Source organism: Dendrobates tinctorius, unplaced genomic scaffold, assembly GCF_039654945.1.
Source record: "Dendrobates tinctorius isolate UK_male_01 unplaced genomic scaffold, ASM3965494v1 ptg000104l, whole genome shotgun sequence".
In the NCBI taxonomy this organism is placed as follows: Eukaryota; Metazoa; Chordata; class Amphibia; order Anura; family Dendrobatidae; genus Dendrobates; species Dendrobates tinctorius.
In genome coordinates, this window is record NW_027361772.1 from 7,748,886 (window position 1) to 7,820,974 (window position 72,089).

Here is a 72,089-nt window from a genome sequence, read left to right on the forward strand (position 1 = left end):
ACGCGTCGCTCTCCTCCACAGCAGGAAGCCCAGCAGGAAGCTGACGACGAGAAACGGTCCAGGACGTTCCCACGTGATCAGCAACAGACAGGGGGAAGCCGGTCGGAGGTAAGTATCACACATAGCGATATTGCTAGCAATATTGCTGCTGCGTCACAAAACCAGTGATGTTACAGCGATATTGCTAGCGATATCGCTTAGTGTGATGGGGCCTTAAGAGCCGGTGTACTTACCATAATGGGCCCTGATAATCAGCAAGTCTGAAAATAAGGAGAAAAGAGAAGTCATTTAATGTTCAGACATTGGGATATCCAGCTCTCTATTTAATCCCTTGGGGTCATAGTCCCAAGTGTAAAGATCCAATATGATTCCCTTCATTTGAGTAACTTATTATGATTCCCCCCATGTCTTGATTGTGATACTTGTTCAATTTGTATTCAAGAATTGTTGAACTGGTTTTCGGGCAAGACTGCCAATGTCAGCCCGAATCAAGCGATCCCCAATATTCCGTAGGTGTTTAGTGCGTATAAGCACTGCTGAGCTAAAGGCCTCTATGTTCGGATAAGCTTTGGTTAGTAAAGGCCAATGTCTACAGATAATATTGTAGACTCTTGGCATCACTGGATGATAGTAATGGACAAATGGGATACGTTCCAATTGGGATTTAGGTTCCTTGAAAGGAATCCTAGTAACAGTCAGTTGTTTTTCTCATTCAAGTAAAGAATATGGATAGTCTCTATCCAGAAATGTCTGAGACATTAATCCTAAATAAATGAATTGTTTGGTCCGACACAATTTTGGATACTCCCTGAAATTGAGGATGTGGAAGACTATTTTTTCATCGATTTGGGAAGACAGCTGCTGTAGAGAAGTAGACTAATATGGTCCCTCGGTTTAGTATAAATGTCGGTAGATAAATTCCCATCAGTATTTTTAATCACTAGAGTATAAAAAAAGAAATGTTGATGTTATCAAAATATACTTAGTAACATAGTAACATAGTTTTGAAGGCTGAAGGAAGACCTTATGTCCATCTAGTTCAGCCTATTTTTAGTGCAGCTGTTCTGCATTGTTGATCCTGGGGAAGGCAAAAAACCCACAGAGTAGAAGCCAATTTTCTCCATAGGGAAAAAAATTCCTTCCCCTAAGCTGGGTCAACCATCTACCTATAATATTCTGTTATTCGTAACCTTCTATACTGTTACAAGAAAAGCATCCATTCCTTTCTTAAATTCATTCAGTGAGTTGGCCTTCACCACTTCCTCAGGAAGAGAATTCCAGAGCCTCACTGCTCTTACCGTGAAGAACCCTCTTCTCTGCTGGTGCAGAAATTGTCTTTCCTCCAAACGAAGAGAATGCCCCCTTGTTCTTGTCGCAGTCCTTGGTACAAACAGTTCATTGGAGAGATCTCTGTATTGCCCTCTGATATACTTGTACATATATATTAGGTCTCCCCTAAGTCTTCTCTTTTCTAGAGTAAATAGACCTAATTTTGATAACCTTTCTTGGTATTGTAGTGAACCAACTCCATTTATCATTTTAGTAGCCCGCCTTTGAACCCTTGAGCTCTTGTTACACGCTACATCTAGTAGTCCTTTTTTTTGCTCTATATATATACTTGCTAATAGACATTCATGAGTTATACAAGATATTTAAATGCAATATGTAAATTGATATGCATGATATATCTAATTTCCACATATTGGGTGGATATCACATTAATTATTCATGACTATTCTGTTTTTAAGATACTACTTAGGTGTCTACATTTGATTACCTTATGGCTGTATACAGACATATCCTTTGAGGGTCGACATTGACGTCTAGGATCGCTACTTCCTATAGGTGGCACTAGAGTTCTAGTCCTCTTCCTCTCGGAAGAGACAATTTGCATATTTCCCTGAGGAGCATTGTGGCTTGAAAGTCTCCTCATCTCGGCATGTTTGACATGTCACTCTCCACAAGGAGAAACAATACCCCTGGGATCCTGGTCAGATGCCTCTCACACAGCCAAGCCAGCTCTCAAACTCTGCCCTGACGAGGGGCAGTACCCCGAAATACAGTGTCTGTAAATTGAGATTCTGGTTTTGACTTTTATCCTACGGCTATGTGCACACGATGCGTTTTTGGTGCGTTTTTTTCCACATGGAATTGGCCCAAAAATGCTATGGAATCCTTATGCCAGCTAAGTCATTGAGAATCCTGAAGTGCTGTGCACATGATCAGTATTTTTCCTGTCAAAATTTGTTGTGCGTTTAAACCCGCAGCATGTCATTTCTTTGTGAGTTTTTGCCTGCGCTTTTAACTCATTGAATGCACAGAAAAAAGGCATGCAAAAGCACAGCGGAATTTTCCACAGCGTTTTTGCTGCCAAGAGATGCAGAAACCTTGCAAGAAATTACTCAACGTACCCTAAGTCATGTGACATCCTAGGGTTCTGAAAGGGACAGTAGAGGAAATTGCAGAACCAGTAGCAAGAATTTTGAAAAAAAATCCTGGAGAATAGGAGAAGTCCTAGAAGATTGGTGAAGTTCAAATGTTCTCTCTATATTCAAACAAAGAAAAGAAAATGGAGCCAAAAGATTACAGGTCAGTGAGCCTTATTTTTATACCAGGAAAGATCTTTTAACAAATTATTAAACAGCATGTATGTGAGTATTTGGATATGAATACAGTAATTGACCAGAGCCAGCATGGGTTTGTAGCAAAAAGTCATGCCAGGCTAATCTAATTTTCTTCCATGATAGAATCACTGACTGGGTGGATCAGGGAAATGAGGTAGATATAGTATATCTTGATTTCAGCAAAGCATTTGATAAAGTATCTCATACTATCCTTATTGAAAAAATGACCAAGTATGGGATTGACAAGGCTACGGTTAGGTGGATTCATAACTGGCTCAGTGATCGTACTCAGAGTGGTAATAAATGGTTGCACATCCAATTCCAAAAGTGTTTCAAGTCGAGTACCACAAGGCACTGTCCGGGCCCCAGTGTTGTTCAACATTTTTATAAATGATCTAGATAAGGGAACTGAAGGTAGACTAATCAAATTTGCAGACAATGCAAAGCTAGAAAGGATGGCTTAGGGTACCGTTACACATAGCGATGCACCAGCGATCCCGACAACGATATGGATCGCTGGTGCATCGCTAAGTGGTCGCTAGTGAGCTGCCACACAGGCAGATCTCACCAGCGACATCGCTGGGGTTGTGGGTCGCTACTTACCTGTCAGATGCGGCTATCCTGACGTCCTCGCGCCCGCGTCTACGCGTCGCTCGTCGTCACAGCAGGAAGCGCCGCAGGAAGCAGACAACGAGAAATGATCCAGGACCTTCTCGCGTGACCAACGATAACCAGCGGGGGAGCCGGTCGGAGGTAAGTATCACATGTAGCAATATCACTAGCAATATCGCTGCTACGTCACAAAATCGGTGACTTTACAGCAATATTGCTAGTGATATCGCAGTGTGTAACGAGGGCTTAACACTAGAGAAGACAAAGAAAAGATTCAGAAGAATCTAGATGAGCTTGACCTATGGTCAGCGAGTAATAGAATGGTATTTAACAGGGAGAAATGCAAGATTCTACATCTGGGCAAGAAAAACGAAAATTACATCTACGAAGTGGGAAGAATAAAACTAAGCAACAGCACATGTGAAAAAGACTTGGGTATACTAATAGATCACAGACTGCACATGAGTCAACAGTGTGATGCAGCAGCAAAAAAAGGGAAACAATTCAAGGATGTATTAACAGAAGCATACAGTCTAGATCACGTGAAGTAATTATCCCCCTCTACTCCTCCTCTGTCAGGCCTCATCTGGAATACTGTGTCCAGTTCTGGGTAATACATTCCCAAGATGTAAGATTGTCCCGATGAGCATTAATAAATATAGCCCCTAACTCTTCAGAATCGAAATTAACAAATAGCTCAATGTTAGGTCAAGTGGGCTAGGATGGAAATTTCTCCGATTTCTGGTATAAACAAGAGGGTAACTTACCCAGATTGATTGTCTTGTGTTCGATGGATGGTTTTTACAAAGTCTGTAAAGTCATTTGTTCAGTAGATGTGGGGAACGTTTTTCGATATGGAACCTTTTTTAAACAGTAAATATCTTGCAAAGATATTCAAATCCTTTATTGCTAAAAAAAAGATCAAAATATGTAGTTGGTGAAAAAGTGAGTCCTCTGGAAAGCAAAGATAACTCTACTTCTGAAAACGAATGGTTAGATAGATTAGTTACCTCTGGATTACTAGGTGGCTAGTCGCTTTTGGGATTTTTTCCATCTATTTACCGTCTGTTTACATTCCCATTTACATTTAGGATGAGTGAAAATAGAATGTTGTGATGTGTCTGAAATTTTCCCTGGTGGGGATACAGATGGAACAGACATAGATCGGCTGTCGAGGGCTTGTGATAAATAACGTCTCCATCTATACACCATTTTCTGTTGATAATCAACAGATTCGCATTGTATTTTTTTAGCTTAAAATTTACGAATCTGTTTCTTCCATTTATCAAAATGACTTTACATTTGTTAATTGAAAGAAGCGACACTCTGAGTAGAGGGTCCGCAATCTCTGGGGCTCACTGACTCGAGATTGATGCCACCAGCAATCTGGCTCTGATCTGTCACCTTGGTCCTTTGCCGATCGGCTCTCTTAGCCGGAATGCCTCGGAGCTGTATGCATTAATTGCTCCAATCCCTGGCTGAGCCGTTTCACTTACGTCACCCACTTCCTTTATGTCAACCAAAAAAGAATGGCCCACAATCAAGTGTGTGAATGTGAAGAGTGGGAACATTTCTTTATTTTACCCTCACGCATGGGTCCAATGGTCCATATCACATAGAGGTGGGCATCATAAATCATTGCTTTTATAGTCGACCCTTTGGAAGCACCTATCCATCACGGAATGTCCCCTTTTTGATAAGGTTTACATATACTCGGCCCCTTTTTCCAGCCTGACATAACACCAAATTTGCCAGGATTGTATCAGAAAAATCCAGAAACTCACAGAAATTTGGAATTGTTGGCAGCTATGCTAGGTTTTTGCTTGAATCCTTGACTAAGTAGATTGTAACGCATCCGCGTGGAATTGACAATGCAGTCTAGACCCATAGATTTACTATTAGCTTGAGCCTGATATACAAATAATTTATCAAAATCCCATTTTTATTTCGAAGAATAATAAAAGATCAGACTATAAACTGTCATGAAGGAAGCTCCTCACCTTACTCAATAATGCTGCTGACAAATGACGAGCTTATTTTCATGTAACCATCAGCAGCATTGTGTGACGAAAGAATTGCGCCACTCAGATTGCTAAATTTTCTTTCTTTGGGGTTTTCATAGAAAAATGATAATCACATAATTACTGCATTTGGGCAATTCTGCTGATCAAGAGGCCAACTCTGGGTTAACGTTAGTGTATCTCTACATCGTTCATATTTTAGCACTGAGTTCAAGTGAAATTGGCATGGGCTTTTATTAGCTAAAAATACTAACCTTATAAAATAGATTTTAGGTAAAAATTGATTCTGCTGCCAGGTTTCTCGTTGAAATTCTGTATTTTTGTATTACCCATTGACCGAAAAAAGCAACAGCAATTAAATGTTCGATTGCGGATTTGTAGAATCTTGGTCATTGAGCTTTTAATCAGCATTTGAATTTACAGTTTATGAAAATGGGGTTATTTGTAGATCTGAAGCCTCTGTCACTCCAGCTCTACTCTTCATCATCCAGCTCTGGAGCTGAAGTGACAGAGGTCTCAGATGTATAAATAACTTTTTAGCCTCATTTTTATATCAATTTAAACGCTGATTTTTCAAAAATGGAGGAATAGACTGACCATGTAACGGTATTGCTGGACTTGCCTTTGAAAGAGTTACATGCGCATAAATATAGTATGGGGGCACGAAATCCCTTTAAATAATAGAGGGGTTTGTTATGGTGCTGCTATAAAAGCTGGGGATGTCTGCAGAAGTGATTGGTCAAGCAAGGCTAGGTAGTAAATTCTGCAGAAGTCATCATGATGGTCTGGCCTGGAAGAAAAAGGAAAATAAAAGTGAACCAAACAAAAAAAATAAAAACCTGCGTGAGTCACCAAATCTAAAATGTATGTACTGTGCCGGTGCTGTATTCTCTTGTATAGTGTGCAGTGTGTTACTCCTCTGTGCAGATCTGGTATCTGATCACTTCATGGTCACGGTTCGGCATTATTATAGCTTATTATTTAGGTGCAATTTGTCTTAGCATAAAAAGAATTGTAGCTGCAGGAGCCAGGGACAAGCAAGAGACCACAGCTGCATCAACCTTGGACCAGAGATGGCCCCACAGGTGAGTGCTGGACAAATGGGACAGAAGAGTTGAGAAACCTGGTGGGCACAAGGATGCCTCCCCATTAATATATGAGTGTGAGCGATTGTGAATACCGTACATTTCCTCTGCTTTGGGGCAAATGAAAATGCAAAGAGGGGCATCAGAGAGGAACAGCAAATCCCAAAAGGGAATGGAGGCCACAGACAATAACTCCTCCTTCCTGATGGATTCCTCTCTAGCTTTCCTGGTACCCCTGTCAGGGGTATTGATTGTACCTGCAGCCCTTTTAGATTGCACAAGGTAATATAGTGCCCTCTGTAGGACACATTCATATGTATTCGCAAGAAGATGTCCTGTGCCGCTCAACACAGAGTTATCGTCTTGGAACAGATACCAGGACATGGGCCTTCAAACAAGGAGACAGGGTCTATGAAAGGGCATCAACTCAGCATGAGGACCAGTATTGGCTTCTTTGTTCCCCTTTATTTTTTAATCCAGCTGTCATATTATTGAAGTGTGCAGGAGGAATAGCGGAGGACCGAGAAGACAACTGTAGTTTCGGTCCATGTGCGATCCGTCAATGTTATTCAGTGTGGCAGAGAAGAGAGAGAGAGGATTCAAAAAGATATAAATAAACTGGAGAAGTGGGCAGCAACTAACAGAATGGTTTTTAACAGGGAAAAATGCAAAGTACTACATCTGGGCAATAAAAATGAAAAAAGCATATACAGAATGGGAGGAATAGGGCTAAGCAACAGCACATGTGAAAAAGACTTGGGTATACTAATAGATCACAGACTGAATATGAGTCAACGGTGTGATGCAGCAGCAAAAAAGGCAAATGCAATTCTAGGATGTATTAACAGAAGCATACAGTCTAGATCACGTGAAGTCATTATTTCCCTCTACTCCTCTTTGGTCAGACCTCATCTGGAATATTGTGTCCAGTTTTGGGTGCCACATTTTAAAAAAGACATCAACAAACTGGAGCAAGTTCAGAAAAGAGCAACCAGAATGGTGACCGGTCTGCAAACCTTGTCTTATGAAGAAAGGTTGCAGGATTTGGGAATGTTTAGTTTGCAAAAGAGAAGACTGAGAGGAGACTTAATAGCTGTCTACAAATATCTAAAGGGCTGTCACATTGTAGAAGGATCAACTTTATTCTCATTTGCACAAGGAAAGACTAGAAGCAATGGGATGAAACTGAATGGGAGGAGACACAGATTAGATATTAGAAAAATCTTTTTGACAGTTAGAGTGATCAATGAGTGGAACAAGCTGCAACGAGAAGTGGTGAGTTCTCCTTCAATGGAAGTCTTCAAACAGAGGCTGGACAGACATCTGTCTGAGATGATTTAGCGAATCCTGCTTTGAGCAGGGGGTTGGACCAGATGACCCAGGAGGTCCCTTCCAACTCTACGATTCTATGATTCTATGTCCAATTTTTCTTCCAACCGAGTGTCCAAAAAAATATTTTCAGCATGCACGATACATATGCCCCCAATAATCAGAAGGCATTCATGTCTGTGAGTACGTGGAAAACATCGGACAGACAACTGAGTGCAGTCTGATTTTCACAGACAGACTGAATGGAGAAGGAGAAGAAACTTTTTTTCTATTTAATTGTCTAGATCCGAGAAAATCGGATCACACTGTGATCATAAGCTGATCGAACTCTGATCAAAGAATGTGATCGGAGTGTGAGGCCGGGGTCAGACATGCGAGAAACACGCACGAGTTTCGACTGTCAATACCCGGTGGACAGGAGCGTGTAGCTCCATGTATATCTAAGCAGCCGCATGCTCCGGTCCCGAGTGCCGGCGGCAGTGCCGGGTATTGACATGCGAGACTCGTGCGAGTTTCTCTCATGTCCGACCCCGGCCTGACTAGTATAATCGTACCATTTTTCTTGGATGGAGAACATATGGTCATCTGCATCTGCCATAAAAATGTTTTTTAATCTTTTGGTAATCTAATGTGTGATTTATGTGTTTCCTTAATTTTTGAACTATGTATAAACTGTTATCTGTCTTGTGTGCTGTAATCTATAGGCTGTGATGTGTAAATACAGTATATGCCATGTTATCTGTATGGACAGCCCCATATAGCACAGTGTGCGGTTTGTACGTATAATATGCACATTATTTACTGCTCGCTGCTTCTTTAACATATATATATATATATATATATATATATATATATATACGTCTTATACTGAAGACAGACACATATACCACAATATATACAGGACTACGGGAAATAATTGATATACATACAGTATATGCACTATATAGAAATGTGGCTATAGCAGCCCGATAGATTGTAGCTCTGATCTCCTTGTCCCGGGAGATTCCAGAGTGACAGTGTCCGGGACATGCTGAAAACTTCAGCATAATTTTTATATTAGTCACCCTGAACCTCATGGTCTAATAATAATTGGTATTGCTAGAAATCACAGACCATGACACACGGATGTGTAAGGAGATGCATATGCAAAAAAAATGGAACAGCACATTACCAATAAGTGGGTGCACAAGCCCTCTGAATAAATCATCCAATACTTGCCCCAATCCAGACAGAGGAAAAAAATTAAGGCAGCACTCCATAGACTTTGATGAAAAAACTGTGGTTGATTTCAAACCCACATGGTGTGGCAACGTTTCGGCTCACACTGAGCCTTTCTCTGTGGGTTTGAAATCAACCACAATTTTTTCATCAACGTCTACGGCGTGCTGACTTCATTTTTTTCTCTGTGTAAGGAGATGGACATATTGCTCACGTTCCCCCTTTGCAGAATATGTGTAATGTTATATTGTGCAATGTGAATAGTGATATGTGCTGATGTGGTTTGTATGTGTAGAGGTCAGCCAGGGCCGTAGTTGTGGCTGTGTTCATTGGGCCTTGTGTGCCCTGGCCTTCCAATACATAAAAATCACGCTCCACTGTCAGCTTACTTGCCTCTCGGTCCCATGCGTCATCAGAGTCTGTTCTCCATTCTTTATGGTCACCTCCGGCCGCTTCTGAATAAACAGAGACACAGTCCAGGTGCAACTTAAAACGTAGAACTTTACTTTCATGACTTTGCAGCACATCCAGGTTTGTTACATTTTTGACAGCTTGTATGGTACACGTTACTTCGTTTTTCTCTGCTCTCCTCTCCTTGTCACACTGCAGGTTCCTGGGTCGGACCGTTTCCGTTGACTCCTCAGCGTCCTCCCTGGCCAGCCTCACCGCATACAGGTGTTCCCTCAGCCTCTTTGCCCCAGTTCTGAGGGCATCAGCCGCCCAAGCAATGACCTGCCACATGGTGAGTGACCTGCCCTGCTGTACTGCGGTGACCTCTCCTGTATCCCAAGTTCCTGTAGATGCTGTCACTGCTATATCTGAGGCTATGCTGTCCCACTGACTCTGGATGGCTGAGTTCCTCCTTAAAGGTTACGAGGCTCTGAGTAGCTTGGGCATTTAACCCGCCCGAGCACTTCGGACTACCTAGCCCTGACTGATTCTACCAGGAACTATCCCTGCCTTACATCCAGCTAACCCCTCCTACGGTTAACCATTTACACAAATTAACTCTTGTCCTACACTAAGCACATCTATAATACCCCCATCTAGTCACCAAACGTGTACACTACACTTTCCCTAATCATAAACATATCTACATAACAGATTTTAGACACATCGTTACGAGCCAAAAATATATACACAATTGTACAAATATACACACTGAACCGGGGCAAGTTTGGAGGTTCAGGACAGTTTCTGTAACCTCCTTACATATGTGTAGTGATTTGTGTTGTTGGTGACGAGTCCAGGACTCTTAGGTATCTGTGTCACCAGTGGTGGAGCATGGAGCTGTCAAAAGCCTGACCCCACGTTCCGTCTGAGTAAATACTGAAGGACCTTTAGGTGATGTAACTGCGCAGCACAGAGCTGCTCAGTTATAGAAGAACAGGAATGTGAAAGGACACGCTGGCAAGAGGGATACTTCTGGGTCACTGAGAGGAATTAATACTGTGGGGGTGCTGTACAGAATTCATACTGTGGGGGGATTGTGTGGACTTGATAGCGTGGGGTTACTTTGGGGACATCATACTGTGAGCAGGGGAATCTAGTGTGGCTGAATTATACTTTTGGGGTGGCTGTGTGGGCAACACAGTGTGTGGGGAGATTGTAAGGTGTCAAACTGTGTGGGGGTTTGGCAGCATCACATTGTGTGTGGGGAACTGTGGAAACATCAAAATGTGTGTGGGGGGAGTGTGTGAGCATCATTCTGATTGGGGGACTGTGAGCATCACATTGTGTGTGGGGAGCTGTAGAGACATCATAATAATGTGTATGGGGGGAGTGTGTGAGCATCATTCTGATTGGGGACTGTGAGCATCACATTGTATGTGGGGAGCTGTAGAGACATCACAATGTGTGGGGGGGAGTGTGTGAGCATCATTCTGATTGGGGACTGTGAGCATCACATTGTATGTGGGGAGCTGTAGAGACATCACAATGTGTGGGGGGGAGTGTGTGAGCATCATTCTGATTGGGGACTGTGAGCATCACATTGTATGTGGAGAGCTGTAGAGACATCACAATGTGTGGGGGGGGAGTGTGAGCATCATTCTGATTGGGGACTGTGAGCATCACATTGTGTGTGGGGAGCTGTAGAGACATCACAATGTGTGGGGGGGAGTGTGAGCATCATTCTGATTGGGGACTGTGAGCATCACATTGTGTGTGGAGAGCTGTAGAGACATCAAAATGTGTGGGGGGAGTGTGTGAGCATCATTCTGATTGGGGACTGTGAGCATCACTGTGTGTGGGGAGCTGTAGAGACATCACAATGTTTTGGGGGGAGTGTGTGAGCATCATTCTGATTGGGGACTGTGAGCATCACATTGTGTGTGGGGAGCTGTAGAGACATCACAATGTGTGGGGGGGAGTGTGAGCATCATTCTGATTGGGGGACAGTGAGCATCACATTATGTGTGGGGAACTGTAGAGACATCATAATGTGTGTGGGGGAGAGTGTGTGAGCATCATTCTGATTGGGGGACAGTGAGCATCACATTGTATGTGGAGAGCTGTAGAGACATCATAATGTGTGGGGGGGAGTGTGAGCATCATTCTGACTGGGGGACTGTGAGCATCACATTGTGTGCAGTGGAGACTGTGGGCATCATACTTTGTAGGGGGCGAATATGGGAGCATCATAGTATGTGTGGTGGGTAGTGTGCAGGCGTGTTAGTTTGTTGGGAACATCATAGTGTGTGTGATAGGCACTGTGGGGAAATAATATTGTGGGCATCAAAACTGTGTGATTGACCCTGGTGTGCCATGAAAGGCTGTCGTACTGTCGGAGGACACTAATGGGCTTCACTAGGAGCAATATTGATGTGTAGGCACATAGAAATGACTGACTTAGGCATGGACAGGAATTAAGTGAAGTAGAGGTAAGGTAGTGGTGGAAATGTGAACCCTCTTTTCATTCTTTGAAAATTGGGAAGTAAGCACCAGGAAGCGTGCAGCTGTGAGGGAAGGGCAGCGACACAGGGAATGTGCGGAACATGACATTTATTAACCTAAAACCGGAAAATCCTTCTAAGGCATTGTCAGTGAGGCTACCCTAGGCTGCTGATTTTAGCTGCAGGAAAATTGATTTCTTCTGGTCAGGCTCTCCACAAGTGTCAGGCTGGAAATTGTGGCTGAGGAGTATTGCACAAGCCATAAAATAATGTTAGAGTATTGCCGGGATTTGATTTACTCAGTTTTCTTTTTATTTCATGTTACTACTAGTCATAAAAAACTGAACTGTATTCTCACACTGGCCACTGGAGTAAAAATAACATGAAGAGATTTATGGTTTTCTGCTGCTCGTCAACTTTACTGTGTAGACTGAGGTAGAATCAGCAGAGTCATTTCATTATAAGAAATACTTCTAACACTTAATGATATAGACATATTTACTTTGTCATCATCGTACACCAAACTGACATGCAGCCCTATCTCAAATCTAGGTTGTTGTGCTTCACCCGGTGAAGTGGATCCTTGAAGCCCTCTGTCCAGAAGAGCAGATGTACTGCTGTAGGGACTGATGACTTGGGTGCAGTGGAGTGGTCTGTTTTGATCTGTAGAGACTGGTTTAAGGGGAGATATAGCAGTAGTAGCACAGCAGAGCAGTATTGGCTCAGAAAAGTAGATCAGGAAGCTCAATGAAGTGACTTAGCAGAGGCCAGTGATGTAGCAGAGTCCAGAGATGTAGCAGAGTTGAGTAGGTTAGAAGACTCATCTAGTATTGATTAATCAGCTAGAAAAAAACGTCTCAATAGACTCTGTGTGAGCATAGCCTAATGTATGCTCCTGGGCGGTGATCTTCACTCTTGGAAAAAGCGCATAGACATGAACGATATTTGGAAAAACATATTTCATCATGTCACATCTCGGCAGCACAGTGGTTGTGACTTGCACCTTTATCTTAATAGTATTGGCAAAGGTATTTGTTATCCTTTACGATAATGTATCGCCTTTATCTCTTTCTACATAGCCCCAGATATTGATACTTATTTTTTAAACTATTTTAATTTGTTTTATGATAGCATTTTTTTTTAAATCTATTATGGACAGCCATCTTGCTTGAGCCACTATTAAAGGGAGTCTTTCAACAGGTTTTTGACACCTTATTTGATAGCAGCATAATGCAGGGACAGAGATGCTGATTCCAGTGATGTGTCACTTACTGGGCTGCTTGGTGTAGCTTTGATAAAATAGTGATTTTATCAGCAGAAGATTTTCAATAAAGGTCCTTCATATTCTTGAGCTATGTATAACCCTGACCCATCACTGATTGGCAGCTTTCTGTGTACACGGTGCATAGGCAGAAAGCTGCCAATCAGTGGTGTGGGCAGGGTTATACAGGGCTCAGCATTCAGAGAACAGGTAGATCTGCAGAAGATAAAAGATTTCATCAAAACTGCAGCAAGCAGCTCGGTAAATGACACATCGCTGGAATCAGGGTCTCCGACCCTACATCATGCTGCTTTCAGAAGGGGTATCAGAAACTTGGTGACAGAATTCTTTTAAAGGGAATGTATCATCAGAAAATGACCTATTGTTTAAATTAGGTTTTTATGTTAGAGTATTTACATAGATTTACAACAGGATAGGACCATCCCGATTGGGTACACCTTGTCGTGGCAGGATGGCTATTACACTTTTTTTAATCAAAATAGTGCTCACTAACTACTCTATGTTATTTACATGTACTAGTACTATTTACTGATTTACTTATTACAAGGTATATGCTCATTTTGTTTTTTGTACACAACAAGAAATGATAGTCTAGGGAAGGTTTTTTAAGGAAGAGTGTAGAGGTCATTTTATTTGATGTGTGAAGGTCACTGTGCAGGGTGTGGGAGGAGGTGCAGTCCGATTTTGACCAGATAACAGAATGGAGAAGATGGAGAATTTTTTTCCATCTTCTCAATGGTGAGAATCTGATCACACTCTGATCATCGTGTGACTAGCATAACCGACTCAATCATCTCGGATGAGAGAAGATATGCTGGTGTGACACAAGCCTTAGAGACATTTCTGCAAACCTTTTCACCAGACTTGTGAATAATTGTTCGTACCCATTCTCATTGAATTCCATTTCACCATGCAAATAGCCTCGTCATAGGAAGAGAACAGTCTCTGGAGCCATTTATTAGAAGAAGCAATGGTATAAGTCAATATTGACTTGAGGATGCAGCCAATTTTTCTTTTGGATAAGGAAGTCATCAGGAGGTGGCGCTGCAGTTTATACTGCAGTGTTTTCAGCATTGCCACCCTCAGAGATGGGAGATGTGAGATGGGAGATGTGAGTGCAGCACTAGCATCCTGCTTCTGTCTAAACTGCAGAGATTAGAGCTACTGTCGCTGCTGTTATAGGCAGGAAATAGCTGTATAACACAGAAAATCAATTGACCTCCAAATAAAAAACTAGATAAAAATAAATAATGAGTAGTTTATTAAATTTAATAAGCAGTTTATTAAATATAATACAAATTATAACTTTATATTAGCCCTAGTTACAAAAGACGTTCAGTCTCCTGCCCCCATAGCAGTGCTGAATGGGTCTTCTAGAACCTACCAGCTCAAGCTCCCTGCCAACAACCTGTGATCATATGATCCCTGGGTCTGGCGGAGGAAGCACTGTCAGTGGTTCTTAATCTCTATACGTATTGCTTGATCAGTGTTATGAACACAGGGATCAGGTAAATAAACATGATAACGAATCATATTTATCTTCTCTGTGGGGAGTCTGACTGTATCTGACAGCCAACTCCCCAGCCTGACAATCTTGTGCAAGCGGCTTACTTTGCATTGACGTTTTAGAACATCATTGCAGAGTAAAGCGTGAATTGCCTGGATGTTTAAGGTCTATGGGCGGTCTAGAATTAGTTAATTAGTGGATATTGTTATATAGCCAATTGTTCTGTTTGTTACATATTGGTAAGTCTACGTCAATTTTCAGCGGTGACGTACATTTTATTATATGCCTACTGTACAAAATTAATCAAATCTTTGTAAACATATTGTAAAGGGAACCGGTCATTTAAAAACATTTTATTTATCTGTAGCCATAGTGGGAATCTTCACTTTAATATTGTTTTACACTGTGTGCAGAATTATTAGGCAAATGAGTATTTTGATCACATCATCCTTTTTATACATGTTGTCCTACTGCAAGCAGTATAGGCAGGGATGCATTGCGAGAATCACCCCAGATGACGTCACACTCGTGAGACAGCAACGTTATCTCGGGTGATTCGCGCAATGCATCCCTGGGACCGGAAGATGCTGGCAGCGTGGCTGAGGGCGGGAAGGACTCCGGGGCCATCAGAAGGTGAGTATATCACTATTTTTTATTTTGATTCTATTTTTTACAGCAATATGGTACCCAGGGCATGGAGGAGAGTCACCTCTCCTCCAGACCCTGGGTACCATCCGCACATACGTATGGTGGGCATAGCCACATGCGTAATGTGAGCGTTTCAATGCAATCCTATGGCGGCGGAATTGCCACGATTCCGCAGGAATAATGAACATGCTGCAAATTTTACCGCTATGCGATTCCGCAGCGATAAAATCCGCAGCATGGGCACAGCAACTGTGGAATCCCATAGGATTGCATGGGAATGCGCTTTAATAGCGTTTTTTAAGCTTTTCCGCTGCGGAAAAAAGCGGCAAAAATGCTTAAAAAATGTGACGTGTGCACACAGCCCCAGTGCTCATTACACATATGTTTAGAAAACAATTTAGCTGCAGGTAAAAAATGTTTTGTTTTCATGACAGGTTCCCTTTGATTTTCTCAAATTTGCGGCATCAAGGTCCAGGTTCAAGGAGAACCAGTGATGGCAGCAGTGGTGATTTCTACTACAATCCCAGAAGTTGGTGGGTTGCTTGGGTGAAAGGTTCCACATGCGGCCATGAAGATAATTTTTTCTTGTACATTTCCTGGTTTTGATTCTTGAGATTGCATCAGTTCTTCACTGTTTTCAGAAAAAAAAGAAAAGATAATTATTTTTTGTTAGAACTTTTAAAAAGTTTTATTTAGTTACTTAATCTATTCTATTATTTATAAACACTGTTTTTGGGTGATTACTCTGTATCTCCATTCGTACTGCACCCACACACACAAATGATATACCATTTGAAAGGTAAACTTGCCCCCTTCAGCAAGAAAATAGCCAAACAAACCACACATCCACGATTTGATCATAAAATACAGTTTAAACATTAATTTTCATAAACCTGCAGTAAGGAAAAATGACCTGCAGGTGGCACCACAGTACCCCAAAGCACACTACCACAAAGCTGCTTACAGACATCACAAACAAATCCAAACATTTGCCTTAGGTCTTTCCAGCTTGCTCTAATGCTTGCCCAGCCTATTTCAGGCACATTGGAGGATTGCACACTTCACTTAGGGAGTCACATATGCAAACACATTTGTATACATGCACTGCTTTTTCGGTGATTACTTCGCCCCACACACACAAATGGTGAGTCACATATGCAAACACATTCGTAAACATGCACTGCATTTTTGCTGATTACTTTGCCCCACACACACAAATGATACACCATTTGAAAGGTAAACTTGCTCCCTTCAGCAAGAAAAGAGCCAAACAAACCACACATTCACAATTTTATACAGTTTAAACATTCATTTTCATAAACCTGCAGAAAGACACAATGACCTGCAGGTGGCACCTCAATCTGAAGACATTTTTTGGCCTCTACTTATCAAACCAATTTATTGTATTACCAATCTCCATATATAAATACCTGTCTGTGTTTATCAGCTCATGAAATACATCTACATTTAACCAGCTTGCTTTTTCTGAAATTGCCTGCGCCCCCGACGACCAAGGTGTGAAAATTTTGCACGGGCCAACTAGTATTTAATAATACAATTAGCAACGAAACAAAGACAAAGGTCAGACAGATATATTGCCAAACTTGTGTCCTGGCACTCAACATTCAATATTAACCCCTTCACGCTCCATGATGTACGGTATACTGTATATACGTCATAGAGCATATCAGGGACTCTTGAGGGGGCTCAGAAGCATAGCCAGCTTAGATGCCAGTTATATTATACAGCTATGTTATATAGCTGTGATTTACCTCTAAGGACTCATTCCCACTTGCGTTGAAATCAGACAAATGCAATACGATTAAAAATCAGATTGTATTCGGACCAATGTTATTCTATCCTTGTGTGTTCATCTGCGCTTTTTTTCCCAGCTCGGATCAGTTCACTATTGGACTGGAAAAAACTCGCAACATGCTGCGATTGTAATCGGAAATTGGATCGCATCCCACAATAGAAGTCAAAGGGTGCGAGAAAAAAAAACACACAGCAGTCGGACCATACAAGTGCTGTCCGATTTTTACACACCGATCGCATTTGAAAAGCCGGCAATTCATCTGCCGTGTACAATAAAATCACACTGACAGGTTAGGATAGAATAGATAGAATATATACACTGCTCAGAAAAATAAAGGGAACACAAATAACACATCCTAGATCTGAATGACTGAAATATTCTCATTGAATACTTGTTCTGTACAAAGTTGAATGTGCTAACAACAAAATCACACAAAAATCATCAATGGAAATCAAATTTATTAACCAATGGAGGCCTGGATTTGAAGTCCCACACAAAATTAAAGTGGAATGTTGAGAGTGTGTGGACCCCATCTGGAATGTAATGTCCTTAAAACAAGTCAAAATGATGCTCAGTATCGTGTGTGGCCTCCACGTGCCTGTGTGACCTCCCTACAATGCCTGGACCATGCTCCTGATGAGGCAGCGGATGGTCTACTGAGGGATCTCCTCCCAGACCGGGACTAAAGACATGATGTCCCAGATGTGCTCAATCGGATTCAGGTCTGGGGAGCAGGCAGGCCAGTCCATAGCTTCAATGCCTTCATCTTGCAGGGACTGCTGACACACTCCAGCCACATGAGGTCTGGCATTGTCCTGCATTAGGAAGAACCAAGGGCCAACCGCACCAGCATATAATCTCACAAGGGGTCTGAGGATCTCATCTCGGTACCTAATGGCAGTCAGGCTACCTCAGGCGAGCACATGGAGAGCTGTGCGGCCCCCCAAAGAAATGCCACCCCACACCATTACTGACCCAATGCCAAACCGGTCATGCTGAAGGATGTTGCAGGCAGCAGATCACTCTCCATGGCGTCTCCAGACTCTGCCACGTCTGTCACATGTGCTCAGTGTGAACCTGCTCTCATCTTTGAAGAGCACAGGGTGCCAGTGGAGAATTTGCCAATCCTGGTGTTCTGTGGTAAATGCCAAGCGTCCTGCATGGTATTGGGCTGTGAGCACAACCCCCATCTGTGGATGTGGGCACTCAGACCATCCTTATGGAGTCAGTTTCTAACCATTTGTGCAGACACATACACATTTGTGGCCTGCTGGAGGTCATTTTGCACGTCTCTAGCAGTGCTCCTCCTGTTCCTCCTTGCACAAAGGCGGAGGTAGCGGTCCTGCTGCTGGGCTGTTGCCTTCCTATGGCCCCCTCCATGTCTCCTGGTGTACTGGCCTGTCTCCTGGTAGCGCCTCCAGCCTCTGGACACTACGCTGACAGGCACAGCAAACCTTGCCACAGCTCGCATTGATGTGCCATCCTGGATGAGCTGCACTACCTGAGCCACTTTTGTGGCACAACCAACATTCAAAAGTGACCAAAACATCAGCCAGAGAGCATTGGTACTGAGATGTGGTCTGTGGTCCCCACCTGCAGAACCACTCCTATATTGAGTGTGCCTTGATAATTGCCAATAATTTCCATCTGTTGCCTATTCCATTTGCACAACAGCATGTGAAATTGATTGTCAATAAGTGTTGCTTCCTAAATGGACAGTTTGATTTCACAGAAGACTGGGGGGGGCCCTAGGAAGGCAACAACCAAGCAGCAGGACCGCTACCTCAGCCTCTGTGCAAGGAGGAACAGGAGGAGCACTGCCAGAGCCCTGCAAAATGAGATGAGATCCTCAGACCCCTTGTGAGACCATATGCTGGTGCGGATGACCCTGGGTTCCTCCTAATGCTGGATAATGCCAGACCTCATGTGGCTAGAGTGTGTCAGCAGTTCCTGCAAGATGAAGGCATTGAAGCTATGGACTGGCCCGCCCGTTCCCGAGACCTGAATCCAATTGAACACATTTGGGACATCATGTCTTGCTCCATCCACCAACGTCACGTTGCACCACAGACTGTCCAGGAGGTGGTGGATGCTTTAGTCCAGGTCTGGGAGGAGATCCCTCATGACAACATCCGCTGAATCATCAGGAGCATTCCCAGGTGTCGTCGTAGGGAGGTCATACAGGCACGTGGAGGCCACGCACTACTGAGCATCATTTCCTTGTGTTGAGGCATTTCCACTGAAGTTAGATCAGCCTGAAATTTGATTTTCCACTTTGATTTTGAGTATCCTTCCAAATCCAGACCTCCATGTGTTACATTGATCATTTTTATGTTTTCTTGTTCTCAACGCATGGCACTATGTAATGAATAAAGATTTGTAGCTGCGATATTTCATTCAGTGATATCTACGATGTGGTATATATATCTATATATATCTATATATATATATATATATGTGTTTTGAAGAATATTAGAATATTTCCTTTGAAAACGATGTATAAATGATTTAAAGAATTGCTGTATGTAAAAGTTCATGTTAAAATCGCATTGCAATCGGATAGCAATCACACTGCACTCGGATGTAAATCGGATGCTTGATGTGAAAAATCCAATTGTACCTGCGCATGAAAACAAAAAACAGGTGAATATTTTTTTTTTATTCCCCCTTTCAAAATAATAATAAAGTTAATCACTAATTTATATTTACTCTAAAATTTGTTTGTTAAAATATATTACTCATCCTGCAAAAGTCAAGCTCTCATGTAGCTACATGATTGTAAAAAGTAAAAATTCATGAAACTCAGAATGTACAGAAAAAGGTAACATCTTATTTATTCTGCACAATAAAAGGTGTAGATTTAAATTGCAAAAAAATAACAGAGAAATTGCTGTTTTTTTCTCTGTGCCAACCTAACAAAACTTAGCATTCAAACACATCCAAGTAGGATCATGATGTACGGGTTAACCTCAGGTCTACTGACATGAATTTGACATATACTATATGCCTTCAAAGCTGCTGAATTTGGGTTGGGAGTCTCGAGTGCGATGGACGAATCATGAACTGTGTTAAAAGGATGAGTGAGTCAGTGTAAGTCAATGACCCAAAATGGAACCACTGAAAAGTATAGCTTGTCCTGTAAATAGTAAGCCATCATGGAGCTACAGTATGTCAACAGGATTAAAAATAACAATAGGGTTTGCCAAAATAGGGAGTGTTAACTATTTTTGTTACTAAAGGTTGAATCTTTTTCCAGAATCCACACTGCACCGGTTTATAGTTTAGTTCTGGTATTGGAGCTGTGCAGCAGCACAACACATAAAGCCACTCCCAGGCACGAAGCAAAGGGGGACATGACTTTAGGAGGGGTGGACCTATAAGGCCTCTAGCTTTATTTGTAGAGTGATTCTACGTTAAGAGGAAGGAGCACAGTATGTCTGTGGTCGGTGTATTACTGTGATGAGAGTGAGGCTCATAGAGAGGATGTAACTTCCTGTCTTTTTTCTCTCTCCCTCTGTCTCTCACAAGAACTGGAGGAAACATTACCACTCTGTTACAATCACTAAACTACTGTCACGGGGTTACTGCGACAGTGTGAAGCCAGAAGGCCGCAGCATTTGATTGCTTCTACTCCAGCGCTGAGAAGAAACACTTCTTCATTTTAAATGTGTTTATTCCTTCTGCCAGAACAGGGGTTAATCGGTCATGTTGGATATCCCTGTGCTCACAGCTGAGCTCGGTTAGCCACTCCTTTATCATTTAGAATCTGGGCTCTGTTACAAATCCTTGTCAGAGCTAGCTTATTGCTGCATGGCTTCCGGAGGAGTTCATATGAGAAGGAAAGTTGAAGGAGTTATCAGTGACTGTTTGGTTTGTATGTGTGGTAATTCCCTATTCTTCTCTATTGTGGTTTATTCCGCTACCTTCACCCTCTGGTGCTTTCCTCTGCTATATTTGAGTGAATATTTTGTATGCCTGGAATTTTCCCCTGGAGTTAACCCTTGTTTGTGTTGCCTGGTTTGTCTGGTTAGTGTACAACGGTGCACAGTAGCGCCCCTCATCCCTGGGTGAGGGAAGAGAGCAGATGGAGGGCTAACTCAGTGGAGGCCCCGGCATCTTCACCTTCAGAAGTATCCCAGGGAGTAGGCCTAGCTAGGACGTCCTCTAGTATTAGGGACAGGGACAACTACAACTGTTTATATAAGCATTGCTTGTATAGCCTCAATGTATTTGTTAAATCAACCTTTGTACATCTCGTACGATGTCCAATTCTATCATGGCTATAAAGAGTTAAAGTTAGCATTAACCTTCTAAGCCCAAGAGAAGGGCAGAATGTCACCCTGGTTTCCTAGAGGCTTCCGCCGCAGGGGTTTTTTTCTTCTCCTGAGCGCTGTAGGATGACTCTTTGTGACTCTTTGTGGAACTTGCAGACAAGGTACGGTGGACTAAATTTAATTAATAGAGGATGTAAAACCTCACGGTGGTGAATAGGCTCGGCTTTGGTGGCCAGCCTGAAGAATGTCATAATAGTAACATCGATCAGGGTGGGCACGGTGGTTAAGCACAGGAGTGAGGATAATAGGCTCATTGGTGCCTTGAATGTTTACTGGCTCTGCTTGATTGTTCCTTCTCTACAGTCCTGAGATAAAATGTAAGGGGCGTTTCATCAAAGCTTTTATACCAGAAAACACTTTGCAAAGTAACAAAATGTTTGCACCACATCGAGCTGCATAAAATATTTGTGACTTTTGGCATTTTCACAACAGTGTCTGGGAATCAGCCAGGGTGAGATGAGGCTATCAAATTTTGCAAAATTTGGCGAGGTGTACACCTGTAAGAAGATGCGCCAAATTTATGAAGTGGTGTGAACCGCTTAACGAATTTGGTGCATCGTAATCCAGCAAGCCTGTCATTAAGACTGGCATGTGCAACATCATTCTTATTAAAATGGCCCCTTAGGCTTTTAGACAAGTGGGTTGGTCCTCAAGAAGACTCCACCCACTTCAAAAAAAGGATTAAATTACATACATTGAAGAAAGGGCCATATTTTAGGAAGAGGCGCAGAAACAACAAAAAGAACGGCATCAGATTCAGGAGAACAGCGGCATTTACACCAGATAAAAAATACATATTTATGGCAAGTGACAGGTCCTCTTGGAAAAAACATCAGGAACATTAAATTAAATTATTGTAGTCTGCAGGCTGCAGCATTTCTACTAAATGATCCCCTTGGACTGACCTTGCACATACAATGCCATCCGAGGTAATTACTTTGGCGGTAAGTGTCCTGTCTGCGCCTCCTGTATGGATCGTCCAGACCCAGAGAAGACGCATCCATTGGATAACCATCTCGTGCTAGAAAAGATTGGTATCTGTCCCGGACGGTTCTGTTGTTGTAGGAGTAAAATGAGGCATCATATCCTGAAAGATAAAGAGAAGACATTGATGGCAAATGGTACGGCCGCTAACCAGCCATGTACATAATTATTGCAGGCTATTAGAACTATGTTAGGACCTGGCTTGTCATCCAGCTTTCCCAGGAACAGATATCACTTCTAATGATATGCCCCCCGTCAGGTCAAGTTTTCAGGATTTCCATAGTATTGCCCAGGTGAGAGAATTCCTGATGCCTTGATGACTCCATCACCTGTGGAACACTAAGGAAATCCTGAGAACGTGATGACCTGTTGAGGGCCCAGTTTTTCTCGTCTGTAAAAAATAAATTGCTTCAGGAAAACAGCAGGCAAAGTCCACCTGAAAAAGAACTCGTCTGTACATACCCTAAGAGGGTTTGTATCAAGGTAATAAATTATCTCTTATCGATAAGGGATAACTTATGATAATTGAGGGTCAACTGCTGGGACCACCAATGATCCCTTCATATTGAATAGAGAAGAGATCGATCCTGCCCAACTCTGCTCTATTCATTCTCTATGGGACTGCCATAGAAAGCAGAGAACAGCGCTCTGCCGTCTCACAGACAATGAATGGAGCAGAAGTAAAGCATGTTCACCTTCGCTCCATCCAAAATTGGGCTCCAGAGAAACTAGGGTGGAGCAAGTCCCGGCAGTTAGACTGCCAGCGATCAATAAGTTATCACCTATCCTATCTATGGGGGGTCAAAAGGTGCATATCTATATTTAGAAAGAAGCAATCATCTCCAAAATAAATATTTTTTTCAATATGATTGATTTGAAAAAAAAATTAAGATAATTACCAACATGAAAAGGACTTGTGCTGTCAAACATCCATGTTATGCATCAGTCCCTCATCCACCACAGCAGCATATGGAATTAGACCATAAGATCCTACAAGTTATCACGAGAACTGCCAACTTTCATTACATAAGTAAAGTTTCCAGATTAGTTGACCAAGGGGTTGTCAATGACTACTATTAAACTGATGGGGGGACCAGCAAGACCACATGTACTCCCAATAGGAGCTGATCTGCAATACTCGAGAAAGGCCTCTATACGCTGTATGGCGCTGTGGTGTCCCGACTCTGCACTCTGTTTACTGTACTTCCAGTTGCCATAGAAGCTGGAAAGAGGTGAACGGTGAGGGTCCCGGGTATTAGACCCCCAATGATCTGATATTGATGACTTACTGAACTGCAGGATTCAAGAATGGTTGCAAAGTCTGCTTTAACAACCTGGAACTTCAGATACGACTCCTGCTGCTAGAGCGTCATATCTTGCTGGTAATCATCATTTTTTACATTTTTAATCAATATTGTGGGGGCGTGTGTTAGGTTTTTTTTTTATATATATAAAAATGTTTAGCACCTTTTGATGACAGATCCTCATGAAGGAAACAGATGGCATAGCAGGAGATATTCATTTATGTCAGTTTATGCTGTGGAAAGTGTCACGCCGGCATCTTTCACCGCCTTCTCAGCACCGCCCAGCTCACTGTGTTCACCACTCTGCTTCCCCAGCTTCAGACTATCTCCTTGAGCTGCTGTAGAGGTGTGGGGGGGCCGAGCTGGGGGGGGTGGTCCCTCTTCTTACCGCGCAGAGATATAAACAGAGACACGATGGAGGCAGATTCTGGGTGCAACAAATCCAAGTTTATTTCTCACTTGCCGTCCGCCTGACGGCCTCAGAAGCACACCGCACTTCCTTTACCTCACGGCCCTCCGTTGCCAGGGCCCCTTCTTACACACCGTACACTGGGGGACGTGTCTGCACACACCGTCCCCTCTTCACTCGTCGACGCTCCTGACAGGTCCGTCACTGTGGCCGCCTTAGGCCCTTAAACCAACAGCGCTTCCACTGATCAGTCGTCGTGACAAATACGGTGTCTCACACCCAGTGCCTCGTCCCTCCTGCGGTTCTTCCTGTCAGGACCACCCCCCTGACGTTCTCTCTCCTCAGTCCCCCTGGTCTGGATTCACCTCACAGCTCACAGACTGTAGCAGTCCTCCTGTCACTGGAGCTCCCCCTGGGGACTGGAACCTTCTGGAACCCTCCCTCAGTATTTATAGCTCTCCGGTCCCCTGTCACTGTAACCCCGCCCCCCATGACCAACGGTTTCTAAAGCCCTAAGCAGATGTCAAGTCCTTTGCTCACACTCCTCCCTGCCATCTAATGGTCAACCCAAGGTACTGCACGTCCTCTACACTTTCCTAGCTGTTTCCCCACTGTACACCTACCTACACTGTGCAAACCTTTCCCTCCTCACTCTGACTAGCCCATCCGTCCGTCAGGTCACCTTCCCTACATGAGCAAAGGACTTGACATCAGCTTAGGGCTTTAGAAACCGTTGGTCATGGGGGGTGGAGGGACAGTTTCAAGGATCTGGGTGATCTATAAATACTGAGGGAGGGTTCGTTTGCCTTCGTCCTTCTGCACCTCATGCGAGTGTCCATGACCCTCCTGGCAGGTGCTGTAGAACTCGGGGCTGCCCTGGAGTGGTACCTGGTGAGTACCTGCAGCAAAGCCTATCCTCACCATCAGAGGCTCTAGTGAATGCCAGGTAGTCACTAAGCTACATCTCTACAAGGTAAACCTGGCCCATGGCGCAGTGGGTCCACACTCTCCCACCTGCGTTACAGAATGTCACTGCAAATTTGACCCTGCAATGAATTGAGAGAAAACTGCAGTAAATCCATAGTATTTCTGAGTGGATTTTCTGCAGATTTTGCTGCCGGTGATATTCTGATGCTGAAAATCCACAACAAAAAAGTCACGTGTGGACATGACCCTCACAATGTAACTGGAACTGCTCTTGCAATCTATCCGACACAGACACAAAGTGATTGGACACAAGCATCAATAACTTACTGGATGTGTCCATGGTATCAGGTATAAATCTGGACCCGCTGATATATCCTATATCAAAATTTATATCGAATGCGAAGGCCATATAGTGGGTCTGGTCCGAGGCAGGCTCCACGGTAACCGGGCTGTTATCTGGAGAGGTGCTGATGAACCAGTCCGGTTCCGTCACCGGCTCAAGGGAAAATTTTTTGTTGGCGACTTCAATGATGTTGAAGAAAAAATGTCTGGTGTCGGGGTTTGTGATGTCAAGATTCCTCTCTCCTAAAGGCTGAATAGAAATGAGAAGCCGTTAGGTGGATAAACAAGGTAAGACGGGGAGTGCAGAACAAGAAGGAGAATACAATAAAGTATCAAAGAGAGCAAAGAAAAATTGACGGACGCCTACAGAAAAGTGCAAAAATAATCACATCCAGCATTCCATCCCATTCTCTTTCCCACTTTAAAAAATTTCTATTAATTAATCACATCTTCAAATGCCAAGATTGATGATAATTGGCATAGATTCATATTTTAGTAAATTAGATTTGGTAAAGCATTTAAAAAAAATAAATAATTACACACAGGACCACGGTAATTGCAAAATTTAAGAAAATGTAACGTTTATTAAATATATTTTAAAAAAGCACACAAAATGATTGAATGGTCGGTGAGCCAACATGACGGGAATCAGTGGCACAAAACACAGTAAAATACAAAGAAATACGCAATATGTACAGAAAACAAGTTGATAAACTAGTCATTCAAAAACTAAGTACACCAGGTAGATTATAAGGATTGGGGGACCATAAAATAGTAATTCCTTAAAAGCAGAGGTAAGAGAGTACATGCTAAAGTAGTAAGGCATAATGGGTCACCCTCCAAACACATCTGACGAGCATTAATCTACCGTCTGTACTCATTGTATAAATCAGGTTTTTATGTTTGTTTTTTATTTATATAATTTTGTTATTTGTTTTTTATGTTTTCAACATTTTTGATTATTCATCTTTTTAGTATTTTTCATGTATTATTATTTTTTTCTATAGCTTTCTTAGTTGAATAAAGACTGATACTTCTTCCTGTGCTTTAGAGATCACTTATCTGCAGTCATCTTATTATAATCACAGACAGGCTTATAGTGAAAGATGATGCCTCCATATACAGTAGTAACACAGGATACACCATTTACAATAGGTGGCGTCACAGCTCACCTCCTCCCCCTCCGTTCACAATGGCCTTTGCACAGATTAGAGACTGTCTAGAAAACTTTCCTATAGAAATCAGAGCCTGTCTATTGCTGTCTAAGGTCTATTTGTTTGGTGTAAAGTATATCTTTAAAAGGAATCTGTCAGCCAGATTTCACACCCCTAACCATGTATGTGAGCATGTAGCTCTTTCAAAGACAAGTCCAGCAATACCTTTACATGACCAATCAGTTCCTTTGTTAGGCCGGGATCACACATGCAAGAAACACGGCCGAGTCTCGCATGTTAATACCCGGCACTCAGGAGCGGAGCATGCGGCCGCATAGCTATACATGGAGCAGCACGCTCCACTCCCGAGTCCCGGCGGCAGTGCCGGGTATTAACATGCAAGACTCGGCCGTATTCCTCACATGTGTGATCCCAAACATACTAAGATATCAGCATTTAAAATTATATGAAAATGAGGCTGAAGAGCTGTTTGTAGATTTCAAGCCTCTGTCACTCCAGCTCTATTCCCCGCCCATTGACGCCTACTCCTGCTGGAATGAAAGTTTCTATGCACTAAAAATAGACAGAAACTGTGCAAACAGTCTGGACTAAAAAATGACCTATTGTTTTATATATATTCAGCCCCTATGCAGACTTGTGTCTTGAATTAGATTTACAGATAGCGCTGAGTGCTGTAATTAAGCATTTTCCACAATCCCCATTCCTTAATTTCACAGTTTAAAAATCAAGGGCTCAATTCATCATTTACGTGTTTTTTTAACTCCTTCCTGATGGGGCTATTTTCTGTTTTGTTTTGTTGCTTTCTCTTCCACTTTCTTCCAAGAGCCATAACTTTTTTTTTTATTTTTCCATCCCCATAGCTGTGTGAGGCCTTGTTTTTTGCGGGACGAGTTGTACTTTTGAACGACTCCATTCATTTTATCAAGTGATGCACTGGAAATCGATAAAAAAAAATTCCAAGTACGTTGAATTTGCAAAAAAAAGAATTCCACGAATTCCAAGAATTTGCAAAAAAAAAATTCCACAATTGGCTTTTTTTTAGTTATTTTATGTACCATGTTCATCATATGGTAAAACTGATGTGACAATATGATTCTTCCCCAGGTTAGTGCAATTACAGAGATACAAAACATGTATAGTTTTTTTTATTTAAGTGGCAAAAAAAAAATTGTAAATTTGTAAAAAAAAAAAAAATTGCTTTTGTTGCCATTTTCCGAGACCCGTAAGATTTCAATTTTTGGGATCTGGGGCTCGATGAGGGTTTATTTTTTGCACCCTGAGCTCACATTTTTACTGATACCATTCTTGGGTAGATACAACGGTTTTGAACGCCTTTGCCGGAAAAAATATGGGCCTGGCTTGCGAGCCCACATCAAAGTTTCTTTTTTCGTCTTGTGGTATTTGTTGATTTTTTTTTTTTGCGCCAAATTCATCAAATAATGATTCGTGAACTTTGCACAAATATTAAAATTATATATTTTTTGTCTTTTACCTTTTTTGTTTCTTTTCAGAGCAAAAAGTCACATGTTCTGTTAAATTCGCAAAATTTGTGCAACAGGGCTGGACATATAATAAAATCACTCAGGGGAGAGGATTGGGTACTGGAGTATGTTTTTGCAAAAACACTTTGCAAATTTTTTTAAAACTTGTAATTGATTAATCAAACGCAAACATCTGGAAATCAAAAACACTCACATTGGGGGGAAAAAAGATATAAAAAAGAGCCACGTGGACATATATAAAATAAACATAAAAAGGCACAAAATTAAAAGAACAATTTGGCAGGAGAAAAAAAAAACAGGCCAAAAATAAACACCAGCAAAAGCTGCAACCGTATGTGCGTCCTCGAACTCATACAGTTGAGGCGTATGGAGGCGCGGGGATCCATGGACCACAATACACGCTGCCGGCGAATCAGAGGCCAGCAGCTGATGTCGCTATACACATGACAAGGCACATGACAGTGGCATCACACGCTCCTTTCACATTCCGAAGTCAGCTGCTGGCATCAAAAAAGGACGTGCACTGCGCAGCAGCGAAGGAACAGTGAGCATTTATTTAAATATGGTGTATATTATACTACTATGGATGACTATTGGGGTGCATTATACTTTTTGGATCACTATGCTCAGTGCATTATACTTTATGGATGACTATAGGGTACATTATACTACATGTATGACTATGTGCTGTGCATTATACTTTATGGAGGACTATGCGCTAGGCATTATACTACTTGGATGACTATGAGCCGTGTATTATACTTTATTGATCACTATGGGCTGTGCATTATACATTATGGATGACTATGGGGTACATTATACTACATGGATGACTATGGGCTGTGCATTATACTTTATGGATAACTATGGGCTGTGCATTATACTTTTTTAGTAAATGTAGAAACTAAGAGAAAAAAGACCGCAAAAAGGATTTTAACTGATAACAATGCAGAAAAACAGAAAATGGATCTGCACACCTGGTGTAGTTGCACCTAAGCAACATGTACAGTATATATCGCATAACTCAGCTGCTGCAAGACACAAGTCCAAAGGACTTAATCAAAGAACATATACTGGTGAAGTGTCACTTGATGCGCTGCCGATGGGATCTGACGAACAGATGGTTTGCTTGAAAACTTTATTTTAACAGGTTTACAAAGTCTTTGACTTTGACTGATCCCATCAGCAGCGCATCAAGTGTCACTTCACCAGGATATGCTCATTATACTTTATGGAAGTTATGTGCTGTGCAGTATACTACATGGATGACTATGGGCTGTGCATTATACTACATGGATGACTATGGGCTGTGTGCATTATACTACATGGATGACTATGGGCTATGCATTATACTACATGGATGACTATGGGCTGTGCATTATACTATATGGATGACTATGGGCTGTGCATTATACTATATGGATGACTATGGGCTGTGCATTATACTACATGTATGACTATGGGCTGTGCATTATACTACATGGATGACTATGGGCTGTGCATTATACTTTATGGAGGACTATGGGCTGTGCATTATACTATATGGATGACTATGGGCTGTGCATTATACTTTATGGAGGACTATGGGCTGTGCATTATACTATATGGATGACTATGGGCTGTGCATTATACTGTATAGATGACTATGAGCTGTACATTATACTTTATGGAAGATTATGCACTGTGAAGTATACTACATGGATGAGTTTGGGCTGGGCATTATACTACATGGATGAGTTTGGGCTATGTAGTATATTATATGGAGGACTATGGGATGCATTTGCAGCGGGACACATAATTTTCTACCTACGGACTACAAACTTGCTACAAGCCTACAACAACTAGGTTAATCACAAACAAAGCAGAAAAGAATATAAAACACTCACCAACACTTTCAGCAGTCTTTTTTCGTTGGGTTGATAGGAGAGGAACAGGTCCTGGTTTTGGACTTGTAGTGTAATGGGGGGCTTTGTTTTGTTCACGTCGATGTATAGATTAACCTTGAATTTTGCTACAGACATAGAAAAAGTTGCACAATGTAAAGTGTGAAAATAGTAATTATAATTTATTACCATACACGGATGTTCAGCTATGTGATACAATTGTCCAGGAGCGCAGATGATTTTGGTATATGGAGCATAAAAGAATGTACTTTTGCCAAAAATCTTTACTCTTCCCCCCGATAACATAGAATTTTTTTCTTTGTCAGAACGGTTTATAAAATATATACCTTGTTCGTTGGCACCTTGCAGTGACTTTGCCCACACAGTGTCACCTTTTATGACAAAGTATTTACTTAATGGATCTCGAATGGAGGTGATGTCCGTCTTTTGCATCGTTATAAACGGTTTATCATCAATGTATGAGATATCTGAAAATAACCACATAGTTGTCAATTTTTCACAGCATGTTCTCCATATGGAACCAAAGGTTTATTACAAGTGCATAAAGGCCTAATTGCCTTATGGCCACATTATGACAATCCAAGCACCAAACATATCGTACCATCATCCCTGAACTGATAGTAATCAGCCACTAGTCCCGCCATAGAAAGCTTTACCCTAGAGGTCCGACCATTGATATCCTCGCAGACCCACAGACTAAAGTTCCCAAAGTCCCAATGTATAAAGAGGTGGTACACATGCTGTACCTAAACACAACTTCCTTCACTCCTATTGACTTGTTGAAGGTAGCATTTCCAGCATTCTCATGGAAGTGAATGAAGTGTCATTACCACACCATACACACAGGTGACTTTGGGTCCCTCAGCCTTGGGATTGGTGGGTGTCAGAAGTCGTTTCCCCAGAGATCTTACATTTAACAACTGACCTATGAATAGGTGCTAAATATTTTTAATGCTTTTTGTGGAAACCCCCTTTAAACCCCTTGACCAACAGTTTCCATGAACTGTAAATAACTTAAAAGAATATATTTTATGAGTCTTGCCAGGTGCCAGCTCTTCATTGCTTTACAGATATAGTGCTATTTATTTTTGGTGGCTGTGCTGGTATTGCAGCTTAGTCATTTGCACTGCTACAAGACTGAACTGTAGACAGATGCAGTACCTGGCACAATCATTACAAAATGTATGGCGCTGTGCCCGGTCAGTAATGGAGTGGCCTCAGAGGATCTTGGAGCACCATGACCTCTCCATCTAGTTGATGGCCTATCCTAAGGATAGTAGAAATAAAATGGTTGACTTCAGGGGCGGACACAGACTGTAGTGGGCCCTGTGCAAGAAATTTTTCAGGCCCCCCCAAACCCTTCATAGGGCAGCAAAGTTATTTGTTATTTGTTGTTATCTAATATTGAGGCTATGCAGGGCTGAATATAATATCTGTATATAACATAATGTAAGCCCCCCATAGAATATAATGCAGTCCCCCCATATAGTATAATGCAGCCCCTCCATAGAATATATGGCAACCCCCTCATAGGATCTAATGCAGCCCCTTAAATAGTATAATGTAGCCCCTCCATAGAATACAATGTAGCCCTCCTCATATAGTATAATGCAGCCCCCATAGAATATAATAAATATAATACAGCCCCCCTATAGAATATAATGTAGCCCCAAATAGAATATAATACAGCCCACCTCCCCATAGAATATAATGTAGCCCCCCATATTATTTAATACAGCCTCCCCTTATAGAATATAATGTAAAATGTACCCCCATAGTATATAACAGCTGCATAGTATATAGCCCAGCACCACATGGTATACAGCCCACCATGGTATATAGCCCACCATGGTATAATACAGCCCAGCATGGTATATAGCCCTCCCAGAATGGTATACTACAGCCCAGCATGGCATAATACAGCCCAGCATGGTATATAGCCCCCCCAGCATGGCCCCACAGTCCAGTACTCACACTGATTTGGGCCTGTGTTGCTCCCGACTCCTGTCTCCTCTCCTGCACTGCCTGCCTGGTACACAGTGAGAGCACGATGACGTCATCATGCACCCGCTGTGTCAGAGGCAGAGTGGGGAATGATGGGAGAGGGAGCGTCAGCTGACGCTCTCTCCTCCAGGCTCCATCAGTGCCTCCTCCTTCAATGCGGGGAGCGGGGAGGGGTGGGTTGGAGTCGGCGCTGGGGGCAGGCGGGCCCCCCCCGCCTCACAGGGGCCCCTTTGCCTCCCGCAGCGCTGCTCTCCTCATTGCACTACACATGGCTAATTTGAATTTTGACATAATTAGCCATGCGGTGCTGGAGGGGCCCCCTCTCCCTCGGGGCCCCCGTGCAATGCACGGTCTGCACAGGCGGTAGGTCCGCCCCTGGTTGACTTTGCACTAGAGTTGGTGCGATTTCATTCCCAGGACCCAGTCCAGTGGCCACGTCAGTAATCTTTTGCCATTGGATGGGAGTTCAGAGAGCTGCCTCTTACTTGCCGGCATTCCCGGTTCTTCTTTTGTTTAGAGAGCCTGGCACAATGTCTCATGTCGCGCCAGGCAGGCTAATCAAAAGAAGTGTCGGAGATGCTGTCAGACAGGAGGCAGCTCTCAGGACTCCCGTCCAGGGCCACAAGTTACTGACGTAGAGCTGTTATCTGTCATACAGGAGGGGGAGGAGGTGAGCTGTGAGATCACCTATTGTGAATGCTGGATCCTGTCATCTGTTTTATATAGAGGTGTTATGAGTCACTGTACATACACAATGCGGAGAAAGTGAGCTGTGACAGCACACATTGTGAATGGTGGATTCATGAGACTGCTGAAAACGCATCTGCACAGAACAAGAATTGTGAGTCTAGTATAACACCTAGTCGCCAGTGTAAAATTGCAAGGTTTATGCATTTTTTTTAATATAGATAGTGATATGAAACCATAAAAAATCTCATAAAAATTCATCTAAAATAAATAACGGATTTAAAATTTCAGTGTTTCATGACGTGCTAGCTTTAAAGAAGCACTCCTTCTCCTTCTCCACTCATCAAAATTTTTATCCTCTTAATATATTGCAGTCATCTTATTATACAGCACTGTGTACTTACAATTGCTCATTTTGCCCCTCTACCCAGCTAATTCTTCTCTTTTCTGTTAGGTCTATGACATCATGTGATTAACAACTGACTGGCTGGTAGGGGGAAGAGGGAGCAACTGGGTCAGAAGGGGGAATGATAAATGCTGGGACAAGAGACTTCTGGTTTCCACATAGAGCATAGAAAAGAGAAGAATTAGCTGGGTAGAAAGGCAAAATGAGCAATTGAAGCAACTGAAAGTAACAACAGAAGTGGTTTTGTGTTTGAGTTTATCCTGCAGCGGGTGAGGATGGCATATTCAAAGCAGATATACTCTATCTATAGACTGAAAAAGGTGCAAATTGTAGGAAAAAAAATCTATGTATACCAATAGGAAGCATAGAGGTAATTCTCTGGCTTTCGGATAGCCCAAGGTTTGCACATTTTACCCACTGATCCTTCTATCCTCCTCCTGGTCTCTACTTCCTCACCTTAGCTCAATACTCTTGAAGTAGCAGAAAAAGCCCAATCAGCCAATCTCTGGGCACAGCGGGGATGCTCCTCAGCCAGGACTCTACTGAGCCAGGATTTTCGGACATTCCTGTTGAAATGCAACCTGGGAGTAGAGCCAAGTGGGGCTGGGTAGGTGAGATTTGGGGATTGATGAGGATGAATACGAGCTACTTCTTTTTCTTTTTTTCCAATCTGAGCCCATTTAAAGGGGTTTTCTCTGCTTCCCAGCTTCATATTTGCTGGGGGCGGTACATTCCTGAAGACTGACACTTCAGGCCAGTGGTATGGATGTGCAGTATCAGAAGAATAAAGGAACACTGAAACTATCCGAGCAAGCCGAAAAGCTTCCGAGCAGCACACGGAAGCTCTAAAGCGAAGAGTTTGCAAATATGTGCTCGTTGCCTAGGAAACAGGCGACCTCTGTTAGACTGCAGAGATGGTCGGTAACCTAGGCAGCGAGCAGTAAACTATAGAATAAAAAAATCCTCCGTTCTTTAGAACAGAGAGAATTTTTAATAAGATTTCAATTGCAGCCTTGTTTGTTTTTACAAACACTTTTCAGTTTTACCCATTCTTTTCAAACATTTTTATTGAATTTTAGTAATAATATAGGGTTGAAAGGGAGGGGAGAGGAAGGGAATTAACACTAAGGGAAAGGGATGGGAAAGGAAAGAGAAGGGAATAAAAACTAGAGAACTCAAGTCCATGTTAAAATACCTTACAAATACACAGCTAATCAATTAAATAGAATAGCAGGACATCATGCAATGTTTGTGCAGACGAAGCCAAGCTAGTAAACGCAAACCAATATAAAAAAAAATAGCTAAGTATTACAAAAATTAGCATTCCACACTTTCCATTTCACAGTGTATCTAGTCATACCATCATTAATCAGAGCAAACCTCTTTTCTAGGGAACTATGCTGGTGAACCTTAGCTAGAATTTCTGAGAAAAGAGGGGGATCTGTTTTCTTCCACCAGTACGCTATTGCGTTTTTGACCACTAAAAAGATATGAATAATGATAAATTTAACTGAAGGGGCAACAAGTTCCAAATCCAGAGATAGTAAGGCTCTTTGGGGTGTGACTTCAAAGTTTTGGGAAAAAGAATTTATATGGAGAGACACTTTCTTCCAGAGGTCTTTGATCTTTGTACAACCCCAAAATAAATGAAACAAGTTTCCTTGTTGTCCACAGTTTCTCCAACAAAGAGGGGGATGTTCCTTATTTATATGGGCCAATCTAATAGGAGTGAGATACCACCTGGTTAAGATCTTAAAATATGACTCGTGAAGCGCCATTGAGATACCAGATCGGTAAGTTGACCTAATAGCGCTGTCTCACTGTTCATCCGCCATAACTATATTCAAGTCAGACTCCCATCACCTCATGTACACGTTTTTCGGGCTGACCACATCTCCATTAAAATAGTTATATATATTTCTCAGACTCCAGGCAGTTTTGTTGTTTGTGTTGCCTAGCAATGAGATCAACATCTCAAGGTTCATAGTTTTAATGCGCATGAATTTCAGCACACTCTCCTTTAAGATAATAAAGGGTATGAACTCAGACGATGGCAAGTTGTATTGAGACCTAATCCTACTGAAACTAAAAAATTCATCTCCCTCAAAGAGATTTCCAATTCTTTTGATGTTTGAATTTAACCAGGACTCAGACAAAGGAATATTGTAAACTAACGCTAGGAGATGGAAGGGGAATTTCCCGAACTGCGTTTTCTTATTAAAGGATTTTGTGGGTTTTGAAAGTGCTCTCCAGGCATGTACAATAGAGTGGAAGATTGGATGGGAGGGAATCATCCTTGAATTGTGGAACATAAACTTGAAAAAATGTTGTCTTGCTCTAACCTGTTTACCCACTTCGTTTTCCAAGTTAAGCCAGGCAGGCCGATTATTTCCGCTGAACCAAAACCAGCTTTGCTTAACCAACAATGCTTGGTAATATGCAAATAGATTTGGAAGGCCGGCACCTCCATTGCTCTTATTTTTGTACAGCAAATCCAGTGAGATTCTAGCTTTTTTCCACCCCAGATAATTGAACTAATCAGGTTCTGAATCTTGCCAATGAATTTATAAGGGATAATCAAAGGAAGAGCCCTAAAAACGTAAAGAACCTTCGGCAAAATAGTTGTTTTAACCGTTAATATTCTTCCAAACAAAGAGAGGTCTATTTTAGCGTAGAAGGAAACAGCGAGAGAGATAGACTCAAAAATATCTTTCAAGTTGGTTTTGACAGTATGCGATATATTGTTTGAGATGGTTATCCCCAAGTATGTTATCCCCCTTTCTTCCCAGGTAAACTCATACTGTTTCTTTAGTTCCTCAATCTCCATGCTGCTAATATTAAAAGTCAGATATTTAGATTTGTGATTGTTAATTTTGAAATAGGAGGCCTTAGTAAAGAGCTCCAGTTCCAAGGACAATGCAGCCATAGATTTATTAGGATCGAGTAGCGTCAGAAACAGGTCATCTGCAAACAGTCCAAGTTTATATTCTCGAAGTGAGGTGGCAAATCCCTTTATATCAGAGTTAGATCTTATTCTCTCGGCCAAAGGCTCAATAGTAAGGACGAACAAGAGAGGTGACAGTGGGCATCCCTGCCTTGTTCCGTTAGAGATGGAGAATTTCTCTGATAGGGAGTTGTTAGCGTATATTCTTGCACTGGGCGCCGAATATAATGCAAATATTGTAGACAGGAATCTCTGATCGAAACAAAATTTCTCAAGAGCAGCCTTGAGATAGGCCCAGTTCAACCTTGTCAAAAGCTTTTTCGGCGTCCAGTGTCAGAAAAACCGCTTGTGAACCAGAAAGCTCAATCTTGTTCATTAGATTTATTACTCTCCTTGTTCCGTCCGATGCCTGACGCCCCTCCGTAAAACCGATCTGATCGTCCAAAAGCAAAGATGGCAAAATACCTTTTAGTCGATCTGCTAAAATTTGGAATAAATTTTTATGTCACTGTTAATCAACGATATTGGCCTATAGCTCTGAATCCTCTCGGGGTCTCCCCCCAATTTTGAGATCATAATTATTGTCGCTTCCAACATTTCTTTCGGGAACGAGCCCCGAGAGGAAGCAGCACCAAAGACCGAAACCAAGTGGGGAGAAAGAATTTCCACAAATGACCTAAAGTATTCATTGGAAAAACCATCAGGGCCTGGGGATTTTTGAATTTTGAGTTTATGTATGGTGTCGACTATCTCCTTCTCCCCAAAAGAGCCATTAATAAAATCTAAATCTGCGGGGGGGAATTTTAGGGAGATTAATGCTAGATAAGATTGCATTGATAGAGCCTGAATCAACATTAGGAGTATTAGGGTCTTCTTTAAGGTTATATAGATTCCGGAAAAAATCTGCAAAGGAACCAACTATGTCCTTAGGGTGAACAAGAGTTTTGCCTGCAGGTGTAATAATTTTATTGATTCTCCTGTTGATTCTCTCCTTTTTGAAGTCTCGTCATCATATATCTCGTTCGTATAAGACTTAAATTTGGAAACCCTAATGATAGAATCGTATTCAAGAAAAATTTCTGATCTCAGTCTTTGTCTGAGTCTCATAATTTCCACCTGAATCGCAGAAGATGGAGTTGGTAGTCTGCACTGTTGTTCCTCCTTATTATAAATTTGAGCCAGTAGATTCAAGATATTTTCTCTATTCTTTTTCTTGTGCCTGGAAGCAATCTGAATAAGGCCACCCCTAGCAACTGCTTTATGCGCATTCCACAGTGTAAATGCGTCTATCTCAGGAGAAGTGTTTTCCCTAAAATAATTATTTATCAAATTCTCAATTTCCTGTCTATATTCCGGTATTTTAAACAAAATTGAGTTGAATTTCCAAAGATATGTATTTTCAGAGACAGGGCCTAATAAAAACTCTGCCAGAACCGGTGAGTGGTCTGACAGTGTCTTTCCTAGAAATGTAAAACTTTTGAATTTACTCAATGTGAAAGCATTCGTAAGAATTAGGTCAATACAAGAGGCTGTGCCGTGAACGTCTGAGTAGTGCGAGTATTCTCTGGAGGAAGTGTTTAAACATCTGAAAATGTCAAACAGTTCGTTCTGTTTTAACCAATTTTTCAGCACAGGAGTTCTGTGGCGAACCTTGGAAGATGAATCTAATTCACTGTCGGGAACAATGTTAAAGTCCCCCAAAAAAATCACGTCTCCCGACTTAACCCTGTCAACTGTTTTGAGTAGCTTATTCAAAAAGGAGACCTGATTTTTGTTTGGAGCGTAGATGTTCACCACTGTGCAAGACGTGTTATTTAAAGTGCAGATGAGAACGTGGAATCTTCCCAACGGGTCCACTACCTCGTCAACAAAATGAAATGGGACAGCGCCACTGATCATTGTTATCACTCCTGCTTTCTTTGATGGAGAGAGCGCTTTAAACATGTGAGGAAAGGTTTTATGTTTAAAAATCGGGTGGTTGTCCTTTGCCAGCCTGACCTCCTGCAAACAAACTAAATCAGCATGTGTACGGGTAATTTCTCTCAATAAGGTATACCGTATTTTTCGCTTTATAAGACGCTCCGGATTATAAGACGCACCACAATTTTTGAGGAGAAAAATAAGAAAAAAATATTTTTTAATAAAATGGTGGTGCCTCTTATAATCCTTGCATCTTATTGCTTACCGGGGTTGGTGGCTGCGGTGTAGAGGGATCCCAGGCTCGCTGCTGGAGGAGGCAGGCGTGGAGTGATGCTGCAGGCCGCATTCAGGGATGATGGGGGGCTCCGATGTGTGCTGTTGCTGCTGCAGAGTCTTGTGCTGGTGTCAGGTTTCTCCACTTGTCCGGCGGTTGGAAGCCGGTGCTGCGGGTGCTCCGGTGCGGCGTTGTGTGCCCATCGATGCCCGGGGCTCTGCCGACATTGTTCGACAGACCAGAGCCCCAGCATTTCCTCGGTTCCCTATATATGTGCGCTGAAGTGCCGGTAAAAAAAAAATGGCCGCCGGTGCGTGCGCAGATGGGATCTCGGGACCAGTTCTCGAGAGATGAGATCTGAAATCTCATCTCTCGAGAGCTGGATCCCGAGATCCCATCTGCGCACGCGCGGCGGCCATTTTTTTGCAGTCACCACCGCGCGCACACAGGGAACCCAGGGAAAATGGCCGCCGGCGCGTGCGCAGATGGGATCTCGGGACCCACCTCTCAAGAGATGAGATTTCAAATCTCATCTCTCGAGAACTGGGTCCCGAGATCCCATCTGCGCACGCGCCGGCGGCCATCTTTTTACCGGCACACAGGGAACTGAGGAAATGCCGGGGCTCTGGCCTGTCGCTCAATGTTGGCAGAGCCCCGGGCATCGACGGGCACACAAAGCGGCACCGGACACACCCGCAGCAGCGGCCAGCAACCGCCGGACGCCCCCGATCACAGCCTAGGTAAGGCATGTCCGCTTTGTAAGACGCACCCCTGTTTTCCCCCCAAATTTTGGGGGGAAAAAAGTGCGTCTTACAAAGCGGAAAATACGGTATCTTTTATTGGGGCTATTAAGGCCCCAAATGTTGTATGATACAATCTTCATTAAATACAGTAATGAAAAAATAACCGGTAGAAAATGTAAACCCAAAAAATAAAAAAAAAAAGTTTTACCCATTCAACAAGATGAGCCTACCCCTTTAAAAGATGAGACAACCCCTTTAAAAGTCATTCTTATCCAATTGGAATCCTTTTTAATTCATCCCTCCCACCTTTCTCCCGAGTGGGCCCAATTTATCACTATTGTTTCTTACCATTTGGATCAAACTTTTTTATCATATCCATCAACTTGCGTTGCGTCACAGGCAGCTGGAACATTTCAATCCCTTCCCTCCGAATGCTCATGTATGGAGGCGTCGGATATGTAATTGGCTGCACAGGAAACAGATGTGGAAAACAGTAATTGTTCCTCATTGCAATGGTTTTAGATTCTCCCTGGTCAGAAAAAGACAAAAAGAAAAATAATATGTAATGTTAAGAGCCGGAGATGGTAAAATTGCTTCTGTCTCTATATTGCATGAACATAAGCGGTCCGTGTGCTGCAGTATGGGGTCTCTTTGCAGCACCATTTCTTCTCCCTAGAAATAATATGGTACGTGCCCAAGGCTTCTGATTACACAGACGATGGCGCAGGCACAGGATCTACATGAACAATATGAATGATGGATTCTTTTGTCTAGTAATCCCGCTTGTTTTATCTGTCACTACCTAACAGGCACACACGTTCTGCCAGTAACTCCTCCACTTACATGAACATCAAATACAGTGGTGTGTGCCCCTTTCTGATTTCTTATTCTTTTTCACCACTATTCCATGTTTTCATAGATAATGGCTCTCACTGTGGTTCGCTGTGGTCAGCGGCAGGCAATCACTAAGAGATCACCCCAACAGGTGGAGTCCCAAAGCTTTAGAAATCGCTTTATAACCTTTTCCAGACCGATAGATCACAGTTACTTTGCTTCTCATTTGTTCCAGACTTTCTTTGGATCACGGCATGATGTCTAGCTTTTGAGGATCTTTTGGACTACTTCACTTTGTCAGGCAGGTCCTATTTAAGTGATTTCTTGATTTTGATCAGGTGTGGCAGTAATCGGGCCTGCGTGTGGATAGGGAAATTGAACTCAGCTTCCTAAGGATGTGATAAACCACAGTTAATTTAAGTTTTAAGGAGGAGAGAGGGGGGCAATCACTTTTTCACACCGGGCCTTGTAGGTTTGGATTTCTTTTTCCCTTAATAATAAAGACCTTCATTTATAAACTACATCTTGGGATTACTTGTGTTATCTTTGTCTAATATTTACATTTGTTTGGTGATTTGAAACATTTAACTGTGAAACATGCAAAAGAATAGGAAATCAGGAAGGGGGCAAACACTTTTTCATACCACTGTATTATCACATTGCAAAAAAACCTAGACCAGTCCCATTGGAGCTATCAAGTAAGCACTTAAATATTTGCTCCATAAATTCCCCATTCATATCATGATCGCTATGCCGGATCAGTTACCATATGGATATTGGAGAATCCGGCCAGACCCCATCGAATTTCATAGGATGTGTCTGGGTTCTAGTATTTTTGACATCAAGAATAAAGATGCAAACTCTGATCAAATCCGTTAATAAACTTTCATAGATTTTTTTATGTGTATTTTTTCCAGCCTGGAAAGCTATGAAACTTTACAAATCACTTTAGTAAGAGGTTTGTCTTCATTCCTGTAAAAAAAATGCATGCATTAGCTGAAGTGATATTAGAATGTACTTATTTAGAGTACAGATGATGGCAGTGAATGGTCAGCTCAGCTCCTGTGTCTGATTAAAGGTACGCTAACAACTAACGTAAATTATCTCATTCAATATTGCCGGATCAGTTATGGTAATCAATGGTCAGAGTTTGATCTGAGTGTCACGTTAGTGTGATCCGATCCACACTTAATTTCTCCATCTTCTCCATTGTCTGAGTCCCCGGGAAGCGGACTGACTTCAGAGCGCAAACCGACGTTTCACTCGCACCCGAATATAGGAGCCACTCGCAGCATGCTGAGATTGTATTCTCATGCTGATTTAGATCTGCACTGCCCCATAGTATAACATTAAGCCGAGTGCTACCCGATAAAGCATCAGAGATCACTCGGCTGTGCTATACGCCAGTGTGAGCGAGCAATAACTCTGAGGATAAGCTGCTGCAGGAGATTCTTCTGATAAGACCACGTTCACACATTGAGTATTTGGTCAGTATTTTACATCAGTAGTTGTAAGTAGAGTTGAGCGATACCGTCCGATACTTCAAAGTATCGTATCGGATGGTATCGGCCGATCTTTAAAAAAAGTATCGGTATCGCCGATTCCGATACCGGAAGTCCCATTCAAGTCTATGGGACTTCCGGTATCGGAATAAGAAAAACCCTTTCCTGCCCTTGTACAGCCTCTCTGGGGTCTGTACGGGCCTTTCGGGGGGCTGTGCCGGCCTGCCAGGGGGTCTGTGCAGGCTCCGGTGGTCTGTGCCGGCCTGCCGGTGGTCTGTGCAGGCTCCGTGGGGCTGTGCCGGCCTGCCGGGGGGCTGTGCCGGCCTGCCGGGGGGCTGTGCAGGCTCCGGGGGGCTGTGCCGGCCTGCCGGGGGGCTGTGCCGGCCTGCCGGTGGTCTGTGCAGGCTCCGGGGGTCTGTGCAGGCATCGTCCGATGGGACTACAAGTCCCATCGGGCGATGCCTGCTACCATGACAGTGATTGACACATTAGCCAATGATGGGACAGTAGTAATCCCATCATCCGGCTAATGTGTTAAATGTAAAAAAAAAAAAAAAAATTACATGCTACATACATACAACATGCATACTACATACATGCTACATTCATACTACATACTACATACATGCTACATTCATACTACATAAATACTACATGCAACATACATACTACATATATACTACATGCATGCTACATACATACTGCATGCTACATACATACCACATATATACTACATACATACTACATGCATGCTACATGCATGCTACATGCTACATGCTACATACATAACACATATATACTACATGCATGCTACATACATACTACATGCTACATACTACATATATACTACATGCATGCTACATACATACTACATGCTACATACTACATATATACTACATGCATGCTACATACATACTACATGCTACATACATACTACATATATACTACATGCATGCTACATACATACTACATGCTACATACATACTACATATATACTACATACATACTACATACATACTACATGCATGCTACATGCATGCTACATACATACCACATACATAACACATATATACTACATGCATGCTACATACATACTACATGCTACATACATACCATATACATACTACATGCATGCTACATACATACTACATGCATGCTACATACATACTACATGCTACATACATACTACATATATACTACATGCATGCTACATACATACTACATGCTACATACATACTACATATATACTACATGCATGCTACATACATACTACATGCTACATACATACCACATACATACTACATATATACTACATGCATGCTACATACATACTACATGCATGCTACATACATACTACATGCTACATACATACCACATACATACTACATATATACTACATGCATGCTACATACATACTACATGCTACATACATACTACATACATACTACATGCTACATACATACCACATATATACTACATACATACAATACATTCATACAATACATACATAGACATACAGTACATATAACATAGAGTAACATACTTACCAATACTTGTCACATTGTTCCCCGAAGCCATTGTCTTTTCCGGAATAAATATTAACATAACAAACCACAAAAATACTCACCCACGATCCGAAGCAGTCCACGAGTGTGTCCCACGACGATCTTGGGTAGAGAACTGCAGCATCAGCTGTTGCTGCCGTTCTCTACGGGCTGCAGGAATCCAATGACGGAAGGTAGGTATCCTTCCGCACTGTATTCCTCCGCCACTTAAAAAAAAAAAAAGTCCCTAGTCTCACTTTATGCCATTGCTGTGTGGGAATTTCCCACGCAGCAATGGCATAAAGTGAGACTAGGGACTTTTTTCTTTTTAAGTGGCGGAGGAATACAGTGCGGAAGGATACCTACCTTCCGTCATTGGATTCCTGCAGCCCGTAGAGAACGGCAGCATCATCTGATGCTGCCGTTCTCTACCCAAGATCGTCGTGGGACACACTCGTGGACTGCTTCGGATCGTGGGTGAGTATTTTTGTGGTTTGTTATGTTAATATTTATTCCGGAAAAGACAATGGCTTCGGGGAACAATGTGACAAGTATTGGTAAGTATGTTACTCTATGTTATATGTACTGTATGTCTATGTATGTATTGTATGAATGTATTGTATGTATGTAGTATATATGTGGTATGTATGTAGCATGTAGTATGTATGTAGTATGCATGTAGCATGCATGTAGCATGTAGTATGTATGTAGCATGCATGTAGTATATATGTAGTATGTATGTAGCATGCATGTAGTATATATGTAGCATGTATGTAGTATGTATGTGGTATGTATGTAGCATGTAGTATGTATGTAGCATGCATGTAGTATATATGTAGTATGTATGTAGCATGTAGTATGTATGTAGTATGTATGTGGTATGTATGTGGCATGTAGTATGTATGTAGCATGCATGTAGTATGTATGTAGCATGTATGTAGCATGCATGTAGTATGTATGTAGTATGTAGCATGTATGTAGTATGTATGTGGTATGTATGTAGCATGTAGTATGTACTGTATGTAGCATGCATGTAGTATATATGTAGTATGTAGTATGTATGTAGTATGTATGTGGTATGTATGTAGCATGTAGTATGTATGTAGCATGCATGTAGCATGCATGTAGTATGTATGTAGCATGCATGTAGTATGTATGTAGCATGCATGTAGTATGTATGTAGTATGTATGTAGCATGCAGTATGTATGTAGCATGTATGTAGTATGTATGTAGTATATATGTAGTATGTATGTAGTATATATGTAGTATGTATGTAGCATGTAGTATGTATGTAGCATGCATGTAGTATGTATGTAGCATGTAGTATGTATGTAGCATGCATGTAGTATGTATGTAGCATGTATGTAGTATGTATGTAGTATATATGTAGTATGTATGTAGCATGTAGTATGTATGTAGTATTTTTTTTTTTTTTTTTTAACATTTAACACATTAGCCGGATGATGGGACTACTACTGTCCCATCATTGGCTAATGTGTCAATCACTGTCATGGTAGCAGGCATCGCCCGATGGGACTTGTAGTCCCATCGGACAATGCTTGCACAGACCCCCGGACATCAGCACAGCCCCTCGGCAGGCCGGCACAGCCCCCCGGCAGGCCGGTACAGACCCCCACAGGGTGCACAGACCACCGGCAGGCCGGCACAGCCCCCCGGCAGGCCGGTACAGACCCCCACAGGGTGCACAGACCACCGGCAGGCCGGCACAGCCCCCCGGCAGGCCGGTACAGACCCCGGGCAGTCCACACAGCCCCCCGGCAGGCCGGCACAGCCCCCCGGCAGGCCGGCACAGCCCCCCGGAAGGCCCGAAATGACGGCGCATCATGATGCGCACACACCGCGCATCATGATGACGTCAGTCTGTCAATCAACTTTGAACTTCCGATTCCGATGCCGAATTCCGATATTGAAAAAATATCGGAAGTCGGTATCGGAATTCCGATACAGCAAGTATCGGCCGATACCCGATACTTGCGGTATCGGAATGCTCAACACTAGTTGTAAGCCAAAACCAGGAGTGGAACAACAATCAGAGGAAAAAGTATAATAGAAACACATCTGTATTTATCACCCACTCCTGATTTTGGTTTACAAATACTAATGTAAAAACCTTACTAAATACTGACCGTGTGAACATGGCCTATGCAAAACACTCAGAGGAGAAGATAGGAACTGACCCTTCACTGCCTTCACATGTGCAGCTCCCTGTTTACTTCTATGGGAGTTCCAAAAACAGTGAGTGTGCTTTACCCCCACTACAGGGATCAGGAACCCCCGTGTGGTATTTGCAGGTACGCAGGATGCAGTGACGAGTCGCGAGACAATTTGGTGCTTTCTAAAATAACGTTTATAAGACTAGAGGGAACTTTCCTCAGTCTCGGCCTGATCGCCAACAGGGGTAACACGGGTTGCCCTCGCAGGGGCTATAGACAAGCAAACACAAGTAAGTAGAACACGACTACTTCCGGCAATAGCCGGTCACTATAGGGTCGCGGTACGGCCGACTACGGGTCCTTAATTGTAAAGTCAACTTAGCTGTCCAGACGTCCCTCGCCGTTCAGGTTGGTGGTCTACCGGCATAGTAGTTGCTGGGCCCAGTTACAGAGGCGCTGACGGAGTCTTTGCGCCCTCCGGCGCGCTGGTGACACTGGAGCCCCACAGGCCCCGGCGGAGTCCTTGGATGGGTGGGCCGCAGGCCCCGGCCTGGGGCAAGCGGTAGCGATGGGTGATGGCGAATGACAGGCCACATGTGCAGCTAGTGGCTGTGACGGGGAGTCCGCGGTCAGCAGAGGCCCGGCCCCTGCTGCGGACAAGAGCGGGACAGTGGTGGCTGCCAACGGCACCGTACTTGCCGCTGCCACGGGCGACAGTGTGGCGGCGGCGGGTGGCAGGGAACAGGCCACAGCCGCAGGCTGAGGGGAGGCGGCGGCCGCGGGTGACCGCGGGTAGGCTACAGCAGCGGGCTGAGAAGAGACGGCAGCGGCCGCGGGTTGAACTGAGGCCGCAGTGGACGCGGGCTGGAGCGGGGCAGCAAGTCTCGGCCGGTCGCCTTGGCACCGTCCCTCTGGAGTCCTCGGTGAGCGTCCTCTCTGGCACTGGTGGGTCACTCTAGCTTCCAGTCGCTCCCACGCTCTCCTGCAGTCTCTGTCCCGGTCTGCTGACTCATCGTCCAGGGAATTCCCCGCCTCCTTTATACTGGTCTCTCCCCCAGCCCATCTGTCTGTCAGAACGGTCCGTCCCCGAATTCTGTCCCCCGGGGACAGTTTCCCCCAGAGCCCAGATGACGGCTCCTTTGGTTCCGGCCCGGACACTCGATGGGGGCTGTTCCTCCCACACTTCCCTGCCCTGTATGCTTGCCAGTCCTCGGGCAAGGGTTTTTGTAGACTTGGGTTAGTCTTTTGCTACGACAGTCCTTGTCGCCATACGAACTGGTCCTGTTCGTAACGTTCAGGGGGTTTTCCAGCTGTTGACCGCTCGGAGCGTCGAAGCTCAGGTGTAGTGGAGTCTTCTGGGGTGGTGGAGGGTGGTCGACTAGTTGGTTCTGGTGGGATTTCCGGGTCTACTGTAGTGCCACTACTGGGGCGCCCCGCAGATGTGATGGGGAAGTCCTCTTCGTCATCCAGGTCCCAGACTGTAGGCAGGGGGTCAGGGACCTGGGGGGTCGGTTCGGGCCGTGGGGGATCGGTAGATGTACATGGTCGTAACATGTTACAGTGCACAACCCGAGTGAGAGGCGCGTCATTTCCTTCAGATTGTATTTCGTACACAGGCCCATCGGGGCTTATTCGGCGCAACACTCGGTACGGGTTCGCCTCCCACCGGGGTTCTATCTTGTTTTGGGGGTGTTGATCAAGTACGAGTACCCAATCCCCAGCTTGAAAGTCAATGGGTGGGGGCAGTGCTCCCCTTGGTGTTCTAGATCTTGGAGCTTCGTGTTGACGATTCGGTGGAGGGTCTGCAGCCGATGTCGGTGGTTTAGGACCCACGAGGATGCCCCGGTCCAGGGTTGTGGTTCCTCCGGGTTCAATTCCACCTCTGTAATTCCTTTGCCTTCTCGTCCAAACAGCAATGAGTAGGGGGTGTAACCAGTCACTCGATGCACCCAATTGTTATATACCCACACTAGCTCGGGGACATATTCAGGCCAGCGGGCCTTGCGGTCGCTCTAGAGGGTGCGCAGCATTTGGATTAGTGTACGATTGAATCGCTCGCAGGCTCCGTTTCCCTGCGGGTGGTATGGCGTAGTCCGCGATTTATCGATACCGTAAAGTGTAGCTCTTCCATGACTTTTCCTAGGAAGCACACTCCTTGATCCGAATGTATTCATTGTGGACAGCCGTACACTTGAATAAAGTTCCTACAAATCGCATAAGCGGCCGACTCCGCTGTTTGGTCTCGGGTGGGGGTGACCACAGCGAACTTGGTGAAATGGTCCACCATAATGAGACAATGTTCATACCCCTGATAGGCAGGACCTATGGTCAGATAATCCACCGTAAGAAGCTCCAGAGGGGCTGATGTTACCGAGGCTCGCTGCGCAGGGGGTTTAGCGAGCTCGCATGGGCGGCAGGTTCGACAAGCTTCTTCTACGGGAGAATGCAAGCGTGGGTGGTACACCATCTGCTGCAACCATTGTAAAGTCTTTTGAGCACCAAAGTGAGCCCCTTTTTCATGGGCTTCCCGGGCCAGTTGGTTGAGATGGGCTCCGGGCACGATCACCTGCCATATCGTAGCTAACGTGGTTCGTGACATGGCCTTTCAGTATAAAAGTCCCTTTTTGATGACTAGTTTTTCCCACTGGCGCAGCATCAGCAGCATATCTTGGGTCAAATTCTGTCTCTGCGAGCCCGTGGGCAATTTACCGGTGGCCACCCATCGGCGCAGGAGTCCAATTTCTGTATCTTCTTGCTGCTGGATCCAGTTGTCGCGGGGTTGTCCCAGCATCCCTCCTAGGAGTCCCGGATGAGGCACTTCTTGCGTGTTGACTGTAAGCGCGGCGGTTGTGAGGGCGAACGGCATCTCATCTGCTTCTAATTCGTCGTCTTGAGCCACCCACCGCTGCTCGAGGGCCCCCAGTTTGGCATTCTCCAAATGGGCTAACGGGTTGTTATCGGTCCGCACTACTACTTCGGAGCCCGCCAGATACTCTGCGAATCGCTCCGTCATAGCCCATACTACCGCGAGGAGCTCAAGCTTAAAGGAGCTGTAATTGCCTGGGTTGCGTTCTAAGTCGTGCAGCGACCGGCTACCATAGGCGATCACTTTCTCCCAGCCACCCTGCACCTGTGACAACACGCTCCTAGCCCCTGGAGGCTCCCGTCAGTATGCAGGATGAACGGTTGCGAAAAATCCACATATGCCAGTACCGGGGCGTCCGAGAGAGCAGCTTTGAGGTCTTGAAACGCATCCTCTTGCGGTTGCTGCCACTGGATCTTCCATCCATTCGCCCCAGCGGGAGCCCCCTTCAGCAGGTCCTGCAGGACTCGGGCTCGGCGTGCAAAATTCTTCACGAACCGACAGTAGTAGCCGGCCAACCCCAAGAAGGCCCGCACGTCCTTCACCGTCTCGGGGGTAGGCCACCCCTGGATGGCAGCGACCTTTTCCAGGGATGGTCGAACGCCCTCTTGCGAGACGGTATGCCCCAGGTACTCGACCTGGGTGCGGAACAGGTGGCATTTCTGGGGCTTTATCTTTAACCCGTACTTCTGCAGCCGGCCGAGCACCTGCCCCAACCGCCTCAGGTGGTCCTCGAACGTGGCGGAATAGATAATGATATCATCCAGGTATATCAACGTGGCTTCAAAGTTGAGGTCTCCTAGACACCGCTCCATCAACCGCTGTAAAGTTCCGGGGGCGTTGGCCAGCCCAAACGGCATCCGATTGAGCTCGAACAGTCCCATGGGAAGGATGAATGCCATCTTGGCTCTGTCTTCCTCCGACATCAGTACTTGCCAGTACCCGCTGGCCAGGTCAAGGGTCGAAAAGTACGTTGCGTTCCCCAGGGCGGATAGAGACTCTTCTATGCGGGGCAGTGGATACGAATCCTTGATGGTGCAGGCGTTCAACTTCCGGTAATCCACGCAAAAACGGAGAGTGCCATCTTTCTTCCGAACCAGGACAATAGGGACCGCCCAAGGGCTTTGGCTTTCTCGTATGACCCCCTTCCAGAGCATTTGGGCTAATAGAGTTTTCACTTCCTGATATAGCTGCGGTGGTATTTGCCAATACCGCTCCCGGATGGGGGACGCTCCTGCCGTGGGGATCCCATGCGTGATGGCCGTGGTACATCCGAAGTCGTCATCGTGGCTGGCGAAGACACTGTAATATTGCCCAAGGAGTGTCTCTACTTGGAGAAGCTGGGCTGGCGCTAGGCCGGAAAGTTCAGCCCGCATTCTCTCCAGAATGACTCGACCTTTTTCTTGGGCCGCGGACGCGGTAGCCTGTTGGATTCGTACCGTTACTGCCCAGAGATCTTCAGGTTGCACCCGCAACTCGACTGCGGGGTCCGGCAGCAGCTCCTCCAATGGCCTTACTAGTTTGGACATTTCGGCCCGGGGCTTCAGGGTGATATCCTGATCTTCCAGGTTGACACAACGTACCAAGACGGTCCCCTCCTGCACTGCGGCCAGGGAGCGGGCCACCAGGATGACAGGGTGCAGGCGCTCAGAGTAACATGGTTCCACCTGCAGCTCCACGCCCTCCAGTTGCATTGGGGCACGGATCAGCAGAGCCACCACCGTCTGCCCCGGAGGAAGCACGAGCGGGGGGCCTCCCGCACCAACTGCTGGAAGACCTGCCCCTGGGCCGTGCGAGAACCCCACTGACTTAGGGTCTCCTGCGTGGAATCGTTGAGGAGTAGATTGCCGAACTCCCGAAGTACATTCATGCGCAAGATGATCGGATGATGGTCGTTAGTCTCTCCTTGAGTCAGGACTCCCCGGCGACCGAGAGATTTACCACACAATGTCATCTGAAGCCACACCACCCTGACGACAGGTACCGGCAGTTGGTCTGCGGCCACTAGTCGTATCATGGGTCCCCACTGGGGCCTTGCTGCTTCCGGGGCACCGCACAGCATGACCCTCAACTTCGGCCCATACTATTGGGCACTTAGCGACCAGTTCTTCGGGACTTCCACCACCCCTCGTTGGGGCTTCTGGCTCCGAGCGGCATCCCCCATGCCCGGAGCCCTCTAGCTTAATGCCTGCCGGGGTGGGTATCTCCCACGCCTCGGACACTCCCATGCGAAGTGGCCCAGTTCTCCACACTCATAGCACTGGGGCGGTGAGGCTCAGCCACCCCAGGTATTGCGAGGCCCCCAGGGCTCGGAATTGTAGCCAGGTCGGCCGGGCACGGACTCCGTTCTTTTCTTCGCTTCGGCCAGATCGCCCCGGATACTCTACAGTTCTTGTCTCATTTCCTCAATCCATTGAGTTTCTTCGACAACGCTTACGGAGGACTCCGTGCTCCGGGCCTTTCCAACAGGAGCCGTCATCCCCTGCTCTTGCTCTCGCACCCGGGCCTGACTCCCCACTTCGGAAAAGGTTAAATGTGGGTTCACTCGGACCTGTTCCCGCAATGCCTGCTTAATTAGTGGGTCCCAGAGTCCAGTCACTAGCAGGTCACGCAGGGTAATGTCTATGGGCCCTACCCCTATTCCGTCCTTCCTTTCTATGGCTGTGTGTAGCTCCTGGAGGGCGTTCATATATTGGGTGATGGTCTCCCTCTCCCCCTGCATCCGACTGAACAACCCGGTTCTCAACTCTCCCACTTCTGTTGGATCCCCGTGGGTCTCATCCAGGATCTGTAGGACCCTGGCAAAGGTGTTACGATGCCCCGGGGGTCTCAACATTACCGACTTCCGAGCCTCCCCATCTAGCGCCATAAGGGCCACCTCAGCCTCTAAATCGGGGGTCATGGGTGCATGCGGAAAAGGCCCCGCATACGTTCTGTCCAGTCCCACAACAGCGTATCGGAGCCAGAAAACCGGGGCAGGTTACTCAGCATAGCCCCCAGGGAGATGCTGGAGCAGGGAACCCCCGTCATCCACCCTGCTCGCAGCCCCACTCTGATCAGGCGCACCACCGTCTGCGCTCGGAGACTGCATCCTGCCGCCTACGCCAAATGTGGTATTTGCAGGAACACAGGATGCAGTGACGTGTCACGAGACAATTTTGTGCTTTCTAAAATAAAGTTTATAAGACTAGAGGGAACTTTCCTCAGTCTCAGCCTGATCGCCCACAGGGGTAACACGGGTTGCCCTCGCAGGGGCTATAGACAAGCAAACACAATTAGGTAGAACACGACTACTTCCAGCAATAGCCGGTCACTATAGGGCTGAGGTATGGCCGACTACGGGTCCTTAATTGTAAAGTCAACTTAGCTGTCCAGACGTCCCTCGCCATTCGGGTTGGCCAGTAGTTGCTGGGCCCAGTTTCTGAGACGTTGACGGAGTCTTGGCGCCCTCCAGCGCGCTGATGATGCTGGAGCCCCACAGGCCCTGGTGGAGTCCTTGGACGGGTGGGCCGCAGGCCCCGGCCTGGGGCAAGCGGTAGCGATGGGAGGTGGCGAATGACAGGCCACCTGCAAAGCTAGCGGCTGCGACGGGGAGTCCGCGGTCAGCAGAGGCCCGGCCCCTGCTGCGGACCGGAGCGGGACAGTGGTGGCCGCCGACGGCACGGTACTTGCCGCGGCCACGGGCGAGAGTGGGGCGGCGGCGGGTGGCAGGGAACAGGCCACAGCTGCAGGATGAGGGGGGGCGGCGGCAGACGCGGGTGACCGCGGGTAGGCTACAGCCGCGGGCTGAGAAGAGGCGGCAGCGGCCGCAGGTTGAACTGAGGCCGCAGTGGCCGCGGGCTGGAGCGGGGCAGCAAGTCTCGGCCGGTCGCCTTAGCACCGTCCCTCTGGAGTCCTCGGTGAGCGTCCTCTCTGGCACTGGTGGGTCACTCTAGCTTCCAGTCGCTCCCACGCTTTCCTGCAGTCTCTGTCCCGGTCTGCTGACTCATCGTCCGGGGAATTCCCCGCCTCCTTTATACTGGTCCCTCCCCCAGCCATCTGTCTGTCAGAACGGTACATCCCTGAATTATGTCCCCCGGGGACAGTTTCCCCCGGAACCCAGATGACGGCTCCTTTGGTTCCGGCCCGGACACTCGACGGGGGCCGTTCCTCCCACACCCGCCCTAGAACTAGCTGCAGGTTCAAGAAGTCTAACCCAAATCTTCAATATCTCTAGGAGCAGACATATCGCCAATGCAACGGCACCGAGGTCCTGAGGTGGAGGGGACCTGCCGACATCAGCAACTATTTCTGCTGCAGATGCGTCCAAGGACACACATTTAGGGTATGTGCACACTTTGCGGTTTCTGCTGCGTTTCCGCAGCGGTTTTGGCTCTGCAGAAATGCAGCAGATTCTGCTGCGTTGTACAGTACCTTTATTTCCTATGGAAATAAAAAAAAGCTGTGCACATGCTGCGTTTTTTTCCGCGGTTTTCAAAACGCAGCATGTCAATTGTTTGGTGCAGAAACGCTGCAGTTTTACACCTCATCCATTATGAGGTGTAAAACTGCAGGGGGATGAGGTGTAAAACTGCAGGGCAAAACCGCAGGCAAAACCGCAGATAAACCGCAGGACAAGTCCTGCGGATTTACCTGCGGTTTTCTCTACAAAATCTGCAGAGACAAAAAACTATGTGTGCACATACCCTTAGCCTAAATGTATTGCGGTGCAGTGGACCAGCCAGCTCCCTGCACTGCAATACATGCCACCGGCCATTCGGAGGCCAGCAGCTAACGTCGTCGTGCCCATAACTGGAGGCACATGGCAGTGACATCATACGCCATGGCTGAGACGCCAAAGTGAGTCGCTAGCTCCTGTGCCGGCTGTAGAAGAGTAGTATTATTTTTTTTTGCTGTATTGGTGAACAGGACAGTGCAACAGGATGGGGCACAGTATACCAGGATGGGGCACAGTATTCCAGGATGGGATACAGCCAGGGTCGCACTGGGCCACCGGAGAACAGGAGGGCCCAGGCACTGACACCTGCTGACATATAGTGCCAGCTGTCTAGGGCCCCTGCTGCTCCAGGGGCCCCCAGCCAGTGGTGTGTCGCTAATAGCGGCACCCCACGCAGGTGCTATGGGAGCCCTCGGTGCCAGCAGAGCAGCAGCGGGTGACAGGAAGCCAAAGCCTGTTCCCGTTGCTAAAGTGAAATGAATATTCACGCTTCCCCACACCCCCATGGGCGTGGAGAGGAGTGAATGTTAAGCATGCAGGCTGTGGCTAACACTGCCCACTATAAGGGACCGCAGACCAGGGCCCCCGCTCCATCCAGGGGCCCCCATCCCACACGGCCGCTATGGGGCCAAAAAACAGGGGGACCCGGTGTGGTACCGGCAGGTACGTGGGATGCAGTGACGAGACGCGAGACTTTATGCTTTTGGTGATAACTTTTTATAAGTATAGATCAGGTGACTAGTCTAAGCAACCAAACGGGTAACAGGGATTGTCCTCGCAGGGACTCAACACAAGCAAACACAGATATATATGAACACGACTACCCCGGCAACGGCCGGTCACTATAGGGCCGCGGTATGGCCGACTACGGGTCCTTAGTTAGTTATATAATGTCACTTATCCGTCCTGACGCCTTCGGCGTCTTGGGTGATGGTTCTTCGGCGTAGCAGCCGCTGGGCCCAGCTGCTGAAGAACTGGCGAAGTCTTCGAGCGTTCCGACGCTCAGGCGAAGCAGGGGCACAACAGGCGCCAGAAGAGTTCTTGGACAGATGGGCCGCAATCCCCGGACGGGGGTAAGCGGTCGCGAAGCGGGGTGGCGATTGACAAGCCACCGGCGCAGCCAGCGGCTGTAACAGGGAGTCTGCGGCGGGCGTCGGCTCGACTCTTGCCACGGACTGGAGCGGGGAACTAATGGCTGCCGTCTGCAGTGAACTGGCCGCAGCCGCGGTCGGGAGCGGGGCGGCCTCAGGCGGCGAGGGGTAGGCCGCAGCCGAGGGCTGGAGTGCAGCGGCAACAGCCGCGAGTGACCGCGGGCAGGCCGCAGCCGAGGGCTGGAGTGTGACGGCAACGGCCGCCGATGACTGCGGGCAGGCCGCAGCCGCGGGCTGGAGTGTGGCGGCAACAGCCTCAGGCATCCGCGGGCAGGCCGCGGGCTGGAGTGTGGCGGCAACAGCCGCAGGTGTCCGCGGGCAGGCCGCCGGTTGAAGCGGAGCAGCGGTTCTCTGACAGCCGACTCGGCGCCGTCCCCCTGCTATCCAGTGTAAGTGTCCCTCTTGCTTCTGTCCTCCTCTCGGGCCTCTGTACGTCGCTCTGGCTCTCACACAGTCCCATGGTCTCCTGCTCCTTCTTCCCCGTTCTGCTGTGACTGGCATTCTCCTGCCCTTTTATATCGGCTCCTCCCCCAGCCCATCTGTCAGTCTCAACGGTCCGGCCCTGAACTCTGTCCCCCGGAAACAACCTGCCCCAGAACCTAAATGACAGTCCCCTTGGTTCCGGCCCGGACACTCGACGGGGACCCCTTCTCCCACACCGGCATCAGTATGGCCCCCCAGTGCACGCCGCAATAATGGAAGAGAAAGCGTCACATCGCGCCCTCTCCCATCATTCCCCTCTTCCTCTGACACACAGCAGATGCGCGATTACATCATTTCATCGCGTCCCCACTGTGTGCCGGGCTCACAGCAGCGCAGCTCCTGACATGGGAGCAGAGCCGCCGCTGGAATCAGCATGGGAGTGAGGAGGAGAGGTAAGTATAGTGTTTTTTTTAATATAGTGAGTCCAGGTTGCATGATACCCCGTATGAGGGGGGGGCAGTATGATACCCCATGTGAGGGGGCAGCATGATACCCCGCATGAGGGGGGAAGCATGATGCCACATATAAGGGGTAGCAGCATGATACCCCATGAGGGGGGCAGCATGATACCCCATGAGGGGGCAGCATGGTACCCTATGAGGGGGGGCTGCATTCTATTCTGAGGGGCTACATTATATTCTTTGGGAGGGCTGTATTAGACCATATGAAGGGGGCTGCATTATACCCTATGAGGGGGCTTCATTATACCATATGAGGGGGCTACATTATATTCTATGGGGGGCTGCATTATACCTTATGAGGGGGTTGCATTATAATCTATGGGGACTACATTATATCCTATGGGGGACTGCATTATACTCTATGATGCTGGTTGCATTATATTCTATGGGCGCTACATTATATTCTATGAGGAGGTCTACATTCTACTATATGAGGTCTGCATTATATTCTGTCAGTGGGCTACATTATACTATATGAGGGGGCTACTCTATGTACTATGAGGGGGCTGCATTGTACCCTATGAGGGGGCTACTTTATATTCTATGAGGAGAGTTACCCAAACCCCTGTTACATAATTAAGACGTGTACTGCCTTATGTTATACCCTGATATTAGCGCGTTTTACCCCACAATTGGTGGTTTCATATTTATTTCTATGTTGCTACGTAGTGGGCCCCAAGAATGATTTTCTCTGGAGGGTCCAAGGTGCTCCAATCCGATGCTGGGCACAGTATAGCAGGATGGGGCACATTATAGCAGGACGGGGCACATTATACCAGGATAGGACACAGTATACCAGGATGGGACACATTATACCAGGACAAGGCACAGTATTCTAGGATGGGACACATTATACCAGGACAAGGAACAGTATTCTAGGATGGGGCACATTATGCCAGGATTGGGCACATTATACCAGGATTGGGCACATTATACCTGGATGGGGCACATTATACCAGGATTGGGTACATTTTACCAGGATTGAGCACAGTATACCAGCGTGGGGCACATTATACCAGGATTGGCCACATTGTAGCAGGATTGGGCACAGTATTCCAGGATGGGGCACATTATACCAGGATGGGACACAGTATACCAGGGTGGGGCACAGTATACCAGGGTGGGGCACATTATACGAGAATGGGACACAGTATACCAGGATGGGACACAGTATACCAGGATGGGACACATTATACCAGGAAAAGTCACAGTATTCTAGGATGGGGCACATTATACCAGGACAAGGCACAGTATTCTAAGATGGGGCACATTTTACTAGGATTGTGCACATTATACCAGGATTGGGCACAGTATTCTAGGATGGGGCACATTATACCAGGATTGGGCACAGTATATCAGGATGGGGCACATTATACCAGGATTGACCACATTATACCAGGATGGGGCACATTATACCAGGATTGGGCACATTATACCAGGATGGGGCACATTATACCAGTGTGGGGCACATTATACCAGGATTGGGCACATTATACCAGGATGGGACACAGTATACCAGGTTGGGGCAGAGTATTCCAGGATGGGGTCATTCTACTAGGATGGGGAACAGTATTCCAGGATGGGGAACAGTATTCCAGGATGGGGCACATTACACCAGGACAAGGCACAGTATTCTAAGATGGGGCACATTTTACTAGGATTGGGCACATTATACCAGGATTGGGCACAGTATACCAGGATGGGACACATTATACCAGGATGGGGCACATTATACCAGGATGGGGCACATTATACCAGGATTGGGCACAGCATACCAGCATGGGTCACATTATATCAGGATGGGCACATTTTACTAGGATTGGGCACATTATACCAGGATTGGGCACATTATACCAGGATTGGGCACAGTATTCCAGAATGGGGCACATTATACCTGGATGGTGCACAGTATTCCAGCATGGGGCACATTGTACCAGGATGGGGAACAGTATTCTAGGATGGGGAACAGTATTCCAGGATGGGGCACAGTATACCAGGATGTGGTATAGTATACCAGGACGGGGCACAGTATACCAGGATGAGGCACAGTATACCGGGATGGTTCACAGTATACCAGGATGGTTCACATTATACCAGGATGGGGCACATTATACCAGCATGCAGCACAGAATTCCAGGATGGGGCACAGTATTCCAGGAAAGAGACAAGGATGGGGCACATTATACCATGAAATGGACCATGATAGGGGACATTATACCAGGACCAGGATATGGCACATTATGCCAGAAAGTGGACAAGAAGTAGACAAGTATGCGGGACATTAGTACTGGAAGGGATGTCCCTTATTATATACCATCTTCTCCAGTTAGTTCCTTATTGCACAGCTACTGTTATGCGCAGTGCTGTCCCATTATTACATACTATTATGTCTTGTTATATATAGCACCATCCGTTACATAGTGTATTCTTGTTATTTTTGTTAGTCTCATTATTACCTAAAGTCCTCTCTTGTTATATATAAAATGCCTGCTGATGGATCAGTCTGTGACCAGATGACTAGTCCATCGGCTGCTCCATCAGAAAATAAGCTCTCCCATGCTCTATCAGCTGTCATTGCATTATATACTGTATCTAACAAGAACGGACGGTATGTAATAAAGGACAGGGCGTTATAAATAGCAAAAATAACTCTATATAATAATATAGATATTATATCTCTAGCTTGGTTGCCATAAAAGGAGGGGGGCCCAGACACATTTCTTGCACAGGAGCCCCAAGCTGTCACTGTCCACCCCTGAAGATACCTACAGTAATGTTTGAGATGAGGATACTTCTTTACCAAGGTGTTAACAGCCTTACCTTACTGACAAAAGCAATAATAACGAAGCAAACCTGTAACTGATATTTTACAACTGGAAGGAACATGGACTCAATGCCAGACTGCAACCTAAGCAGGACAAAACACAACCACTCGTGATCATACAGGTGCATTCTGCATCAGTTCCTCATAATTTTCAAGATGCCTGCTTGCAATTACTAGGGAGTAGGGACCTAGTTTGTTATTCTGGGCTGGTCCCGTAATGGACACCCAGGTGCCTTTGCTATAGTTTTCAGTGATGTGCACTATATGTGTGCAGACAGTGTGCCAGATGTTAGACATTCTTCCTACCCCCTGAATATTAGCAGCTCCGGGTCAGGTAGCAGTCTCTAACCCTGTAGTGCACAATTACAGGAGAATTCCTTATAAACCTCAGATCTAATTCTTGACTGAAACCAGAAGTGATCACAGACTCACCCAACCCTGTGACCTACCTGTTCCTCCTCGGTCCTCACTCGCTGAATTACTTAGTCTTTGTGTTCCGCACAGTACTTATTTGTATGAAGCATGTGGGCGGCACAGGCGTCCATGGATCACATCATTCTCCAAAAATCCATGGCACACCTGCTCATGATAGCTGCCTGAATGGAGGTTTATTACTAACGGGATTCCCCGTCTGATGCAAGTAAATGTAAAGGAGTTTACCATCTATCCATCAGATTGGTGATAAACATCCACAGGTGCGATCCTTCACTGGGACTACCCCTGAACGGGGTCCTGGTCCCTGTTCTTCCTTATTAAATGGAGTAACATAGTCACATATGACCACTGCTCCATTCATGTCTGAAGACATGAAGAAATATCAGGGTGGGAGGTGGTTCACATCAAAACAGCAGCTCTTGGAGGCCATTCTAACATCCTGCAAAGAAATTCAAGCCAAAACTATCCAAAAACTCACAAGTTCAATGGATGTAAGAATTATAAAGGTGATATATAAAAAGTGGTCCTATATTAGCATGTAACTTGACCTGTTAAGTTGTTTTTTACTGAAAAAAGTTAGAATTTCAGTAAATGTGATCTCTTATAGAAAATCTGTGACCAGGTTTCTCCTTTATGAGATAAGGCCACCACTTTTCAGCCATGATATACAGCATTCTATAGTGCTGGATATATGTCCCCAATCCGGCCTGCAAGACGAGAAGACCTTTTATTATTCTTACCTATGGGATGGTCGGGTTCGATGGGTGTCGTTGGTCTTGGTCTGGCGCTTCCCTTCATCTTGTGATGCCGTCCTCCTGCACTGCTTCGTATGGATGAGGCGGCCTACATCATCCACACAGTGACCCCGGCATCTCACTTCTGCACAGGCGTACTCCTCTCAGCTCTGTCGAGGGCAGAGCAAAGTACTGCAGTGTGCATGTTCCGGGAAAGGTCAAAGAACACCGTACTGCAGTGCGCATGTTCCGGGAAAATTCAAAGAACAACGTACTGCAGTGCGCATGTTCCGGGAAAGGTCAAAGAACACCGTACTGCAGTGCGCATGTTCCGGGAAAATTCAAAGAACACAGTACTGCAGTGTGCATGTTCCGGGAAAGGTCAAAGAACACCGTACTGCAGTGCGCATGTTCCGGGAAAGGTCAAAGAACAACGTACTGCAGTGCGCATGTTCCGGGAAAGGTCAAAGAACACCGTACTGCAGTGCGCATGTTCCGGGAAAGGTCAAAGAACACCGGCGCATGTGCACTGCCAGGGCAGAGAAGTACGCCTTTGCAGAAGCGCAAATCCGGAGACACTGTGCAGATGACTTAGGTAATGTCATTCACACGAAGCAAAAAGGAGGTCAGAGATCGCAAGAAGAAGGGAGGCACGGACCCATACCAACGACACCTATCGGAACCGACCGCCCCCCAGGAAAGTATAATAGTAGGTATTTATCTTGTCTTGCAGGCCGGATTGGGGGCAAATATACAGCATATTAGTATGCTCTATATTAGGGCTGAAAGGTGGTGGTCTCTTCTCATGTGGGGCAAACCAGTTGATAGCTTCCCTGAAATGCTGCAAATTCAACAAACAAGCTCTCAGTCCTGTACTATCTACGTAAGCTGAAAACTCTGCTGTGCTTAACAATTTGGAACAATGCATTTTGATTTTCTGTTTTAGTTTTCAAAGAAATATTGTTATCATTGGGAGTTTCGTCCAATAAAATGATATTTATCCTCTTACTGTTGATGATTTGAACATTATACTGACTCATTTGCATTTACCGTTTTGGAAAATCAGAGAAAAATAGCATTTGCATAATAATTTGGAAAGCGGTGTATGGGACTGCAGTCTTGTAAATCGTCCACAGCGCGCACAGATTTTCCAGTTCCAGCGACAAAAGCAGTGGGAACATGTCTGCAAATATGTGATTTGCATACATGTGGTCACCTGTCGACTAGTTGTGAATTGAGGGAAGTCTAGTCAGAATGTGTCAAATAACATGCTACTGGTCACATGACTGCCTGCTCCTATCACCGAAACATGGTTTAGGAGGGATAACCATCAGCAGAATGAGTGTTCAACCGATTGCTAAATACAGTGTTATGAGGAATCAAAGGTGTCCTAACTCCACAAAATGAACTTTTTTAAGACAATATAGGTATGAAAATAAAATAAATGCAAAATTATTTAACAAATAACATGAGTTATGGAATGACAGAAAATTATATAACACTTATATGTAAGGACAGACAACTACCAGGTTGAAAAAATAAAACTGCTGCTGAAACTTGACTCATCTTGGGTGATGAAATCATTATTGATAGTGAGTAGAGATGTGGTCACAACAAAGGGTCACATTTCCCATGATTTATTTTTTATCAGTATTCAGTTGCTGGTGGAATCTAATGGAAGAGACATAGAGGAAAGAGTGAATACCAAACATTCTCCGAAAAGAGAGCTTTCCATTCAGTTATAAACACTTTTTCTGACATGTCTCATTTCCTCCAGATTTTGTATTTTAGGTGCCATAACTTCCTGATTTATACTTTGTTTTGCAATGCTGTGAACATTTAGGAAATGAAAGATAATATATGTGTCACTTGCACCATGCAATCATAAGAAGGGATGTAGACTTACAGTACTTAGAAAAAAGGAACATGGATTTAATTCTGCGGTTTGCTGATTGCTAAATATTAATGGCCTAAAAAGGAATTTGTCACCGGAAGTACCTGTTAAAATTAAGTAGTAGATATTGTATTTCTCTATAGTAAAAATATAGAAACAAAGCTGACGTATTTTGAGTCAATAATGCAAATCACAGTTATTACTAGCAATTACTATGATTTTTCTTACAAGGGTGAAGTAGTTTAGACAGCCCAGAACTTTGTGCATTGTAACCTAGAACTTTGTGCCTTACAACCTACAACTTTGTGCCTTACAACCTACAACTTTGTGCCTTACAACCTAGAACTTTGTGCCTTGCAACCAAGAACTTTGTGCCTTACAACCAAGAACTTTGTAGCTTGCAGCTTAGGACTTTGTGCCTTGAAGCCTAAAACTTTGTGCCTTGCAACCTACAACTTTGTGCCTTACAACCTAGAACTTTGTGCCTTACAACCTAGAAATTTGTGCCTTACAACCAAGAACTTTGTAGCTTGCAGCCTAGAACTTTGTGCCTTGCAACCTACAACTTTGTGCCTTACAACCAAGAACTTTGTGCCTTACAACCAAGAACTTTGTAGCTTGCAGCCTAGAACTTTGTGCCTTGAAGCCTAAAACTTTGTGCCTTGCAACCTAGAACTTTGTGCCTTGCATACTAGGACTTTGTGCCTTGCAGCCTAGGACTTTGTGCCTTGCAGCCTAGAACTTTGTGCCTTGCAACCTAGAACTTTGTGCCCTACAACCTAGAACTTTGTGCCTTACAACCTAGAACTTTGTGCGTTGCAGCCTAGAACTCTGTGCCTTGCAACCTTGAATTTTGTGCCTTTCAGCCTAGAACTTTGTGCCTAACAACCTAGAACTTTGCGACTTATTAGCTCATATGGATGGAAAAATAAAGAAGTTATGGGTCTCGAAAAATGGTGTCACAAGTCAAATTTTTTTTATGAAGTTCAGAATGCTTCAAAGCCACGAAAACACTAATAAAACTGTACAAATTTGGCATCTCTGTAACCATACTGACCTGAAGAATCTTGTTGCTTGGTCATTTTACTGTACAATTAACACCATAAAAATAAAACCCCAAAATCAATGACAGAATTGTGGGGTTTTTTTAGCCTTAGAAAATAGCAAAAAAAAATTCAAGTGAATTTCACTTACTCTATAATGTAAAATGAATGGTGTCATTCAAAATTATGTGTAGTGATGAAGAGAAGAAAGATCATAAGCAAGCCCTCATATGTCCGTATTGATGGACACTTGTGAGCCAGCAAAAAAAAGAGTTGAGGTCATACCAGAGCAGCAGAAGACAGCGAACGGTAAGATTTTAGTACGCACACTACACACATTACTGATTTCTAGCAAAGGGGGCAAGAAGTAAAAAAAATCTAAGTGTTCCGTAAATAAAAGGGGTTGTCCAGGAGAAATCTGGTGTCTACACAGCAAAGCTGGCAATTATAGGTTGTGACCTGTCAGTGTTGTCTGCCTGCCCTGCGACTGAATGTGGCAAATAAATTGTTGCCTGAGTCGGTAAGTTAGGGCTCGCTCACACTGGTGATTATTCTCTTATGCGAGAGAATCGGGCTGATTATTCTAATGACACTCGGCTCAAACTCTGTCAGAGTTTGATCTGAGTGTGATCTGATTTTCTCGCATGAGAGAAAAGTATCACGTGTAGAGTAGATGGAGAACTTAATTTCTCCATCTTCTCCATTGTCTCTGTTTGCGCACATCAGGCTGCACTCAGATGACATCCAAGTGCAGTGTGATGCTTCAAACATACCCATAGACTTGTATAGGTGCATGCGATTCGAATATTGGATGCACTCAAGGAATGCCGAATCAGCATGAGAGAATAATCACAGATCTGCACTGCCCCATATTGTAACACTGGGTCGAGTGCTATCCGATAAAACATCAGAGAGCACTCAGCTGTGTAATATGTCAGTGTAAGCGTATGCTTAAAATGTGACCTGCACTATTGAGGTTGACGATGGCCTGCACCAATGGGAAACATTGCAGACTGTATCTAGTGAAAGTAACTATGGGCTTTACCAAGTGTGCTATGCCATGAAGTGTACCAACTGGGTTTTGAGCCATTGGGCTGCGCTTGTTGTTATGGCTATCTGCATTAATGTACATTAAGATATTGTTCCTATTTGGATGTGCAACCACCAAGCTCTGTGCCACAATCCTGATGAGTGACCACAAAGTCTTATATTACTATTTACTGTGCAACCACCAAGATCTGTGCCTCAATCCTGATGAGTGCTTCCCCCACCAGAGAGTACCGGTGTGGCGACAGGCCAAATAGAGGGAGCCCCCGTCACCTGCATAGAGAGCCGTGCAGAGCAGAGCTGTGCCAGCAGAGCAGAGTCGTGCAGAGCCGTGTCAGCAGAGCAGAGCTGTGCAGAGCCATGCACACAGAGCAGAGCTGAGCCGGGTGTTGCAGCAGCGAGAGAAAGAAGTGCTACATTGGGGGAGCACCAGCCCCACACAGACCAGCGACCGCTGTTGCCGCCGCCAACCGCGGGGACCAGAAAGAGAGAGACGGGCAGTGTGTGCCCGGTGACCAACATAAAGCCAGGAACCAGACACTTCAGGATTGTGAGTACCGTGTGTGTGCCGCCTGAGAGGGACTGGTAGCGTGACCATAACCTAGACCCTGACTGTGCTAGTAAATCTCGGCCCCAGACACTTGCGACTTGACTTGACCGCTTTGGGCTCGCACAAGATTGTGGCCCTCACCGTTGTTTAGCCACCATAGTATATGGACTAGGGGCAGTGGAAGGTACCGGAGACCGACCACTGTCACCAGAAGTCGGGGTATTGTTGTGTGCTGGACCCTATCATTAAGGACACCGCGTCGGCTGTTGCTGGCACCATTGAGTTCACAGCTGGAGCTGCCGTTCAGGAACTCTGCCGATATTTGAACCGTTGTTCTTCACCTCAAGCTATCCTTTGTCTTTATGTACTGTTTGTCTCCCCTGTTTAACCCTTTACCTCCCTTGTGGAATATTCCCCTGTAAATAACTTGTTAACTCTTGCTCTGCCTGCGTCCCTTCACTGCATCCCACATTCCTGCTTGTTACCTTTACATGTGTTAAAGTGAAATTAGTTTTGTTGCTTTATGGTTCCATTCATTTTCATTATTAGCACTCAAACCCAATATGCAGAAATAAAACAAAAAGTGAATATAGATAAGAAAAAAATAAAAACTAATGTTGCCATATGACTAATGTTAACTCCACAAATATGAAGTGAATTAGGTTCTATGAATGATGTTTGCTATATTTAGGCCACGGTCACACGTTCATTATTTAATCTGTATTTTATGTCAGTATTTGTAAGAGAAAACCGGGAGTGGGTAAAAAAAATTGCAGATGTTGTTCACGTGTTTCTATTATACATATGGTGGCATGTAAAAATTAGAGGGAAGAATGGATTCAATGACATTTCCATACATTTTTGATGCAAACATAACATCATCTGTAAAATTAAAGCTGAAGTTGAAAAGAGGATGGCTTCTACAAATGGATAATGATCCTAAACAGATGCTGAAATCCACAATAGATGACCTCAAAAAGCGCAAGCTGAAGATTTTACAATGGCCCTCACAGTCCCCTGATCTGAACCTCATTGAAAATATGGGGCTAGACATCAAAACAGCAGAGGATGCGAGACGACCCAGGAATCTCACAGAACTGGGAGAATTCTCCAAGTAATAATGGATGAAAATCCCTCAAACAAGAATTGAAAGACTCTTGGTTAGAAAAAGCATTTACAAGCTGTGATACTTTCAAAAGTGGGTGCTACAAGGTACTAACCATGCAGGGTGTCCAAACCTTTGCATAGGCCCATTTTCCTTTTTGTAATTTTTAAATTATAAAAGATGAAAAAAAATATATACGGTATATATATATATACACTCACTGGCCACTTTATTAGGTACACCATGCTAGTAAGGGGTTGGACCCCCTTTTGCCTTCAGAACTGCCTCAATTCTTCGTGGCAGAGATTCAACAAGGTGCTGGAAGCATTCCTCAGAGATTTTGGACCATATTGACATGATGGCATCACACAGTTGGCGCAGATTTGTCGGCTGCACATCCCTGATGCGAATCTCCCGTTCCACCACATCCCAAAGATGCTCTATTGGATTGAGATCTGGTGACTGAGGAGGCCATTTGAGTACAGTGAACTCATTGTCATGTTCAAGAAACCAATCTGAGATGATTCGAGCTTTATGACATGGCGCATTATCCTGCTGAAAGTAGCCATCAGATGTTGGGTACATTGTGGTCATAAAGGGATGGACATGGTCAGCAACAATACTCAGGTAGGCTGTGGCGTTGCAACGATGCTCAATTGGTACCAAGGGGCCCAAAGAGTGCCAAGAAAAAATTCCCCACACCATGACACCACCACCACCAGCCTGAACCGTTGATACAAGGCAGGATGGATCCATGCTTTCATGTTGTTTACGCCAAATTCTGACCCTACCATCCGAATGTCGCAGCAGAAATCGAGACTCATCAGACCAGGCAACGTTTTTCCAATCTTCTACTGTCCAATTTCGATGAGCTTGTGCAAATTGTAGCCTCAGTTTCCTGTTCTTAGCTGAGAGGAGTGGTACCCAGTGTGGTCTTCTGCTGCTGTAGCCCATCTGCCTCAAAGTTCGACGCACTGTGCGTTCAGAGATGCTCTTCTGCCTACCTTGGTTGTAACGGGTGGCAATTTGAGTCACTGTTGCCTTTCTATCAGCTCGAACCAGTCTGCCCATTCTCCTCTGACCTCTGGCATCAACAAGGCATTTCCGGCCACAGAACTGCCGCTCACTGGATTTTTTTTCTTTTTCGGACCATTCTCTGTAAACCCTAGAGATGGTTGTGCGTGAAAATCCCAGTAGATCAGCAGTTTCTGAAATTCTCAGACCAGCCCTTCTGGCACCAACAATCATGCCACGTTCAAAGGCACTCAAATCACCTTTCTTCCCCATACTGATGCTCGGTTTGAACTGCAGGAGATTGTCTTGACCATGTCTACATGCCTAAATGCACTGAGTTGCCGCCATGTGATTGGCTGATTAGAAATTAAGTCTTAACACACAGTTGGACAGGTGTACCTAATAAAGTGGCCAGTGAGTGTATATATATAAAACAAGAAAAAACTGGAACAGCACCAAAGCAACACTTCATTGAAGTGCACACTTCCCCAACCGGTGTTCAACTAGCACAGCAAGACAAGCAGCAAAAAAACAGGCAAACAGCACATGAAGTAAAAAAAGTGAACTTTAATGCCCAATGGCGTGGCAACGTTTCGCAAGTGAAATCCTTTTTCAAGGACTTCACATCCGAAACGTTGCCACGCCATTGGGCATTAAAGTTTACTTTTTTTTTACTTCATGTGCTGTTTGCCTGTTTTGCTGCATATATATATATATTTTTTTTCTAAAATACAAAGGAAATGTGCCATCTTTAACGTTATTCCTTTTAGAGATCATTTCATCTTCAACTTGCTTAACTGTTCACAATAACAGTAATTTTGCAAAAGGGGTGCCCAAACTTTTACATGCCACTGTACATTTCCTCTGATTATTCCACTCCTGGTTGTGGCTTACAAATACTGATGTAAAATACTGAGCAAATACTGACCATAGCCTTAAAATGATCTCATTTTTAAATGAGAACATAATGATTCTCGTTCACACATCAGCGAGCACATACCGGCGCTTCCACTCCTCATATGAATCGGGGAGAGGACACCGCTGGACCGCAGCCAGGTACTGAGAAAAGTTTTCTAAATTTTTTATTGCAAAGCCGCACTATGGAGTCAGTATGGAGAGACATAGGTCAGAATGGAGTGACATGGGGGCAGAATGGAGTTACATGGGGCCAGGATTGAGACACATTGGGCCAGGAATGAGACACGGGGGTTCCAGAATGGAGTACATATGGGAGCAGGGTGTGGGACATTATTACTGTAGGGGCTAATTAAGGGATATTATTACTGCTGTAATGTATTATATTTTTGAGGATACTGTTTTCAGTGTGGGGGAGGAGACGTCCTGTTACTGTGCTGGGCGACAAGGTCATTTTCTTTTCTTCATCTGGTGATCACAAATTAATAAGTTTTCACGTATCCTTTAATAAGATGTGTAGTAGAGGGGTTACAAGGACACTAAACTTCAGGAAAGCAAATTTCCAACGGATGAGAGTTGATCTTGGTGCAATTAACTGGGACGATATCCTGAGACATAAAAATACACAAAGAAAATGGGAGACATTTATTAGCATCCTGAATAGGACCTGTGCACAATATATACTGTATGGTAATAAACATGTTAGAAATAGGAGGAGACCACTATGGTAAATAGAACTGTAAGGGGAGCAATAAGAGATAAAAATAAAGCATTTAGAGAATTAAAGCAAGTAGGTAGTGAGGAGGCATTAACCAAATACAGAAGATTAAATAAATCCTGTAAAAAGCAAATCAAAACAGCAAAGATTGAGACAGACTCATTGCCAGAGAAAGTAAAAATAATCCCAAAATATTCTTTAACTACATAAATAGTAAGAAGCAAAAAAATGATAATGTTGGTCCCCTTAAAAATAGTCTGGGTGAAATGGTGGAGGAGGATGAGGAAAAAGCCAATATGCTAAATGACTTTTTTTCAACAGTGTTTACACAAGAAAATCCCATGACAGATACCATGATCAGGGATAAAAATTCTCCATTAAATGTCACCTGCTTAACCCAGCAGGAAGTACGGCGGCGTCTAAAAATCACTAAAATTGACAAATCCCTGGGCCCAGATGGGATACACCCCCGAGTACTGCAGGAATTAGGCACAGTCATAGATAGACCATTATTTTTAATCTTTAAAGATTCCATAATAACAGGGTCTGTACCACAGGACTGGCGTATAGCAAGTGTGGTGCCAATATTCAAAAAGGGGACAAAAACTGAACTTGGAAATTATAGGCCAGTGAGTTTAACCTCAACTGTGGGTAAAATCCTGGAGGGTTTTCTAAGCGATACTATACTGGAGTATCTGGAGAAGAATAACCTCATGACCCAATATCAACATGGGTTTACAAGGTTCCGTTCCTGTCAGACTAATCTGATAAGCTTTTATGAAGAGGTAAGTTCCGGACTGGACCAAGGGAATGCAGTGGACGTGGTGTACATGGACTTTTCAAAAGCTTTTGATACGGTGCCACACAAAAGGTTGATACATAAAATGAGAACAATGGGGATAGGGGAAAATATGTGTAGGTGGGTTAAGAGCTGGCTCAGGGATAGGAAACAAAGGGTGGTTATTAATGGAGCACGCTCGGACTGGGTCACGGTTAGCATTGGGGTACCACAGGGGTCAGTTTTGGGCCCGCTTCTTTTTAACATATTTATTAATGACCTTGTAAGGGGCATAGAGAGTAGAATTTCAATATTTGCAGATGACACAAAACTCTGCAGGGTAATCAATTCAGAGGAGGACAATTTTATATTACAGGAGGATTTATGTAAACTAGAAGCTTGGGCTGATAAATGGCAAATGAGCTTTAATGGGGATAAATGTAAGGTCATGCACTTGGGTAGAACGAACAAGATGTATAATTATGTGCTTAATTGTAAAACACTGGGCAAAACTGTCACTGAAAAAGACCTGGGTGTATGGGTGGACGACAAACTCACATTTAGTGGCCAGTGTCAGGCAGCTGCTGCAAAGGCAAATAAAATAATGGGATGCATTAAAAGAGGCATAGATGCTCAGGAGGAGAACATAATTTTAACTCTATATAAGTCACTAGTGCGACCACATTTAGAATACTGTGTACAGTTCTGGTCTCCGATGTATAAGAAAGACATAGCAGAACAGGAGCAGGTGCAGAGAAGAGCGACCAAGGTTATTAGGGAACGGGGGGTCTGCAATACCAAGACAGGTTATTACACTTGGGGTTATTTAGTTTGGAGAATCGAAAGCTTAGGGGTGATCTTATTACAATGTATAAATATATGCGGGGACAGTACAGAGACCTTTCTAATGATCCTTTTAATCTTAGACCTGTGACGGGGACAAGGGGGCATCCTCTACGTCTGGAGGAAAGAAGGTTTAAGCATACTCACAGATGCGGATTCTTTACTGTAAGAGCAGTGAGACTATGGAAATCTCTGCCATATGATGTTGTAATGAGCGATTCCCTACTAAAATTTAAGAAGGGACTGGATGCCTTTCTTGAAAAGTATAATATTACAGGGTATATACACTAGTTTCCTTAGTGTTGCGTTGATCCAGGGAGCTAGTCTGATTGCCGTATGTGGAGTCGGGAAGGAATTTTTTTCCCCAATATGAAGATTACTGTTTGCCACATGGGTTTTTTTTACCTCCCTCTGGATCAACATGTTAGGGCAAGTTAGGATAGGATATGGGTTGAACTAGATGGACTTAAAGTCTCCCTTCAACCTTAATTACTATGTTACTATGTTACTATGTTACTATGGTGTAGGGTAGAAGTTGGGGAAAGATTGGGGAATGTGCTCTAGATCAGGGTTCCCCAACTCCAGTCCTCAAGGCCCACGAACAGATCATGTTTTCAGGATTTCCTTAGTATTGCTCAGGTGATAATTGCATCACATGTGCAATACAAAGGAAATCCTGAAAACATGATCTGTTGGTGGGCCTAGAGGACTGGAGGTGGGGAACCCTGCTCTAGATAACTGTTATTTTCTGCAGAGACGAGTCCTGAAAGAAGTGATGGCGGTCTGCGCTGGTTGAAGATGAAAGACTTCAATTGTTTAAAATTCAGTGCCGATTATGATAGGCACCGAATATTGTTTTTGCAATATTCGGCAAACACAGTCGAATGTCATTAGAGTCAATGGGAGTAGAAATGAACGAATATGTTCGGAACTGAACATCAAACATAAATTCAGCATGAATAGGGTTGCAATATGGCACGAATATGGCAATTTCATATTCGGCGACCGATTCCGAATATATTCGCTCAACTCTAGTCACTGATGAGTCAGTGTAATACATGTACACTGACACTATACACTGTATACTATGTAGTAATAATAATAATAATAATAATCTTTATTTATATAGCACCAACATATTCCGCAGCGCTTTACAGTTTAAAGGGAATCTGTCACCCCTTTTTTGAGATATCATATAATGATATCATTCAATTGTGTGTCACATAAGGATTCTCTTAGTACTTTTGCTTCCCCCTGACCCCGCACCTTTCATGCATAAATACCTTTATATAGGTTCAGATGTATGTAAACTGCCTCTGTCCGGTCCGCTGGGCGGGGCTTATTCAACTGCTCCCCCCTCCCTGTCTTGCTCTACACAAGAAGAAATGCTGACACTATATACACTCACTGGCCACTTTATTAGGTACACCTGTCCAACTGTGTGTTAAGACTTAATTTCTAATCAGCCAATCACATGGCGGCAACTCAGTGCATTTAGGCATGTAGACATGGTCAAGACAATCTCCTGCAGTTCAAACCGAGCATCAGTATGGGGAAGAAAGGTGATTTGAGTGCCTTTGAACGTGGCATGATTGTTGGTGCCAGAAGGGCTGGTCTGAGAATTTCAGAAACTGCTGATCTACTGGGATTTTCACGCACAACCATCTCTAGGGTTTACAGAGAATGGTCCGAAAAAGAAAAAAAATCCAGTGAGCGGCAGTTCTGTGGCCGGAAATGCCATGTTGATGCCAGAGGTCAGAGGAGAATGGGCAGACTGGTTCGAGCTGATAGAAAGGCAACAGTGACTCAAATTGCCACCCGTTACAACCAAGGTAGGCAGAAGAGCATCTCTGAACGCACAGTGCGTCGAACTTTGAGGCAGATGGGCTACAGCAGCAGAAGACCACACTGGGTACCACTCCTCTCAGCTAAGAACAGGAAACTGAGGCTACAATTTGCACAAGCTCATCGAAATTGGACAGTAGAAGATTGGAAAAACGTTGCCTGGTCTGATGAGTCTCGATTTCTGCTGCGACATTCGGATGGTAGGGTCAGAATTTGGCGTAAACAACATGAAAGCATGGATCCATCCTGCCTTGTATCAACGGTTCAGGCTGGTGGTGGTGGTGTCATGGTGTGGGGAATTTTTTCTGGGCACTCTTTGGGCCCCTTGGTACCAATTGAGCATCGTTGCAACGCCACAGCCTACCTGAGTATTGTTGCTGACCATGTCCATCCCTTTATGACCACAATGTACCCAACATCTGATGGCTACTTTCAGCAGGATAATGCGCCATGTCATAAAGCTCGAATCATCTCAGATTGGTTTCTTGAACATGACAATGAGTTTACTGTACTCAAATGGCCTCCTCAGTCACCAGATCTCAATCCAATAGAGCATCTTTGGGATGTGGTGGAACGGGAGATTCGCATCAGGGATGTGCAGCCGACAAATCTGCGCCAACTGTGTGATGCCATCATGTCAATATGGTCCAAAATCTCTGAGGAATGCTTCCAGCACCTTGTTGAATCTCTGCCACGAAGAATTGAGGCAGTTCTGAAGGCAAAAGGGGGTCCAACCCCTTACTAGCATGGTGTACCTAATAAAGTGGCCAGTGAGTGTAAGTATTAAGGATATGGCATTCACATGTACCCCTTTTGAGAAAGCATTCAACGCGAAACGCGCGTCAGGGGGTCACAGAGGTGCACATTGGCATACTAGCGATCATGGGTAAGTGATACTATTTAGATAACGAAGGGCATCTGACTTGCTTAAATGCTCTAGACAATATTAACTACACCCTGTATGGGTATTTTGCCCGGGACTTATCATGTTATTATATTGTCGCTGTATATATCTTATAACCCTTGGTCACAGGATTACCATGTGTACCCCTGCTTCTGGCCTTTGTATCCCTCCTTTTCCTTTTTACTATATAAGCCATTATTGACATGTATATTTTTGTATTGTCAACTACTTGAATTAATAAATTACTGTTTTTTATTGGATGTTGTTCTCTGCTCCGTTGTTTCTGTGTCTATAAGAAGAAATGCATAGAGCAAGACAGGGAGGGGGGGAACAGTAGAATAAGCCTTGCCCAGTGGAACGGACAGCGGCAGTTTACATACATCTGAACCGATATAAAAAAGGTATTTATGCGTGAAAGGTGCGGGGTCAGGGGGAAGCAAAAGTACTAGGAGAATCCTTATGTGACACACAATTGAATGATATCATTATATGATATCTCAAAAAAGGGGTGACAGATTCCCTTTAACAGTTTCAAAGCACAAGTCATAAGTAACAATGTTAACAGTACATTAATTAAAGCAAAATAAGACGACCCTGCTCGTGAGAGCTTACAATCTACAATGAGGTGGGGGAGATACAAAGTACAGGTGTGTATTTACAATGATGGTCCAGCCATCTTGAGGGAGTGAGGGATAGATGGAGATAGTGAATGGACTACACGCGCACACTTACAGATAAAATGACTTTGATTAGTGAACGTGATAGGCCACTCTGAACAGATGCGTTTTGAGGGAGCGCCTAAAACTGTGCAAATT

At 44.7% G+C, this 72,089-nt stretch overlaps 1 protein-coding gene across 1 annotated transcript; it reads right to left on the bottom strand.

Moving 5' to 3' along the window:
• Positions 1-14,309: 14,309 nt before the first annotated feature.
• On the bottom strand, positions 14,310-57,917 carry LOC141100310 (uncharacterized). Its single transcript, XM_073588694.1, has 7 exons — positions 57,899-57,917; positions 39,244-39,424; positions 30,244-30,384; positions 29,900-30,024; positions 25,322-25,586; positions 22,276-22,457; positions 14,310-15,851 (listed from the first exon to the last, which is right to left on the bottom strand). Exons 2-7 carry the CDS (start codon positions 39,401-39,403, stop codon positions 15,849-15,851), a joined length of 876 nt encoding a protein of 291 aa, XP_073444795.1. The 5' UTR covers positions 39,404-39,424; positions 57,899-57,917; the 3' UTR covers positions 14,310-15,848.
• Between the last annotated feature and the right edge of the window lie 14,172 nt (positions 57,918-72,089).

Coding starts and splice junctions, on each gene's coding strand:
- LOC141100310 (XM_073588694.1), bottom strand. CDS start 39,403: ATGAGGAACAATTACTGTTTTCCACATCTGTTTCCTGTGCAGCCAATT. Junction 30,025..30,243: donor GCAAGGTGCCAACGAACAAG/GTATATATTTTA, acceptor CTATGTCTGTAG/CAAAATTCAAGGTTAATCTA. Junction 22,458..25,321: donor TGATACCATGGACACATCCA/GTAAGTTATTGA, acceptor TTTATCTTTCAG/GATATGATGCCTCATTTTAC.